At 37.9% G+C, this 72,089-nt stretch overlaps 3 protein-coding genes and 1 pseudogene across 19 annotated transcripts in view; 3 read left to right on the forward strand and 1 right to left on the reverse strand.

The window, feature by feature from the left end:
• Positions 1-7,618: 7,618 nt before the first annotated feature.
• Positions 7,619-23,110, forward strand: LOC105420385 (TMV resistance protein N-like; annotated as a pseudogene). The gene is made up of 4 exons (XR_016052224.1): positions 7,619-8,280; positions 21,325-22,420; positions 22,566-22,850; positions 22,974-23,110. The product of XR_016052224.1 is annotated as a TMV resistance protein N-like (transcript).
• LOC148782767 (uncharacterized) lies at positions 23,007-25,925 on the forward strand. 2 transcript variants are annotated; one of them, XR_016052223.1, is made up of 3 exons: positions 23,168-24,503; positions 24,614-25,168; positions 25,643-25,925. XR_016052223.1 is itself a non-coding variant. In XM_020665179.2 (2 exons), exons 1-2 carry the CDS (start codon positions 23,634-23,636, stop codon positions 24,956-24,958), a joined length of 1,215 nt encoding a protein of 404 aa, XP_020520838.2. In that variant the 5' UTR covers positions 23,007-23,633; the 3' UTR covers positions 24,959-25,475. The 2 variants fall into 2 exon arrangements, 1 of the variants encoding a protein (XP_020520838.2); XM_020665179.2 differs by lacking the exon at positions 25,643-25,925 and having other exon boundaries at positions 23,007-24,503; positions 24,614-25,475.
• Positions 25,926-34,255: 8,330 nt separating this feature from the next.
• On the reverse strand, positions 34,256-37,090 carry LOC105420386 (uncharacterized). Its single transcript, XM_011623810.1, has 3 exons — positions 36,464-37,090; positions 34,841-35,043; positions 34,256-34,307 (listed from the first exon to the last, which is right to left on the reverse strand). Exons 1-3 carry the CDS (start codon positions 37,088-37,090, stop codon positions 34,256-34,258), a joined length of 882 nt encoding a protein of 293 aa, XP_011622112.1.
• A 30,074-nt stretch (positions 37,091-67,164) lies between these two features.
• The window catches only part of LOC18430837 (disease resistance protein RUN1), a 12,057-nt gene continuing 7,132 nt past the window's right edge, over positions 67,165-72,089 (forward strand). For 5 of the 15 annotated variants that reach the window (XR_002280377.2, XR_002280376.2, XR_002280378.2 and 2 more), the window contains exons 1-4: positions 67,165-67,767; positions 69,705-70,797; positions 70,930-71,229; positions 71,421-72,089. The exon at positions 71,421-72,089 is cut by the window's right edge and continues 945 nt beyond it. Coding sequence is in view for 8 of the 15 variants with exons in the window: in XM_020665188.2 (XP_020520847.1) it covers positions 67,313-67,767; positions 69,705-70,797; positions 70,930-71,229; positions 71,421-72,089 (2,517 nt within the window). In the remaining 7 variants the exon portion in view is untranslated. Of the gene's footprint in view, positions 68,015-69,704; positions 70,798-70,929; positions 71,230-71,420 lie in introns of all 15 variants that reach the window. The other 10 variants (XM_088862188.1, XM_088862190.1, XM_088862187.1 and 7 more) reach the window with 5 other exon arrangements.

The raw sequence follows: 72,089 nt of genomic DNA on the forward strand, positions 1-72,089 counted from the left end.
ACTCAGCCCTGGCCCGAACGGGGTGATTAGGTTGAGTTTATATCCGCTAAAGAAAGCTCTGAAAGTAAGTGACCTCATTGTTTTAAAAATAATCCCGAACGGGGTGATTAGGTTGAGTTTATATCCGCTAAAGAAAGCTCTGAAAGTAAGTGACCTCATTGTTTTAAAAATAATCCTTTTAATAAAATTAGTTTATGTTTAAGGGATCTCATTGTCCCGTTAAAATTATTATTTCTGTATATTATCGGGAATTTTAGACACTATAAACTATTAGACATGAAATTGATTGTTTTTTTTTTTGAAACATTTTATTTAGAAAAAAGCTAACAGTCTCATACCAATAACAAGACCTTTTTCCAAATATATCAGGGAAGATGAAAAGAATGGTTCCTATGGTGTATTACTAACACCATGGATTTTCATAAAAATTTATTATTATCGTTATTATTATATAATTATTATTATTATTATTCAGTTTCAAAAAAAATTGAGTCGTCACATTGCAATTTCAAATAATCAAACTAAGACACACCTCCAAATTTTACCATTATATGTAACTTTGTTGTAAAAAATTCTTAGGTTGGTCTAAGAATCTATTTATATCTCTAATTATAAAAGTTTAAACTCCAAAACTAGTTCAAATCAAGTAGATTTATAAACATATGAAAATCTTGAAAATATACGGTCTAGATAATGTGTTGCAAGGTGCACTATTTTTGGGACTAAAAAACGTTTCTTTTTCATATTCATGCATCTACATGTCGAGATGATCAATTAGAGGGTTTTTCAAAGTCAACACAACCTTTTCCAATGGATTTTTGAGGTGCACTTTAATTCTATACATTTTAAAGTTGCAACCTTATATAAATTTTTTCATTTTTAAATCCTAAAAGTAAAAAGAAAAGTATAGATACTCATTGCTCATTATACCATACTTTCTAAGCATGCACACCTCCAATACATTTTACACTATACTACTAACTCCAATATTATTTATTTTTGCATCAATTCTCCAAGTAAAAAAATAGTTTCTTAGGATAGATATACCCCTATGTATAAACCCACATTCATTCTTATCCCTTCACTCTCTCTCAAGGTTATAAATTTTTTAGAGTTCCTCTCTCTAGAAAATAGAAATTTGAGATAATTTATCTCTCTAGATAAATCTTGAGCTAGTTTCTCTCTCTAAATTTAAAATTTGATATTTTTTATTTTGAGATAGTTTCTCCTTCTAAAAATTTGTAATTTGTCACAGCTTTTTCTTCTAAAAGTTTGAAATTTGTCACAGTTTTTTCCTCTAAAAGTTTTAAAATAATTTCACTTCCCAAAATTTCAAATTTCAAGTTTTTAGAGAGAGAGAGAGAGAGAGAGACTATTTTAAATATATGGGATTTATTTTTATGCTAAAAAAAAGTGAAAAAAAAATAAAAATATTGGGGCTAGGAGTGTTGCTTAAAAAGTATTGGGATAGAGCATGCTTAGAAAGTGTGGTCCACAAATAATTTTCTCCAAATTAAATTGAAGTTTTGTAAATTCTAAAAAATGTTCAAAATGTTATTTCATGATTTAAATACACTTTTTTTGGGGGAAAATATCAAAAAAAAATTAAAGTCCTCTAAAATATTATCAAAATGGTAAAAAAAAAAATACAAATTACATTTGAGAGTACGTTTTTAAATTTCTATATCAATTAGATGCTTTCTTATAAAAATGTAATATTTTTTTTTCTTAATTGTCAAATTTAAGACACAAGAATAACTAAGGGTACTTTGATAATTTTACTCTAAAAGGAGGCTTTAACCGAACGAAAGAAGTACCTATTTGGACTAAAATTGTTCTCCCTTTCCAATATCGAACAAGTGTAATTTGAGAAAAATTCAATAGTTCTACAATTAAATACTTGATTCTAATAAAAATTTGCTAACAATGCCCTTAAATAAAATTTATAATTTTTTTACCTTTTCAGTAAGAGGTTAGAACAATTCTTAAAATATTTGTTCCTTTTTGTTTCAATAGAGTTTTGACGAGGGAAAATTGTTTCATGCGGGCTACACCGTGTTTCTACATATGCGATCCAAAAAATGTAAAGCTTCCATCTTAATAATAGATGCAAGTAAGTATTTCATCTAAAAACAATCGAAGCTAACTGTCCAAATATATTTTTACAGAATTATTATTTCTAGTTTTAAAATCTATTAAAAGGCCTGCGAATGCAGGCTTGCCTCATAGAAATCGGGTCTTGATAATTTTCCCACTCCTTTACACCAATGGTTTAAAAATAGATCGGTGACCCGGATCGGGCACCCCAAAAACCCACCCGGATCGGTGAATCGACGATCAGGATCGAAAATCGGTCGAATCGATCGGATTAAGCTTTAAAAAAATCTAAAACAATTATTAAAATTCATTATAAATATTGTTTTTTAATAATCCAATAAGAAATCAAGATACTACACTATTAATTTTCATTTTTTCCATTAATATGTGAATATTTAGTTTTTTTTCTCTTTATGAACTTATTTTAACAAAAATACTTGTTGTTTTTTTGAAAAAAATAAGAAATGAGTTTTTTGACAAAAATATGAACTTATTTTAACAAAAATAAGAAATGATTTTCTTTGACAAAAATACTTGTTGTATTTATTGTGAACCAAAGTCATGACTCGAAGAAAACCGTACGAGTTATTGTGTGAACTGGGCTCGAAGAAAACCTGGGTGAACCTCAAAGAAAACCCGAAAAACCTTGAGGGGGGGGGGTCTTGAACCCGACGTCATGACTCGAAGAAAACTGGGCGAGTTATATTGTGAAACATTGTGAACCGACGTCATGACCCGAAGAAAATCGGGCGGGTGAGTTATATTGAACCATTGTGAACCGACGTCATGACTCGAAGAAAATCGGGCAAGTTATTGTGAACCGACGTCATGACTCGAAGAAAATAGGACGAGTTATTGTGCAAACAGGGCCCGATGAAAACCTCGAAGAAAACCAGGAAAAGCCGGGCAGAACTCGAAGAAAACCCTAAAAACCCGGGCTGGGGGGGGGATATTGTACGAACTGTGCGGGCGAGATTTACTGTCCTGAACCCGACGTCATGACTCAAAGAAAACTGGGCGAGTTATATTGTGAACCGACGTCATGACTCAAAGAAAATCGGGCGAGTTATTGTGAACCGACGTCATGACTCGAAGAAAACCGGATGAGTTATTGTGAGAACCCGAGCTCGAAGAAAACCTCGAAGAAAACCCTGGTCGGGTTATTGTGCGAACTGTGTGGGCGAGCTTTACTGTGCAATTGTGCAGAATCGTCGGTTCCTCCCTTTGCCTCGAAATTCCCTGAATTTTACGAAAATGCCATTGGGGGGGGGTCCTGGGTCCTGAACCCGACTTCATGACTCGAAGAAAATTGAGCGAGTTATATTGTGAACCATTGTGAACCGACGTCATGACTCGTAGAAAATCGGGCGATTTATTGTGAACCGACGTCATGACTTGAAGAAAACCGGACGAGTTATTGTGCGAACCAGGCTCGAAGAAAACCTCGACGAAAACTTGGAAAACCTGGGTGGACCTCGAAGAAAATCGGGAAAACCAGAGCCGAGGGGGGGGATATTGTGCGAACTGCATGGGCGAGATTTACTGTCCTGAACCCGACGCCATGACTCGAAGAAAACTGGGCGAGTTATAATGTGAACCGACGTCATGACTCAAAGAAAATCAGGCGAGTTATTGTGAACCGACATCATGACTTGAAGAAAACCGGGCGAGTTATTGTGCGAACTCGGGCTCGAAGTAAACCTCGAAGAAAACTCGAGCGGGGTTATTGTGCGAACTACGTTGGCGAGATTTACTGTGCAACTGTGCAGAATCGCCGTTTCCTCCTTTTGCCTCGAAATTCCCTAGATTTTACGAAAATGCCCTTGGGGGGGCGGTCTTGAACCCGACGTCATGACTCGAAGAAAACTGGGCGAGTTATATTGTGAACCAACGTCATGACTTGAAGAAAATTGGGCGAGTTATTGTGCGAACCGGGCTTGAAGAAAACCTCACAGAAAACCCGAGCGGGGGGTTATTGTGCGAACTGCGCAAGGGAGATTTACTGTCCTGAACCCGACGTCATGACTCGAAGAAAACTGAGCGAGTTATGTTGTGAACCGACGTCAAGACTCAAAGAAAATCAGGCGAGTTATTGTGAACCGACTTCATGACTAAAAAAAACCCTCGAAGAAAACCTGGGCGGGGTTATTGTGCGAACTGTGCTGGTGAGATTTACTGTGCAGAATCGTCGGGTCCTTCTTTTGCCACGAAATTCCTTGAATTTTACGAAAATGCCCTTGTGGGGGGAGGGGGTCCTGAACCGGACGTCATGACTCGAAGAAAACCGGGTGAGTTATATTGTGAACCGACATCATGACTCTAAGAAAATCAGGCGAGTTATTGTGAACCGACGTCATGACTCGAAGAAAACCAGACGAGTTATTGTGCGAACCAAGCTTGAAGAAAACCTCGAAGAAAATCCAAGCGGGGGGTTATTGTGCAAACTGCGCGGGCGAGATTTACTGTCCTGAACCCGCCGTCATGACTCGAAGAAAACTGGGCAAGTTATTGTGAACTGACGTCATAACTTGAAGAAAATTGGGCGAGTTATTGTGAACGGATGTCATGACTCGAAGAAAACCAAGCGAGTTATTGTGTGAACCCGGGCTCGAAGAAAACCTCGAAGAAAACCCGGGTAGGGTTATTGTGCGAACTGCACCGGCGAGATTTACTGTGTAGAATCGCCGGTTCCTCCTTTTGCCTCAAAATTCCTTGAATTTTATGAAAGTGCCCTTAGGGGGGGGTCCTGAACCCGACGTCATGACTCGAAGAAAACTGAGCGAGTTATATTGTGAACCGACGTCATGACTCAAAGAAAATGGGGCGAGTTATTGTGAACCGACGTCATGACTCGAAGAAAACCGGGCGAGTTATTGTGCGAACCGGGCTCGAAGAAAACCTCGAAGAAAACCCGGGCGGGGGGTTTTTGTTAGAATTGCGCGGGCGAGATTTACTCTCCTGAACCCGACGTCATGACTCGAAGAAAACTGGGCGAGTTATATTGTGAACCGACGTCATGACTTGAAGAAAATTGGGCGAGTTATTGTGAACCGAAGTCATGACACGAAGAAAACCGAGTGAGTTATTGTGTGAACCCGGGCTCGAAGAAAACCTCGAAGAAAACCTGGGCGGGGTTATTGTGCGAACTGCATGGGCGAGATTTACTGTGCAGAATCGCTGGTTCCACCTTTTGCTTTGAAATTCCCTGAATTTTATGAAAATGCCCTTAACTAAAGAAAACCGACGCAGGCCACCGGTTCCTCCTTTTGCGTCGAAATTCCCCAAATTTTACGAAATTGCCCTTGACTGAACGAAGATGCCCTTGACTCGAAGAAAATCCGGCGAGTTATTATGAACCGACGTCATGACTAGAAGAAAACTAGGCGAGTTATTGTGCGAACCAGGCTCGAAGAAAACCTCGAAGAAAACCCGGGCGGGGTTATTGTGCGAACTACGCGGGCAAGATTTACTGTGCATAATCGTCGGTTCCTCCTTTTGCCTCGAAATTCCCTGAATTTTACGAAAATGCCCTTGATTCGAAGAAAATCGGGCGTGTTATTGTGAACTGACGTCATGACTCAAAGAAAACCTCGATGAAAACCATGCGAGTTATTGTGCGAACCGGGCTCGAAGAACCAGACGAGTTATTGTGCGAACTGTGCGGGCGATTTACTGTGCAGAATCGCTGGTTCCACTTTTTGCCTTGAAATTCCCTAAATTTTACTAAAATGCCGTTGACTGAACGAAAATGCCCTTGACTCGAAGAAAATCGGGCGTGTTATTGTGAACTGACGTCATGACTCAAAGAAAACCTCGATGAAAACCATGCGAGTTATTGTGCGAACCGGGCTCGAAGAACCAGACGAGTTATTGTGCGAACTGTGCGGGCGATTTACTGTGCAGAATCGCTGGTTCCACTTTTTGCCTTGAAATTCCCTAAATTTTACTAAAATGCCGTTGACTGAACGAAAATGCCCTTGACTCGAAGAAAACCGAGCGAGTTATTGTGAACCGGAGTTATTGTGTGAACCGGGCTCGAAGAACTGATCATGACTTGAAGAACCGGGTGAGTTTTTGTGCGAACCGAAAACCGGACAAGTTATTTTGTGAACTGTGCGGTCGATTTACTGTTCAGAATTGCCGGTTCCTCCTTTTGCCTCGAAATTCCATGAATTTTACGAAAATGCCTTGACTGAACGAAAATTCCCTTGACTAGAAGAAAACCGGGTGAGTTATTGTAAACCGACGTCATGACTCGAAGAAAACCGGGCGAGTTATTATGCGAACCGGGCTCGAAGAACCGGACGAGTTATTGTGCAAACTGCGGGGGCAATTTACTGTGCAGAATTGTTGGTTCCACCTTTTGCCTCGAAATTCCCTTAATTTTACTAAAATGCCCTTGACTGAACGAAAATGCCCTTGACTCAAAGAAAATCGAGCGAGTTATTGTGAACGGGAGTTGTTGTGTGAACTGGGCTCGAAGAACTGATCATGACTCGAAGAACCGGGCTAGTTATTATGCGAACCGAAAATTGGATGAGTTATTGTGAGAACTGTGCGGGCGATTTACTGTGCAGAATCGCTGATTCCTCCTTTTCATCGAAATTCCCTGAATTTTACTAAAATGCCCTTGACTGAACGAAAATGCCCTTGTCTTGAAGAAAACCGGGCGAGTTATTCTGAACCGACGTCATGACTCGAAGAAAAACTCGAAGAAAACTGGGCGAGTTATTGTGCGAACCGGGCTCAAAGAACCGGTCATGCCTCGAAGAACCGGGCGAGTTATTATGCGAACCGCGGGCGATTTACTGTGCAGAATCACCAGTTCCTCCTTTTGCCTCTAAATTCCCTGAATTTTATGTAAATGCCCTTGACTCGAAGAAAACCAGGCCAGTTATTGTGCTAACCCAGGCTCGAAGAGCCGGGCGAGTTATTGTGAACCGATGTCATGACTTGAAGAACCGGGCGAGGGGGGTCCTGAACCGACGTCATGAGTCGAAGAAAACCGGGCGAGTTATTGTGTGAATCAGGCTCGAAGAACCGGGCGAGTTATTGTGCGAACCGACGTCATGACTTGAAGAACAGGGCGAGTTATTGTGAGAACCGTGGGCGATTTATTGTGCAGAATCGCCGATTACTCCTTTTGCCTCCAAATTCCCTGAATTTTACGAAAATGCCTTTGACTGAACGAAAATGCACTTGACTGCGGGTCTTGACGTCGTCATGACACGAAGAACCGACGTCACGACTCGAAGAACCGGATGATTTACTATACAGAATCATCGATTTCTTTCTAAAACCGGACAATTTCTGGCTTTACAAAAGAACCGACACGAAACGATCGATTTTCAGTTCAAATTAATCGATTCCCTGCCGACTTGATGAATTTTAAAACACTGCATTACACCGTCACCAACAGCAAGGACGTAATCGTGTGCCGAAATTCAACGGTACGACTTCCATAGGACATTATAGTCATTCAAATTCACAAGCCAACGTCCCTCATAGGAACACCGACCAACAACATAAAACGGTCGAGTCTTCTACTTCATCCACTGTGCTTTACACCGTCACCAGCAGCGGTGACGAAATCGAGTGCCGAAATTCAACGGTAGGACCTCCAGAGTACATTTTAGTCATTCAAATTCAGAAACCAACCTCCCTCGGAAGAACACCGACCGACAAAATAAAACGGTCGAGTCTCCTACTTCACCCACTGTCTGGGTTCCTTAGAGAGAGAGAACCATGGATGTGTTCTTGAACTTCTGTTACAAGGACACGGGAAAGAGCTTCACAGCCCATCTCCACAACGCCCTCAAACAAGCAGGTCTCTCCACTTCCTTCACAAAACAAAAACAAAAACAACAACAACAACAATATGGTGATGATAATAAGAAAATAGGGGAGATCATATTACCCAGTGATACGCAGATAGCTATTGAAAATTCTATATTTTCTAGCAATTACGCTTCCTGTGTCTCCTGCCTTGAGGCTGAGGTTGGTGGGGAGGACAATTCTTCCTGTGTTTTACCATGTCCAGCCCTTTCATGTCGGAAGGCAAGCAGGGTCCTTTAAGGCGGCTTTCGAGGATCGTGAAATTAGGTATGATGGGGAGAGAGTGGAGAGGTGGAGAAATTCTCTCGAAGAAGTTGGGAAAATTTCTGGTTGGGATCTTGGAGATGGGTATGGCCTCACTTGCATTTTATACTCTCTCTCTATAGCCCATAATGTAAAAATTTCATGAAATTAGTTCAGTTGTATTTTCTTTCTTTTTCAGTTTCTTAGGATTTAGCATGATTAACTTAAGTACATGAAATGCAGAAATCCTTATGACCTATTTAGGATGCCCTCTATATAAAACTAGGATATACAGCAATATCAAATTCCTTTTCATCCCTTGATCCTACTTTATTTTTTGCTTGCAAGTTCTATTCTAATTGCCATTATTAACTAATACATGAAAAGTGGGACGAGTCCCCTTCTGCGCAAGTCTGCATTATATAAATCTTTGAGGCCTATTTGGGAAGGCCCTTTTTATCTGGATTTTACTGCAATATAGCAGTGCACCTGACGGTAAACAGAAAAACAACATAATTACGCATTTGAATAGCCCGTTGATGTACTCAGGGTTTGTTTTTCTTGATGGAGCTTAATTCTACAAGAGCGAAATCTTTTTTTTTCTTATGCAGGGATTTATCTGGTTAAAATTTGTTAAAAGATTAGTTGGCGTAGTTTGGGAAGAGATTAATAGTGTTTATTGGCTTGGGTTCAGTTATCCATATTTCCTCTGGTATATATTTCTACTCGATTCTATGAGGGGTTTTGGTGAAGTTTTTTTGTAGTTTATTGTATGGAGAATTGGTGAGGGATCTTTAGAAGCATCTGAACTTAGTTTTGGAGTTTGTGAAAAGTCTTCTTTGTTGCTTGAAAATACAATTTGAATCTAATTAACAAACCCCATTGTGGTAGTTCTTGTTTTTTCGTCTTCTCTCTTCCTGGTTTGCATCATCTGGTATTGGAATGCTTTGATCGCCGAGAAATCAATGGAGTGTCGATGATGATACAGATGATTTGTACGAACTCTAGATGCAAAATGGGCTGGCCAGGAACAGAAGGTAGCTTGTTTTATTAATGGGGTAAAATTTAAGATCCAATATGAGATTTTTTGACATTAGCTTTGAAAAGTATATGAGGCGTATCAACTTGCTCTCAAGGTTGAAAGAGAAGTTGCAACAGAGCAGTAGTATAAAAGGTGCTGATGTTCATCAATCAGCTGCAGCTATGGGGATTGTGGTGGTGCCCAAATTTGTAGTGGATGTTGAGGACCTCCCTTTTGTGCTAATCCTTATCCACGCCGAGATGTAGATGACCCAAGTTCAGATTGTATGGGGCACTACACAACTGTTGTTCAAGTCATCAACTATTACCATTAAGTAGTACTTTCAACTATTTCAAGTGTTGGGAGCAGCACCATCATTCACATTGAGTGTCCCCATATAAGATTTGATAGAGTAACAGCCTATGGGGGCTGTAGAAGACGAGGAATATGAGAATGAATATGAAAGTGAGTCTATTTATGATAAGGAATCAGAAGGGGTCGCTTAAGGTTATGTCGAAGCCAATGCATGGGTCATGACCTCACTCTGTGCTCCTATGGAAGTAAGGTGTAAACCAAGATTGACCTGACACACTTGTGATGGCAATCTGTGCAATGTAATCGTGGATGGAAGAAGTTGCAAGAACATAGTCTCGCAAGAGCTTGTGAACAAATTGCTTCTTAAGACCGAAACCGAACAAAAGACGTACAAGATTTCTGGTTCAAGAAGGCCAGCGGGGCAAGTGTCCCCAAGCGATGTCTCGTTTCCTTTTCTATAGGGAAAACTTATTATGGTGTGATGTTGCCCTAGTGGATGTGTGCCATTTATTATAGGAACCACTAAGGTAATTTAACAGGGTATCAGTCCATGACAGTACAAAAAATAAGTACATTTTCTGGACTAATAGTGTTAAGGTAGTTTTGCTGCCATATAAAGGGGGGATTCTTCCTGAGCTTGTTAAGGAGGGAAAGAATCTACTCTCCATGACTGATTTCTCACATGAAACCCAAGATAGTGCTGTTTGTTTCATGCTAGTGGCCAAACAAGTGGATGTGTCAAACCCCATTTATTTAGAATTGGAACCATTGATGAAAGATTTAAAGTTTTTATCCCTGAAGTACTTCCCTATTGTTTGCCACCATTCCTTAATTTCCAACGCCAGTTTCAGTTGATTTTAATCTTGTTGCAAGTCTCCTCAATCACGCTGCACATAGAATGAGCCCAAAGGAACAATGAGGAGCTGCAAGGCAAGTCAATGAGGTGGTGAAAATGGGGTACATTGGGTAGAGTCTGAGTCCTTGTGCTGTCCCAGACTCACACCAAAGAAGGATGGATTAGGGAGGATGTCTGCGGAGATTCGAGCAATAAACATGATAAGAGTTAAGTATCCCTTCCCTATTCTGAGACTTGATGATATGCTTTATATGTAGGCTGGTGTATCTTCATGCAGCTTTTCAAAGATAAATTTATGTAATAGCTGTCATCAAATAAAGGAAAGGCCTGGGGAAGAGTGGAATACATGATTTAGGACTCAGAAAGGCTTATATGAGTGGCTGGCCTTATCATTTGGACTGTTTGACACCCTAGCACTTTCATGCAAATGATTAATGAGATCTTCCTAACGTTCATTGGAAAATTTATGCTTGTGTATTTTGATGACTTATTCATCGATAGCACTTGTATAGAGGTTCCCATCAGTCACATCCATCTAATGTCAAAGTTTTACGAAGGAAAAAATCTCTATGTGAACCTAAAGAAGTGTACATTCATTATAGACAATTTGCTGTTTTTGGGGCCACATCATCTCAGTTGAAGGGATAAAGATGGATCTAACCAAAGTGGAAGCTATTATTGACGGGCCGACAGCTCAAACTAATGGGAATGTGCAAACTTTTAATGGTTTGGCAACATTATATCGCTGATTTATATGAAATTTCAGCAGTATCTTGTGCTAGTCACCAATTTTTTGAAGAAACGGGTATTCCAATGCACCAAGGGAGCATAAAAGAGCTCCAAATTGATTAAGGAAAGATAACTACAGCTTTTGTGTTGTAGTAATAATAGGAGGAGAGACGAGGAAGTAGTTAAGATTGACGACCAGGAGGTAGAAAAAAGGCCGTACTTTCGATAACTTGTGTCGATAATCCAAAAAAATAGAGAGATCGAGGAAGATGTCGCACCCAAAATTAGAGTTGGGTGGGTGAAGTGGAGATGTGCAACTGGAATTTTATGTGATCGTCGCATACCAATAAGGCTAAAGGGCAAGTTCTATAAGATAGCGGTGAGACTAGCTTTGCTCTATGGGGTGGAATGTTAGGCAGATAAAAAATAATATACCCATAGAATGAGTGTAGCGAAGATGAGGATGTTGAGATGGATGAGTGGGAAGACAAGAAGGGATAGAATTCGCAATGAATCTATTCGAAAGAATTTAGGCGTGGCACCAATAGGCGATAAAATGAGAGAGAGTAGACTTAGGTGGGTTGGCCATATGTGGCGTCGATCAAGTACAACACCTGTTAGGAGGTGCGAATTATTTCAAGTGGAGAAAAGATATGGGGACTTATGGCCTCACTGACGCTATGACCTTTAATAGAGCAGAATGGAGAACCAGGATTCCAGTTAATTGGGAAAAGGCTAAAATGATGATGATGATGATGAACTACAGCTCTTGTGTTGGTGCTTCCTAACTTTAATAAAGGTTTCAAGGTTGAGTGCAATGCATCACAAGTGGCGATGTCCATAGCCAAGAGGGTAAGGCCTTTTGCTAATTTTAGTAAGAAGTTGAACGGAGCAAAGCATTGCTTTTTTACTTATGATGTTGAGGTCCCTGCATCATACAAGCTTTGTGCTATTGGAGGCCACATTTGGTGTATCAAAAGCTTGTCTTATTCTTTGACCATGAGTCATTGGAATTCGTTAATAGCCAAAAGAAGTGAACAACAGGCATGCAAGATGGGCATCATACCTGTTGGAGTTCAGTCTTACACTTCGACATAAGGGCAGTAGTTTAACACAAAGCAGTTGCTGCAGATAGTAGAAAATATTTGCTACTTAATACCTTGTTCCCGAGGGTGTAAGGTTTGAATGGAACAAAGGATCATGGAACAAAGGATCATACCCTAAGGACAAATATCTTGCCTCTATTTATTCACATTGTTCTCAAGATGCTAATGGCGATGATGAATTATATTTGTTGGGATATAGCTTTTTGTTCAAGGGGAATCTGTTTGTATTTCTGAGAGCTCTCTACGAGAGACTTTCGCTCATAAGTTGTGTGTAGGACCCTCGGCAGGTCATTTCAGTGTAATTTTCCTTTGGTGGGCCTCCTTATCATCTCTGGCCCATGGATGGGCACGATTCAGGCTTCAACGCAAACTTCAACTTCTTAAACACTCTTTGAAGGCCTGGAGTCGTCAACTCCCAAGGAACTTTCAATTATAAAAGATCAGTTTGCTCCAATACATATAGGCTTGGGACCTCCTTAAGGAACGTAGGGCCTTGACGACCATAGAAAGTCAGCAAAGGTTTCAGCTGAAGCTAGACTATCAACTCATCCTCAAAAAGGAGGAAATTTCTTGCAACAAAGGTCCAACGTGGAGTGGCTCAAATCTTGGGACCTCAATACTTGTTTCTTCCACTGATTGCCAACTATAGGGAACATGGTAATACCATCAATCACATCAAGATTATTGACAACATCTTTGACCAACCAGCACAAGTAGAGGAAGCCATAATCAACTATTTCAAAAAACTGTTTTCGGCCCCTTCTGGTCCAAAATCGAAGATGGCAGACCTCTCCTTTCTCACAATACCCCTCAAAACAGGCATCTTGGTTGGAACGCCCCTTCTTCGAGGAGGAAATCCTTACAGCCATAAACGAGTTGGGCTAGGATCGCACTCTGGGCCTATACGGGTTCCCTATTGCCCTTTTAGGAACCTTCTTGAACTCCTTTGGAATGATATTCTTTCCATTTTCGAGGAATTTCATGCCAAGGGCATTGTTCATAGGGCAATGAAAGCCGCTGTTGTTGCCCTCATTCCCAAAGTAGAAGGTGCCGATGAAATCAAGGATTTTCACCCTATTAGCCTTATCAACAATTCCCAAGGTCCTGGCTACCCAGTTGCAGGAGGTTCTCTCTCAGGTCATCTGCCTCCACCAAGGGGTGTTTGTCAAAGATCGCCAGATTTTCAAGGGATTGTTAGTAGCTCACAAATGCCTCCATTTTAGGTACCTCTCTAAATCCTCGGGGGGATAATCAAACTTAATTGAGAGAAGGCATATAACCATGTCAATTGGGCTATTCTTGACAAAACCCTCACTAGAATGGGGTTCGGTAATTGTTGGCAAGCCTACATGAGATGCTGCATCAATGGCTCTCTCAAAGCCCTTCTTTTCCTCTTTCCCGGAGTCTTAGACAAGGCGAACCCTTATCTCCATTCCTTTTAGCCATAGTAGCTGAGGACTTCAGCCAGTCCATCACTCTTATGTTCTAGTTCGGCCTCTTACACAGCTTCAAAAGTAGGCCCTGAGGTCTAGTCATAATCCACGTCCAATACGCAAACGACACCCTCGTCTTCTGTAGAGCCTTCCCCAAGGAGGTTGACTCCCCTCTTCTTTTCCTCAAATCTTTTGAGTTTGCTACTGGCTTCAAAATGGTTCTAGCGACTAGCTACTCAAGATAACTAGTTTTGGATACAAGTTCTCTAACACAAATACCGCCTTGATCCTTTCTAGTGGGTGCTAAATTGCAGGGCTAACAACAAGTCTTCTGGAGCATGGGAATCCCTTCTTACCTCCCTTAGTCTCTTCAAAGCCAACATCCGCTTCCAAGCCAACATCCGCTTCCATCTCCAGGAGACTTGATGGGTCAGATTCTGGTCAGACCTTTAGAAAGGGCATACCCCTCTTCAAGACGTATTCCCTTCCGTCTTGCTCTTGGCCCACAATCGTTTAGCTACTCTGGCTGACCACTTTGTAACATTGGGATCCTCCAGAGCTTGAAAACTCATTTTAGGAGATCCTTCTCTGACCCTGATATGGATGAATTCCTCAACCTATCTTCCCTTCTCCATTCCACCCTTCTCCCTCCCCTAAGGATGGGCTAAATCATATGGTGCCCATCTCCATCAAGGGCATTTTCGGTTTTCTCTTCCACAGGCTTATTCAACCTCGCACCTTTCCCATTTCTCCGACTTCCATTATTGCTAAGGCATGGTCCTCCATTGCCCCCCCCAAGGTCCAAGTTTTCAACTGGATAGCTCTCTAAAAAAGAGCCCTAATTGTCAATCAGCTCCAAAGAAGAGGTCTTTCCATACCCATCAGATGTGTAATGTGCACTAATAACGCAGATTGCAGTGCCCACCTCTTCATTCACTGCCCCCTATCTTGGGAACTCTGGGGTACCCTCCTATAACTGTTAAGTTGCCAATGGGTTACCTCTAAATCAAATCCCTCTCCTTTTCAGCTCTTTCCACCCCTTTCCCTGACCCAAACCAGGCATCCTTTTATGGAAGGCGCTTGCAGCAGAAACTCTTTGAGTCATTTGGACCGATAAACAACAAGTCTTCAGAGGCAAATGGTCCACATCCAAAGCCTTATTCGAAAATGGTCCACATCCAAAGCCTTGTTCCAAAGTCACTTTCTAGGCAACCAATGACAAGCGCTTCAAGGACTTCCCTCACTCTGCATGTCACACTCCAAGTTTTATAACACCAAAATTCTTGAGATGTGAGTCAATTCTTAAAGAACAAAACAAATTTGAAATTTTTACTATATATTGCACCAAAATAAATTTTCCATTTAGGAACTTTCAGATTTGTACAAAGTCTATTCACAACTTATAATTAACATGAAATTCTATATATATATATATATATACAACTTTGATAGAACAAACGTTACAAAGGCAGATTTATTCATGACTACAAACTTCTTCCAAACTATTCCTGTTGTACATACGAACAACATGACTGTAATTACTCTGAAAATAATTCACAATAGTTTGATGAGTTTGGCTACTCAGTAAGTGACTATCATAATCCTAAAAAAAATCATGGTTGGCAAATGTAAATATTTTCTAAAAGAATGCATATTAAAAACAATACGAGGAAGAGCATACATGGAGAATAGTTTCAAATTCATAAACACACAATTCAATATAATTCAGAAGATTTGAATGCATATTGAACCAGTATGAGGAAGTGCATATATAAATGCTTGAACAGATATGTCCAGTTTAACATGATTCAAAGGATTTCACAAAGTACCTTATTGACGTCCCAAGTAGGTCATCTATATATACCCCTGGATGGGTCCGTTTAATTCCTACCGACGTACCAGATAGGTCCACTCATATTTCACTAGCGTACCAGATGAGTCCACTTATTCCCTATAACTAACGTCTTGGGTAAAATATAATTCTTTATCTGATGTTGCACAAGAGCAACTGTATTTTCTAAGGTTCTATAAATTCCTTCCATGCTCTAGTTACACGAGATCTTGATATTGTAATAAGTATGACTCAGAGTGTATTTCTATTTAGATATCCTAGGAATCCTAAACCTATTATTCTGATACTAAACTAACTCCTGAAGTAGAAGTCCTGCCTATTGGGCCAATCAAATCCTGATGTGTAGAACCTCTACCATCACAATCAAGAGAGAGGCATCATCAACGGGTGAATCCGTTGCGTATTGCCTCACATACGCACACAATCCCAGCGCGCTTTAGGGCTTTTGATGGGCACTGGCTTTGAAAGACACGGCCCTCTCATTTGCCCTTCTGAGGAGAGAGCGCTACACTACCAAAGGGGTCCCAATGAGTAGTGCCTCACATAAGTTTTGGGGGTACGACCTCCCAAACACATACACTTCTAACTCTCATCCTATCATAGAGAGTAAGGATAAATCACAGTTGCAGGCACAATTATCTCATCAAATCGTAAAAGAAGCATGTTATCATGCATCGATCATATAACAAAAACATGTCTCCATGTACACATATATTTCCAGAAGCATGTCTCACATGTAATCACAAGAAACATCAACATGTCTATGCTATACATATAATCACAAGGAATATCATTATGTCATATTATCATGCATATAAATTCAGGAGACATTATCATGTCAATAGCATGCCAATCAATGTAACAAACATCACTAAATATCAAGAAACAAGAATATCGTATATTCAAAATATCTTTGAAATCATTAACATGAATTTACATGAAGCAATTTATAGCAATCACTTTTCACTAACATTTTCATAAATAATTAGTCAAATATTTTGGGTTATGGTTTTAGAAAGTTAGCAGTTCTGAGAGACATTTTTGGGATATAATAAGATAAGCAGTCTATTCTTAGAAGAATTCTTATGGAAATCCAGAGCCAAATTTTCAACCATCTAAAATTCTTAACAATAGAGGGAAATATCACAAATTTATTATGAAGATATAAATTTTCAAATAATCATGTTACAGAACATGTAAAACTTATAGCACCAAAGCCCAAATTTTTTAAACAACTGTTTTCTAGGAAAAGTAAGGCCACTTGCACATAACACTTACAACATCTAAAATTTATGTTGGACATATTATAATTAAATACAGAAATATGTAAAACTTACGGTATCGGAGATATTACAATTAAATGCAGAAATATCAGTTTTTCAAATAATAATTTTGCAGAAAAATGAAGTCACTTACCTATATGTCACTCCGAGATGGATATGTTACTATTGTTGCCGGAGTAGAACCGAAATCAAGGGTGTTTTGCTAAAGGCTTGAGAAGAGAAACCAAATGAGTTTCTATGGGGAGAGGAGCATAAAAATATGTTCATATAAGAGAGAAAGAAATATTATATGCCATGAGAGAGTGAAGAACCGTTATGAGGAGAGAGATATAATTGTTTTCATGTGAACATTATTATTAGAATAATACTGTTTTTATGAAAATCATCATGAGAATAATAATATTTTTATGTGAAGATTATAATTATGGATATAATAGTCATTAAAAAAAATATGGTATGATAACATAAAAGACAAATTAAAATTGTATGGTATAGTCCAGATTTGGATTATAATGTGTAGCAATGTGATATTACACATCATATTTCTCTTACTATAAAGTGAATTTTTTATGGGGATATAATATACTGGATAAGTGACATGATATAATATATGCCATAATAACAAATATTTGTAACATCTGAGATATAGGTGAGATATGTGAATACTATAATATAAATCGATGAGGACTATTATAGTAACCAGTCCTCATTATATAAGTGATATAATATCCAAATTTACATCAATGTGGTGTGACATTATAGACTATATAGTATCATATAGGTCCGTTTATCCCATCACCATATATTTCATGTACTATTTTTATAGGAATATCATCATTATCATAATATCATTATGAGAAAATAATGAGAATATTATGAGTGAAAGAAAATACTATTTTTATAAGAATATCATCATTATGAGAATCATGAGATTATTATTATGAGAATACTATTAAAATAACAATATCATTATGAGAGAATAATACTTTATGAGAATATTATGAGGGAGAGAGAAAAATAATTGTAATGAGAGAGAGAAAGAGAACTTATGTAGAGAGAGAGATGGAAAATTTGATGAGCTTGTGATTAGCTCATGAGGGGGAGGGTATTTAAAGTGAGGGAGGACACCCTTCCACTTGACACATGTCAAGATAGTTGTCCTTCCTTTTTTTGTTAATTTCTCACTGTTATGTGCCCCTCATGACACATCACCTCATATTATTATCTTATAATGCCACATCACCTCATATTATTATCTCATAATGCCACATTATACCCTATTATCTTAATTAAATATATCTCTAAAAAAATCGTGGAAATGAAAGGTACTGTAAAAGAGTGGTCCCATGGTGCATTAACAACCCAATGAATCCTCACTCAAAATCATTTCTTTATGTAAGTATTTTGCCTTATTTTTATTTTATTAATATTATTATTTTCATTTTTCAAAAACATTTGGGTCGTCACACTGCATTCTATCAAAACTCACAAACATTGCTTTACTCATGGCAACCCTGCATTCCCCATGCCTCCTTGTGGAGACCCTGAACCTGACTAATCAAAATCGAACATCGGGGGTTGTTCACTTGTTAACCTTGGCCCCATAGGAATTGGTGGTCTAATCAGAAACCACGAGGGTCAGACCCTCATCTCTTTCTCCAAACACATTGGACATGCTAATTCCTAATCGGCTGAGGCCCTTGCCCTTCTCGAAGGCGTCAAATGTTTCAATCCCTCTTACAGCCCATTTATGATCATTGAAGGTGATTCCAAGAATAGTTTTTCATGGGCCTAAGGTTCCTCACCCTGCCCCTGAACGCTTGCTCAAATTTTTTATGAAATATTTCACATCTGCAGGCATATGGTCGTTTTCATGGAGGCATATTTGGTGTGGGCAACTTAGAGGCCGATGCTCTAGCTAAAGGAGCCGTTAGCTGCACCACCTGAGCTACGTCTTTTTGTGGCACTGTAGGAGTGCCTTTTCTTTTGGTCTAGTTGTGAACAGCCCATCATCTTGGTGGTTTTTTATATAAATCTCCCAGTATGTGGGAAGCATATTTGTTGTATAGAGCTCCCAATCTGTGGGAAGCCTATTTTGTGTAGAGTTTCCGGTATGTGGGTAGCCTATTTTTTGGTGACCTGTAAATTTTTCTCTCACTCAATAGAAACATTATATCTTCAAAGAAAAAAAGAACTTGGCATTTGTGGATGAACACTGCACTTGGCCCAGACAATAGGCACTACATCATCAACTATATCGATTGGTGTAGAACTTAGCAAATGTCTAAGGGTGGTTCCTGAATAATGGGCTCTACGCTCCATTTTCTAATGGCACCATGAATTGATGTTCCGATTGACTTCATAAATGGGCTTTTGAGGACATCATCAACTATATCGATTGGTGTAGAACTTACCAAATGTCTAAGGGTGGTTCCTGAATAATGGGCTCTACGCTCCATTTTCTAATGGCACCATGAATTGATGTTCCGATTGACTTCATATATGGGCTTCTGAGGACATAGAAGTTGCAACCATTGGTTTTTATTCGCCACTTTATTACATGCGCTTCAAGGAGGTTGTGAAGCTACATGGTATCCAGGAGACAATAACTTAAGAGCTGGACAGCAAGTTCCTTGGTCTGGTGGACATTGTGGGCCAAATTGGGGATAAAATTACAATACAGAGGTGCCTATCATCCCCAAAGTGATGGGTGAACTTATGTAGATAACCAAAGCTTGTGAAATCTCCTTCGGACTCTTGCTGGGCAGAAACCTAGACCGTGGAACATTATTTTGCCACAAGCTGAATTTGCTTATAATAGTTAAACGAAACTGTCCATGGAAAATTCACTTCAATATCATGTATGGTAAGTTGTCCATTAACTCATTGGATTTGGTTACCGACCAATTTGAAGAAAGTTAGTGATGAATAGTGAGTTGGCTTAGCGTCTAAAACAGTTTCATGATAAAGTTCGAGGAAAAATTCAAGAGACCATCAGGAAGTACTAAAGTGTAGCCAATGAGCATCGATAGTACCAAGGCTTTATAATAAAGGAGATTTAGTGATTGTTTATTTTTGAAAAAAAATTTTCCTATCGGTGTCTATAGTCTGTTGAAATATAAGAAGCACGGACCATTTCCATGTCCATCAGAAAATTAATGATAATATCTATCATATTGAGCTACTGGGGGATATTGATGTACCTCAAAATCTTCATTGTTTCTGAATTGTATGCTCATCAAGGAGAGCTACATCATGGTCACTCGAAGAATGGGCGTCAAAGAAGACGAGAAAGTAAACCAGATTCTAGATGTTTGTACCATTTCAATATGAGTTGGCTCTTGCTGGCAAGATTTAGTTCAATAGGAAGCAAAACCTATGATTGGAGATACCTGGGTTTATGAAAAGCTGTATTTACTTTACTCATAAGTAACTTGCTTAAAACCACATGTTTTTAGCTAAAAATTGCCAAAAAAAGAAAGTTAAATAATTAAATACTATTATATGTTTACAATAAATAGATAATATTATATATACTACGACATATTTACCAAACCGGTATCATAATAATGTTATCCAGAATATATTAATTTCAGATGGGATAGTCTATTCTAAATGAAATCAATTGTCATCCCAATGGACCCTTAGGGTCTTCCTATGACTGATTCTGAATATTGAGTAATTGAAGTTTAATCTAGGTGTAGCATTTTGCTGACCTGGTAAAACTTTTATGTAGAACGTATGTTAATTTCTCTGCATGCTATTTCTTTAACAAAATCTGGCTATAAACCTATTAGAAACCGAATTTCTTTTATAAGAACAAAAATATCTTGTTTGAGAGGAAGATGCAGTATTTGAGAAGCAATCTTTCTCTTTGTTTATCAAGAAAGCACTATTAGATAGGCGTAATTATTTTTAATGATAGTTGGTTCATTTAGGCATACTGACATTGTTTTTTACATAAGATCCTTTGCAGATCATTGAAAAATCACACCACTATTGAAAAACTATCACTTTTTTCTCAGGAAAAGCCCCAAATTCTACCTATTTTCTTGAAGTTTTTCATATTCTTTCATCGCTTGGTCTTTCATGTTTACCTTTATTGTTGAGAACTGTTGTGGGTCAAAAGGAGCAATGAAAAGATTTCATGTACAATTGAGGAAAGGTCGTTTCCTACAAATAGGTCGTTGGTGTAACCTTTGTGGGGCCATAGTTTGCAGGAAAAATGCAAAGTTTTTGTCCAATATGGTTTTTCTGCGGGCTAAAATAGCATCTATTTATGTTTGACCCGTGGAAAGAAGTGAATGGACTAACTAAGCTGTGAGCCAATCTAATATTTTGTCTTGACTATAACATTGTATGAATGAAATGATGCCTAATGCACCACTTTACACTTGATGTCCTAGATATATATTTTTGCGTGCTGACATTATAATAGCATGGAAATCATGTTCGATAATATCATTGGGATCTCTAAAACATTATATACGCTCCCTTAATTTTATTATTACAAACACATCATTATGTTTCCTTCTTTCTCATAATGATCTACAGGAATGAGGCAGATCTGATCAGTGAAGTTGTTGAAAATGTTCAAGCCAAGTTGAATTATGCACCAATGCATGTTGCTGATCATATTATTGGGCTTGATTCTCGGGTTGACGATGTGATGAGACTCCTAGATGTCAATGCTGATGATGTTAGGGTGCTTGGGATGCATGGGATGGGGGGGCTTGGTAAGACTACTCTTGACAAGGCAGTCTACAACAAAATATATACCACTTTTGAGGGCTCTTGTTTCCTATCAGATATCAGAGATGCTTCACGATCAGTTCTTGGACTCGTCAAATTGCAGAAGCAACTCCTGCATGATTTGTTTCATGAAAAAGACTCAAATATAAATGATGTTGATAGAGGTATCATCATTATCAGGAGTAGAATCACGTCTAAGAAAGTCCTTGTATTGGATGATGTTGATCATGAAAGGCAGCTCGAGAAATTGGCAGGTAAACGAGACTGGTTTCATGATGGAAGTAAGGTTATCATCACTATCAGGGAAGAGCATGTACTGAATGTGCATAAAGTTGATAAGCATCATATCTACAAGCTCAAAGAATTAGATCCTAGCCAATCGTTTCAACTCTTTAGCAGGCATGCATTTGAGACGGATCAACCTATTGAAGGATACATGAAGCTCTCAGAGAATGTGGTATCTACTACAGGAGGGCTACCCCTGGCCCTTGAAGTATTGGGATCACACTTTTCTGTTATGACAACCTTGGAGGAATGGGAAGATACAGTGAGACATTTGAAAAATATTCCTGACGATGACGTCGTAGAGAAGTTGAAGATAAGCTATGATGGCCTAATTAAAGAAGAGCAGCAAATATTTCTTGATATTGCATGCTTCTTCATAGGAATAGACAAAGATTATGCCACTGATATATGGAAAGCTTGTGGTTTTCCCAATTCAATTAGAAAACTCTTGCAAACACTTACCAAGATTGATGATGAGAATAGGTTGCTGATGCACGACCAACTTCGTGACATGGGGAAACATATTGTTCAATTAGAAAACCTTGATGACCCTGGCAGGTGTAGTAGGTTGTGGTGTCATGATGTTGTCTTCAATGTGTTAAAGAATTGTAAGGTGAGGGCTTGCTAGACATATTATGATTATTTTATTCATATGGATTATACTTTAAATGATTGTTAGAATAGGAATGGGGTTATCTCATGTACAGCCTGATTTAGCATCTTATAATGACTAACATATATGTTCACTATTGTAATAGGGGACTAGAAAGGTTCGAGGCCTAATTCTCAATGAAATTCCATTAGAGGAGAGGCAGTGGGAAACCGAAGCATTTAAACCCATGACCAATCTGAAACTACTTAGTGTTAATCATGCATTTCTTGAAGGTTGTTTCAAAGTTCTTCCATCAGAAATAGTATGGCTACAATGGCAAGGGTGCCCATTAGGGTACCTCCCAGATGATTTTAATCATAAAAAGCTTGTTGTCCTTGATTTGTCACACAGCAAAAGCATGCGGGTATTGCAGGACCCATCTCAAAATAAGGTCAGATACTTTATTTAACCTTTTCGTTTGTCACTTCTTTTTCTTTTTGTAGACAACTTCTTCTCAACGTGAGGTTCAAAAGTTGAAGGTTCTTCATCTGAATGGCTGCTCTAACTTAATCAGAACTCCCAACTTTTCTCCATATGCAAGCTTGGAGAAGTTGAATCGTGAAGGATGTGTGATGCTGGCTGAGGTTCAATTCACGTTCTTGGGAAATTAATTGATCTGAACTTGAAGTACTGTTTCCTCCTCAAGGAACTGCCAAGCAGTATTTCAGGGCTGCATTCTCTTGAAAAGCTTCTTCTGTCTTATTGTCGTAGACTTAGCAAGTTACCAGAACAGTTGGGTTCCTTAAAATCATTATCAGAGCTTATCCTTGATGGAACTACCATAGAACAACTACCAGAATCTATTGGATCATTAAAAAGACTTCGAAAACTATCTCTACTTTCTTGTATGTCCCTTAAGAGTATTGCCTATCTCAATTGGTGAATTGGAATCACTACAAGAGCTTTGTTAGATGGGACTGCAGTGAGCGAACTACCCTACACCATAGGTTCGCTAAAAAAGCTCAAAATCCTGAGTGCATCATGCCAATCACTTAATGCCTTGCCCAAGTCAGATCTCTTATTGGAAAGTATATCCCTTACTGAGCTACCTTCAATAGGGAAACTTTCAAATTTGAAGCGTTTATGGGTTACTGGTTGTCAATCACTTGGTAGAATACCCGAGTCAGTTGGGGGACTAAAGTTTCTTGCTGAGCTCCGTTTGGATAGGACAAACATGATGGAGTTGCCTGATTCTGTTGTAGATCTTAGTGGGCTTGAGGAGATAGATATAAGGGGTAGCGTTTTTTTCAAGAGGTTACTTGATTCAATTGGAAATTTGAGCAACCTTTCTACCCTTCTCCTTGATAACACTATCATAACGGTACTACCTACTTCAATAAGATTTTTGGTGAACCTTAAGAAGCTGTCCATGAGCAAGTGCAGCGAACTCAGTAAATTGCCAGCTTCAATGGGAAACTTGAAGTCTCTGCAACATCTAAATGTGGAGGAAACTCCTATAGTAGAATTACCTGACGACGTTGGACTACTTTCTAACCTGGTTGTTTTGGAAATGGCACACTGTCGACACCTCAGAGAGCTCCCTGTAAGCTTTGGCAGCCTTACGTGTTTAAGGACTCTCAAAATTCAATACAATTGTGAGTTGACAAGGCTTCCATCTAGTTTCTCCAGTCTTTGTTCCCTGGAGGAATTGGATGCAGATCATTGTAATCTCCAAGGGGTGATTCCAGACGATTTTGAAAACTTATCGTCATTGACAACCTTGAACCTAAGCTACAACAAATTCCAAAACCTGCCCAAAAGTATGAGTGGCCTTTCTCAGCTTAAAAAACTATCCTTATCTCATTGTACGCAGTTGTTGGAGATCCCTGAGCTCACCACCAGTTTGGCTTTCCTAGATGCTGTGAACTGCACAAATATGGAAAAGTTGCCTGACCTCTCTTGCCTTTCTAAACTACGAGAATTGTATCTCACAAACTGTGAGAGGCTAATCGACATACAAGGTCGCAATGGGTTGATATCCTTGGAAGACTTGTACTTAAACGGGTGTGGTTCTCATGTTTCAAATAGTCCAGGTCTAGGAAAGGTAATTCTTCCTTGAAAAGAACAAACTCGTGGTCTTCTTGTATCTTGTATTTATTTATTTGATGGCTGAATTTTGATTCTTTTGATATGATATTTTTATATAATGTACAGGAAACATTTATACAATTACGTCGTTTTCGTGTTTCTGGAAGCAAAGTTCCAAGCTGGTTCATGTTTCAGACACTATCATGCGTGATACCGAGAGTCTCGGATGAGGGCCTGAAGATTAGAGGAGTGATATTGTGCTTGGTTTTATCTGTTGATAGTGAGATGCCAATTGATGATGGCCTTGACATTCCACATGTTCAATTCACGGTCATGAGGAATGGCATGCAATGGATGAGTCCTACACTTAAGTTGGGCAGCCCAAAGGCTAACCAGGATCAAGTTTATTTATACCATTTTCAAGAAGATGATGCTCTTGTCCTTATCTTGGAAGATGGGGATGGAAGTTAAAATCGTAAATAATCTTCCAACATTAACCCCATCCATTCATATTAAGAAACTGGCTTTTCATCTTGTTTACAAACCAGAGGATACCAAGGATACAATCCAAGAGAAGCTAGCAGAGTTCTTCAATTCAATGGATGCTCATGAGGATGCTCTTGAGATTGTACAGATCCACAGTTTACAGGCCCACAATTTACAGACCTATCATCCTGAACGGTACTAAATATTGTTTTTCTAGGGCCGCTAAACTATGCTTCTTATATATCAAATATATATTCAATATCAGATGTCCAGGTAAACAAATGCTTCAAATTGGAATGCATATTTTTCTTATTAGTGTTTTAATTCAGTTCTTCACAAATGCATCCTTCTGTAAACTGAGTGTCAACAGTCAACGGCCCTTGAACTAGAAAAATGTATCAAATGTAGACCTGCTCGTTCTGATCTTTAAAAGGAATTAAACTTGTTGTTTTATTACAGAGAACTTCCCCCACATTTACAATATGATCCATTTTTGCCTCAACTCTCTCTCTCTCTATCTATCATCTGGTCATGTAGTTGGTAAACGTGTGTTGCGTGCATGTTACCTGTTACATGTGCATGTTTGCTTGCATATCAAACTGTATTCTTCACAGCTTGAAGTATGCATCATGGTAACTGTTCCTTATATAGAATCATGTCCATGTGTAGGAGGATGCGAGCTGGTATTTTGTTGCTGGTCGTGATACTTTGTTGTTTCTATTTCTGGATGATGTAATACAATCAAGAGTTTGACAAGTAACTCTGTCAAAGCAAATCCGAGCCTGACAAAGAGCGCCTTCTGTTGAATGTGCTCCCACTTCACCAGATTTGAACTTCTGAGGAATTATTTATAGGATATATTCATGAAGTTTACTGAGAACTGTAGTCCTTGACATCTTTTATACGAATAACCGCACTGTCCTCGAATGACACATCTTCATGAATTCTCGTATGTTTTTTGTGTCTTTTTTGCATATAACTATTTCACTTTCAAGCATTAATAAGATAATTAATGGCAGCAACCTTTCCATCTAAAACATAAAAGGGTAAGGTTTCTATACTTCCCTTACAGCATAGAAGTTCTATCCCTCCCTACCATCCAGCCGTACAATTTTGATCAAGAGAGTCACTCACCATTTGATCTTAGATCCGACGTCTCAAAGTATTTTATTTTTAGTTTTTTTTATATAAATTGTATGAATGTGAAATTTGGTACGTACCATCTTCTCATTGGGGCGCGCCTATAAAAAATATTAAAAATAATTTTTGATAAAATATAATGACTAAAATACCCCTTGAAACTTTCAGGAGTATTTTGGTCATTTTATTTTACTGAAATATTTTTTTATATTTTTGCTAGTGCGAGTTTAATAGAAGAATGGACATCTAAAATTTGGTGTCAAAATGGTTTATAGAAAAATATTAAAAAATAAAATAATGTAGAGATGTGACATTGTGATTGGGGCAATCTTAGCCCTCCATTCAGAGTGGATGGTTGGATAAAGGAAAGTATCTAAGTTTTATGCTGCAGGGGAAGCATAAAAAGCTTGCCCAACATAAAATACAAGTGAGAATCTATTCTAGCATGAGAGCATATTTGGGGAATCCTTGGATTTGGGGAAGTAGAAATAGGATCCTGTCGTTTTTTTTTGGTAAGCAAATTTTTTGGTTTTTTTTTTTGGATAATTTAGTAGGGAAGACAGGCCTCCACACATTTTTTTAAGTAGATTAAGAAGTTAGGTTTTTAAAGGTGTTAGTGAGGTGGTGTTAGTGGTAGGAATGAAAACCATAATGTGGTGACTATGGGGGTGCTACCGCCACGACCCAATGCCTGTAATAAAGTCCTTATGAGTGCTTGTTATTAACATTTTGATATAATGGAACATGAACTCAGTGGGAGTGTGGTCCCTTGTTTGTTGATACTGGACTGAGCTTGACGAACTAAGCTAGTCGGTTGGGAAAAACCTATGTTACTTGGGTATAGAAAACTATCCGATAAGGATTCTAATAGGTCATTCCTTGATGAGGTCGGAGTATGCCGGGATGAGTGAGCCGAATAATTGTGTGACCTTTGTGTGTGATGGTGACCTTCAGAGTCGAGGGGCCAAAGCCACATCTATTTACTATCACACGATATGTATAATAATAGTCGTTTCAGGAAAGCGAACCACCTTTTAGGGTGAAGGTTATGCATGTGTGGGAGATACTCCTATGCGCCTTAAGAGCTATGGTCGCATCAAGTCTAGGTGTCCTTGGTACATTTCTAAAGATGAACTTGAAATCCACAAACTGGATTACGATCCCTTGGCTCATTAGCCGGACTTTGGTGACCCACTAATGAGCCCCTGCATAAACTGTGGGTCATGGAAAACACTAAGTCAGTTTGATAAAGCAAGTGTGGATTGTAGTAGCTAGTTGAAGGTGAGAGTGCTCCAATATTTATTTATTTAATTCCTAGATCATATGGATCATTTTCCCATCTAATGAATTTAATTATGTTTGTTTTAATGATATATTATTTTTAGAATTATTATTTGATTTTTTTTTAGATTTCTGGATATTTTATTTATCAAATTTTAATTTATAAAAACAAAGATATTGATTTTATATTGATTTAAATATTAAAATTAATTCTAAAGTATTTTATTAATTTTTATAAAACATTTAAATTAAAAAAAAATATTAGGGGCCCATTGTGCACATGGGCCCACCAACGACCCACCATGCCTTAATTTGGTAGGCTCACGTTGCCACCTTTTAGGTGGCACAACCCACTTTTATGAGTCTTTCCAATTCTATAGGGGTTGAAATTGATAAGAGTAATAACTTTGGTTTGGAGGCCAGGTCATTATGAGATTTGGAAAGGTGATTTATCTTGAGAAAGATTTGAATGAATCTTCTAGAAATCATGATAACGCTTGTGCATATTTTTGTATAAAGCACAACATTATTATTAGTATTATTTTAGTTGATTTATTTTGATGGGATAATGGTCAAAGGAATAAGGGAGATAAATGTTCTAGCACCTTCCATAATGTTGATGGTTTATTTATGGAATGGAGGGCTCAAGTCTCTTACCCCACAAATCACCCAATATCAATGATTCATATTCAATCTCATAAGAAATAGCAAACCAAAGAAAACCTTGAGAAACTCTTAGTCTTGTTCAGGCATTATAAAAAGGGAATTGATCCATATCAAAATATCTAACATTGTATCTTCTACACCTAATTCCCATCTCTATCTCTCACATCCACAACGGTAGCACGCCCCACATAAAATATCTCTCTCTTAAGAAATTTCTCTCTCTCTCTCTCCAGAGACCCAAAGGGGCATGCTCTACTCTTACGTATTTGATATCTCTCTCATGGCGGTTCTCTCAGCTCTCTCATGATGTCTTATCTCTTATTGGGGTTATAGACTATAGGGTTGTGGTAGGAAAAGAGAAGCATCTCTATCAAATTAGGTTACTAAAAGGATTCACCTAAGGGTTTGAGATTTGTGATAAAGGAGTCTATTGTTCCATTTGAGGGTTTGGCCTAAACTTGTTTTTCCAGTTGAGATTGAAAGTTGATCATTGATCCCGCGCCATCGGATGGTGGTGACTCGGAATAGGGTGTAATAAGCCCGGTTGAGGTAATCTCCAGCATTCTCTTTTTGTTTCTTGTCATATTTAATTATATTATTTTTATATTCCCAAGTATAAGAATTGTTGATATTTTATTTGTTTAAAACAAATTGGTTTAGTGGCATTAAGGTTTTTAAGGTATTGGATTCATTAGTTTTATTTTCTTTGAAGCAAGAGTTATTGTAATAAGATTACTTGTTAACGATCTTTGCCAAAAGAAAAGAAAAGAAAAAGAAAAGAAAAGTGGTGAAAAGAAGAAAAATAAAAAAATCTATATTCCCCAACAAGATCACATTAGTCTTTCTTTCATAATTCAATGGGGAAGACAGACCTCTACTCATTTTTTTCAAGTAGATCAGGAGCTAGGTTTCTGAAAGAGTTAGTGAAGTAGTGTTAGTGGTGGGAATGGAAACCACAACGTGGTGACTAGGGTGTGGGGGTACTACCACCACGACCTACCGTATTTCCAAAATTGTAGTGAGCATTGATCGAAAATGGTAAGTCAGTGAGGATTTAGGCCCTTATTTTTTTGGTGAGAATGGAATCAAAGCTCAACAATACTACCATCAAAACTTCAGGTCATTCTCAAAATGGGATCATGTTGTACTTTGACTAGAATCATTTGCGTTCCTAGTAGAAGGAAGTAATAATATAACAGATTTATAGGGACTAGAAAGCTGATATTGAGGGAGCTAAATGCTCGAAAACTGAGAATATCTTGAAATAATCAAAACGTTGTTCGTTGTTAGTTGTTGTGTGGGTGAACACGAGCTTGGTTGGAAGTTTTGCTCGAAGGTGACCACTTTAAAATTGACCGGGTACGAGCGATAGTGTAACTTATGGTTTACTTTAGGGCTGAGAATTTATCCGATTTGGATCTAAAACCCAAATTCCATATTTTATTTGGATTCGTGTATGTATCCGAGATTTGGATATGATAAGTTGGATCCGGATCCAAATTTTGGATCTGAATAGTAATTCAGATTGGATCCAAGGGCAGGTGGATTGAATCGAGATCCAACCTAATTATTAAAATATTATATATTTTTTATATGAGTAATGATCCTATGAGACCCTCCCACACCCATGTGTTTAGGACCCCAAAGGATCACCATTAAATTTAGCACAGATCTCTAGAAAAGTTAACACATGGGTGTGGGACTTGACTTTTCTAGAGATTTGTGCCAAATTTAATAGTGATCCTTTAGGATTCTACACACATGGGTGTGAGAGAGTCTTATAGGATCGTTACCCTTTTTATATATACATATATGTTATAAGGTATTTTTTTGTTATGTATTAATTTATATTATTTTATATATAAAATAAATTTTTTGATCCCATCGGGTTTGGACCTCGATTCGATTCAAATCCCATGTATATTTTTTGGATCCAAATCCGGATATAAATATTCTGAATTTGATAGTTTGTTGATGTGAATCGAGATCCCATATATATTTTTTGGATCCAACTCCGAATTTCGATGGATCCAAACTCGTTCCGACCATTCTCAGCCCTAGTTCACTTGAGAGCTGGTTTTGTAGCTTTTGTTCAAGGTTTTGGGCCTTACCACTTCTTGGTGCTCCATATACAATTACTAGCATGTGTGGCAAGAACGAAAAATCGGGCGGTTTAAATTCTAATCCCCCGATTAGACCCGGTTAGATTGGAACTCGCCACTGACTGGTTCTGGTTTTGGCGAACTGCATGAGTATTACAAAAACAAATTCAAAAAAAATTATATAAGATCTCAAAAAATAAGGGATTCTATTTGTAATATATTTTTTTACTATTTTTTTTTTTTATCATTTTAGAAAATATTGGAAATTGTTTTGGCCATCAATATTGACGCATCTTTTTGGAAAAGTTTCAAATATAACTCTAGGCATAAATTGATTCTTTAAAATCCATGTTTTTCATTAATTTTCATATTCATTTGGATGTGCTTTTTTTAATCATGATTTAAATATACTTTTCATATTTTATTAGATTTTTTATTTTTAACACTTTTAAAAAATAATATAGGTATATGATGGTAGATAAAAGGGCAAAAAGAAAACAAAAACGAAGCTCATAGTTATATGGTGGCAATGGACCCAACCCGATGGGTAGACCCGGACCCCATGAGTCAGATCTGGGTCCAAAACCTAGACCTGAATACTATTCGAGTCTAAGTCCGATCGAACCGGACCCGACCCTTTGCGACTCCTATTTGGGGTGGAGGGAGCGCCCCATAGTTCATCTCGAAATGACTTGTGAAAGCAAACCAAAGTCAAATATTATGAACCTTCCAATCAAAGATTAAATACTCAGAGCTTAACATGTGACATTATTAAAGCTTGTCCAACTGTAGATGAGATACTGGTAACTGCAGTCACAAGTTTTAAAGGTTTGCTTTTATGGAAAATAGTTTGATAGAGCTGCAGCCTTGTCAAATTAAGTAAATCCTCACTTAGTAGCTCACCGAAATTTCAAGTCAAGCATTAAAAAGCTTTTAAATCTATCATCACGACTTTGAACACTATAGTTGTAAAAAAAAATTAGAATTTCAAGATCTAAAAATAGTATATATTGTAACAAACTATCTAATCTATTCATTTTGTTTTAAAAATAAATGTTCACATATACCATTTTTTGAATTTTGAACTTTATTGTTGGCGTTAGAAATTTATTTTAAAGCTATCATGTAGATTTTTGTAGCTGAAAGTATTTTTTGGATGAAGATCAGTAAAACTTTATTTTATTTCCACAAAGCGTAGGCCTGGTGGAAACATCATCCTTCTTTTAAATTATATCTTACGTTGAAGCACTGTATGGGACATGCTTAGCCCAATGAGAGAAGAGTATTGCAGTTCCTAATACATGTTTGGCCCATGTTTTCAAGCAAATATCCCTAATACAAAAAGTTTATTTTTTGGATTAAAATATTTTTATCGTACATAACAAATCATTTTCGGATCTCAATATAAGAAGATGTCGGACTGCACTTGTACAAAATACCCTTCTCGTATATAACAAATCATTTTCGGATCTCAATAAAAGAAAATGCCAAACCACACTTGTACAATGTCAGACTGCTCACTTCAAAACATCGTGCCACTTCAAAACGTCGGACTGCCCCTTCAAAATACTGGACTGTGACTTCTAAATGTTGGACTGCCCCTTCAAAATGTTTGACCGGTACTTCAAAATGTTGGACTGCCTATTACTGCAGTAACATAATCCCCGGTCCGCCACAATGAAACTCCGGACACCCATTCCAACAAAATAATCGTCGCACCACCTTTTTCAAACCCTGGACTGCCCTCTCCAACGAAAATGATTTGTTATGTAATAGAGAGGTATTTTCGTAAAAAAACAAAAGAATTTTTTGTATTTAAGGGTATTTGCTAGGAAACATAGTTTTTGAGAGAAGTTGTTAGAAAAAGTTAGGTGCTTAAATTGCTTATAGAATCTATTTTGAAGGGATTTTTTTTGCAATTTACTTAAAAAAACTAACTTCTCATCTAATAAAAAAATTCTGGAAAAAAAATAAATAAATAAAGGCTATTTTTTGACTGAATTACCTATAAAAAATAAAAAAAAAATAGGGGAAGGCTCGTAGCCGAAGATTGAAAAACCCCTGTCGACGCATCCTCTTTACGCTTACTGTCGCCACCTTGCACTTTGTCCATCCCTGTCACTGTCCCTAGAGGTAGAGGTAGTTTTGGAGGACGCGTGGGCTGTTTAGAAGTATTTTTAAAAATTTTGAAAAAAATGGAAAATATAAAAGTGGGTATAAATAACTAAAAAAATTAATCTTTATCGTAATATAAATAATATTAAAAAAATATTATAAATCAAATTCTTTATTTTTTAAAATTTTTTGAACTTTTTTAAAATACCGGTTGATCACCAAAACAATTCAAAACTAGAACCTTCCGATAGCTGATTCCGATCTAATCAGGCAATTAGCAATTAGATTGCCCTATTTTTCCGATAGTGGTTTGTAACTTCAATTTGTGAATGCTCTGTTTCAACAGAAATGGTGGATTTGAACTTGCAATTCGTTGAAAAACAATAGCATGGTAAGTTCGAACATTGAAATTTTAGAACCCCACTATTTCACCCAAAAGAAAAAAAATACAATTGAAATCTAGGTCAGGAGGTCCAAGTTCCAAACCCACTTTCACTCACAAAATGTGTCCAGAACTTGACAGACAAGGAAGTTGAACATCTAGACTACATTTTTTCACTTCAAAAAATATTGAAGTATATTTCAATCCATAATTTGAAGTGCTGAATAGTTATTTAGGAAAATAAATAAGGGAAAATTATAAAAAAAAACCCAAAAAACTCTACTTTCTATGCAATTTACCCCAACCTAGCTTTTTTTCTCACTTTTTCCCCAAAATATACTTTCTTTGCAAAACCCTCCCAACCAAAATAAAAATAAACAAATAACTAAACTACCCTCCTTTACTTTTACCTTATCCACACGTCTCTCTCCTCCATCCCACCAAAACAAGTGGCTCCGGCACCGTGCAAGTGCGATTCGGTAGTAGCACTCCGACAACGTATAAAGTGCGGTCCGACAATAGGGCTCCGATACTGTGTAAAGTGTGGTCTGGCAGCAGGGCTCTAGGACTGTGTAAAGCACAGTTCGGTAATTGAAAATGGCAGTCCGATAGTTGCAAAGGGTGGTCCGGCAATTGCAAAGTGAGGTCCGATAGTTGCAAAGGGTGGTCCGGCAGTTTCAAAGGGCGGTCAGGCACTTGTGTGCTTGTGCAATATGCCATTGGGGTCCAAAAGTCAACATCAAATCTGAACAAAATGATTTTTGTGTATGGCATGGGCATTTCCATCTAAAAAAAGTGAACTTTTTCCTTTGGAAGTGCTTACATAGAAAGTTTATTTTAAGGAAAAAAGTGAGAGACAAAGCTTGGTTGGGGGTAAGTTGCTTAGAAAGTGTGGTCTAGGGGTTTTTTTTTTTTTGTTTTGTAATTTTTCCAATAAAAAAAGCAAAAAAAAGGATTTGGGATTTTAATGTGAAATATAAAATAGAGGTGAATTTTTCAAAAATCCAACTTGGAAGTTTTTGTAATTTCTCTATTTTTAGATATTTTATTTAAAAAATTTCTTTCATTAAATTTTTTATTTTAAAAAATATTATTTTAACTTTTAGTCAATGCATTATTCCTTGTCTGCCTTTTTGAATTTTCCATCTAATTTCTTTCTTCTTTTTTTTACCGATGTTAACAATTTAATTGATGGAAAGAGATTACAATGGTAACATTACATCATCACCAATCATAATATCAGAACAAGTCGCCCCATATTAGCCAAAGAATCAACCACAATAGATATACACAAAAGAGATAGGGATCAAATTAGCAAACTAGTAAATTTGCAGCCAGATAGACCGTAGTACGCATAGTACCCTTTGCTACTCCTTATACCATCTGATAACATTCAAAGAATCCCCTTCGGCTATTAAGGGAACGCCAAGATTTTTATCACAATAAATCTTCAGCCCTTGAAACAAGGCTAAAAGCTCGGCATGGCTGGCAGTAGTCTCTCCAATTGGACCAACAAAGGAGAAGATAACTCTTCCATTCGAATCTCTCATAATCCCTCCAAAGCCTGCTACACCATTTAGGGAACTTCCATCAAAATTAAGCTTTAAACCTCACAAAGAAGGTGAGATCCACAAATATCTGTCTATACCTAACGAAGTTCATATGATAAAGATTATGATTTAAAGACACATCCACTTCAGTGATGCTCAACCCCTCTGATAATACGGACAACCAGCACCAAATCAAATGCTTAATGGCATTAAGAAGTCTATGAAAAGGCAGATACACACCCTCAAATATTCTTATGTTCCTTTCTTTTCCATACTTCCCACAAAATCTAGGCTAAGGCAATTTGCTACACCTCTTTACAAATCTAGGGAGATGGGGCAAAGCCAGATTGGCAGCTACACTAAACACACTTTGTAACAGTGTCACAGATATACCCAACCATCCAAAGAACCAGGACCAAATTCTAAGTACAAAAGGGCAATGTAAAAACAAATGGCCCTTGATTCACCATCCTCTTTACCCATCAAGCAGATATTAGTTAAAATATTCCCTTAATCAGATTATCCACAGTTAGAATCTTATTTTGGGTAGCCAACCAAAGGAAAATCTGAACCTTATGAGGATAGGTCGCTTCTAAGAAATCTAGGATTGAAAAGAAAACGGTAGACAAACTTGACTGAGAACTCACTATCAGCTTCAATATCCCAAATCACTTCATCAACAACATTCCTAGGAATAAACACCTTATTTAGCATCTCCAAGAGAGCTAAGTAACTAGAGTAAGTGTTTGCATTAACTCTATTATTTCTAAAATGAACACTCCACACCACTTCATTATCCTTGAACTCAACCAACTCTGAGACCTTCGCATTAGGCTGCACCATTCTCTCGGAAACATTTGGGAATAGCAATTTCAAAGGCTAATCACCAAGCTATTTTTGGTGCCAAAAGTAGATATTGCAGCCATCTCCCACCAGCCATCTAATATTACGTTGGAGCAATGGTTTACGCAAATAAATAGCCCACTAAAAAACAGACCGACCTTCACCTCCAAGGCCACCCCCAATCCATATGCCATGCCTATCCATACCATACTTATGAGTGAGAATATGATACCACCACCATTTACTCAACAAAGCTTGATTCACCAACCCCACTTTCCTTATACCTAATCCACCTTCACTCTTGGATGTGCACACCCTATCCCACTGAAAAAGGTGATATTTCTTAGCCTCAATATTCAAGCCCCATAATATGTCTCTTATCCATTTCTCTATTTTTTTAACAATAAAAGAAGGCATCTCCACAACTGACATATGGTAGATGGGTAGATTGGCCAAGCAAGAATGTAAAGGAGTCACTTTGCCCCCCAAAGATAAATATTTTTGTTTCCATAAGTCCAGTTTCACTTGGAATCTTTTCAATAATGTATCCCAAACCGAAAGTGGAATCCTACCAAAGGAAATTGGAATCCCCAAATAAGTAAAGGAGAAAGAGCTCACTCTACAGCCCAAAGCCTCAGCTAACTCCATCACCAACCCCTCACTACAATTAACACAAAAAATAGCAGTCTTCTAAACATTAATTTTAAATCCCACATCTACCTCACAACAACTCAAGAAACGAGCAATGTTAAAAACTTGTTTAATATTTGCTTGGAAAAAAATCAATGTGTCGTCAGCATATTGAAGATGAGACACACTTGGCCCATTACTCCCCACTTGGAATCCCTCAAGTTTCCTGCATTCTCCACATTTTTAATCATCAAACTAAAATATTTTGCATAAATCATAAAAAGAAAAGGAGATAAGGGGTTACCTTGGTGCAAACCCCATGAGGCCATGAAAAAACCTTTAGGGTTGCCATTTATAAGAATAGTGAAATGGGGCTGATGACATACAACCAAAAATCCAACTCCTCTATTTCTCACCATCTCTCTTCATGATTTCCAATAATATGCCTCATTCAACTTTATTGTAGACTTTCTCCATATCCAATTTGATCACACTCCTGACTCAATACCCTATAATAAACATATTATTGTGCCCCCAACACACTATCAATGATAAGATGGTCTTGGATGAAAGTAGATTGAGGACCAGAATAATTGAGGGGAGGACCATTTTTTAACCTCTCAACCAAAATTTTAGCAGTAATCTTATACAGACTTGTGAGAAGGCTAATAGGTTTAATATCATATAGATAGCACCACAATAGTGGATTTTTTATAATTAGTGCAATTAAGGTCGAATTGACCCCCTTAAAAAGCTCTTCTCTTAAGAGAAAACCCCAAACCATTTCCAGGAGCTCCACTTTCACAAGATCCAAGAACTTCTGAAAAAAAAAGAGGGGAAAATCATCAGGCCCCAGAGCCTTATCACTTGGAAGTGAGAAAAAGGCTAATTTAAATTCTTCTACAGTCACCATTGCTTCCAAGTTAGAAGAAACCTCAGCCGAAAGATACATGAAAGGAACCCTGTCAAACCTTGGAGTAAATCTAACTTTCGTTGAAAATTCCTTTTGGAAATTGTTAATGATAGCCATCTCTACTCCATCGCTAACATCCTCATTTACACCATGTATTGATAAACTTGAAATATCATTTTGTCTTCTCTTGGTACTAGCAACAGCGTGAAAATACTTAATGTTTACGTCCCTCTCCTTGAGCCATTTGGACCTTGACCTCCACTTCCAATAAATCTCCTCCATTATATTTAAGTTACTGAGATCCTTAAGTTTAATATTTCTTTCAGTCACCATATCCTCTGTTAAGACTCCATTGATTTGGGCGGAGGTATCAATGGACTCAATAGCTAATGTAGTCTCCTTGATTTTGTCCTTCACATTAAACTTATTATGTTTCTTCCATAAGATAAACCCACGCTTAATATTTAAGAGTTTTCTATGCATATGAAAATCCATTGAGCCAAAGGTTGATTGTGGATACAAAGACTAGAGCAAATTTCCAAGCCGAAAGACAAAGCAAAATGGACACATTCAACAAGCCACTTGTTAAAAACCAAACTAAGTGAATAAGTTACAATATTTCTACATAAAAATTACAATCATTTCTAACCTTGTATAATCACTGTAAATAAACTCAAATACCAACCCCTTATAGGGCAATTACCTATAAAGCAAAACTAGCTTATGAATTACACTTTCATAACACAAATTACATAAACTATGTCTCAAAGCTTAAATACATCATGAAACTAATATAAACAAAATTCTAAAGAATAAAATCAACTAAGCAAGGAATTAGAATGCCAAATAAAAATAGGGAAGCCATGTTTCGAACCCCTTATGCCGAGGCCATGCAATCGGGCCTTATAAGGACTTAATTTTGTCCCTTCGGATTGCATAAAAGTGGTTCAATCTCACAAAAGTGTCTAATCCAAATAGGAAAAAATTACACACCTTAAAATCACTTCTTAAGATCTCAACACACTGGCATTATCATCCAAAACATAATGCAAAAAGTTTGAATCGAATCGGATAAAGAACAAGAGAGTTATAGCTACACTACATACGGTGGTCCCTCGGACCACCTAAACAGTTTTGTATGGAAAGATTATGAACCCCCATAGATAAAAACGTGATGAAAAAGTTCTGAAAATGGAGTCACACCATGAAACTAAATTATTTGATGGGTTTGAAGCAAAGTAATTAAAGGATACTATACATGATCATGGATTCTCATGCATAAAGGTTAACCACACTATAAAAAGGCATGATGAAAAGATGATCAAATGGGGATTCTAAAGTCATGAAACTTTTCTAAATTTAAAACTCCAGCAACTATAGATTCCAAGGATATGATCTTGTGAGAAAAGAAAATTAAATGGAGTTTACCTTGATAAATGCACACGATGGACTTAAGCATAAAAAAGGAGGACCACCATCAAGATCACCATTAATGGAACTCTAAAAGCTCTCTCTCTTCAATTTTCTATCACAAAACCTTAGAACAAGGAGGGGAGCAATAATTTTCCAAAATGGTTCAAGAGTTGAGATCGTTAAGGTTTGAGATCTCATGATGTGCTTTTATAACATGGGTGTAACTTTATATTCAATTAACACCCTTGATGCACTAATCCAAAGGCACATGATAGGCTAATGTACCTAGCCACCCATCCCCATCTAACCATTAGGATGAAGGGATGGGATTTCACACCATTATCACTCACCCTAACCCTAAGTTATGTCACTTTACCATTTTGTCCTTGACAATATTTTTGTTCCAATTGTATCCAATATAGCCTTACAAAATTACCCTTAGTTTTTTTAATAATGTATTAGCGTAGATAACCACAAAGGCTAAAGAGCAAAGAATTAATTGGTAACGCTCACACATGTGGAGATATTCTTCTCAAAGCCAATCAGTTTGTAGATCTAAATTTCAATCCAATAAATTTAAAGATGATGTCCCATTCACACATGTGTGTGAAGATATTTTTCAACTCAAATTTGAAAATACATTTTTCTCTTTAATATCAAATAAATAAATTAATTAAACTTCACGCATGCCGTACATGACCTATGTGTGAGTTAATTAAGACATGTGATAAAAAGTGGGCTTTAATTTATAACATTATATAACAATATATAACAAGACATTATAACACAACCCCTTATAAAACAAGCAACCAAATGCCAATCTAGTCCCCCACTTAGGGATTAGTGCCCAGTTGGGCTGTGATCCTAGAATGAGGTGTGGGGTGCTAAGTAACAGCCCTATGGCCACTTGGACGCCACATGACACTACCAGGTCAGGACTAAAGTGGAATTTGAGCCAAACAACATGGAAACCTTTTTTTTTTAGCAAATAAAATTCTGAAAAATTCTCTAAAATTTACAATAAATATTTAAAGTATTTTTGAGCAATTATTAGGTTTTTCTCATCATTATAAAATAAAATAAAAATGTATAGTGAGATCTCAGGCTAATAACTATAGGTATCGGAGTACTCTATTGAGCTAGTCCCAAATGATGTTCTGCCAAGTCTCAGATTGACCCAATAGGCCTATGTTCCGCAATCTAAAGCAGAGACACATAATTGGCCATATCAAAGCCGCTAAGTCAGAACTTTTGATCATTCGGCTCTCAATGAATTACAGGTGTACCCCTGTGGGACGTGATCCAACTCAATTACAGGGATCCTCTCAAAGCACATGTGCACTGGCTCTTCCAAACTCGGATAATGCATTTGAAAGAGTGGCTTCCCGTATGAAATGAAAATGCACATGCCATGCAATGGTCTTGTGTCAAGATACAGACTTATGTCTCATAAGTCTTGACCATTCCATACAAGGCGAATACTCAATAGGTACTGGGGTTTTATTTTTCTCATTTGGATTCTCTAAGCCCTGACCGATTGTAGCTAAACATGAGGCTAACCTATAAAATCTTGATTAGAAGGTGACCCTCACACCTCCTTGAGAAATTGTTTTCTCAACACGTGAACTCTCGATGACTCATGCGTACTTGGGGTAAAAGAATTTGGGCTCCATTTCGTAAGACGCTAAGATTTCAATCTCTCAATTGCTCCCATTGAATGAGAGACTACTGAAATTTAGGCCTTGATAGGCCATATTTTTAGCATTCTCCCGCTTGGCCTTTTGAGGCTTGAATTCGTATATATCTCTCTCTCTTATTATCTTTCACACTAAATCAAAGCATGCATACTTATCCAAGGATTTATCATTCATGAGCAATAAACAAAGTAATAACAACTATAGATAGGGGTACAATGTTTTGCTTCTTGGTGCGCCAAGAAATGACACCACCCCCATAAAGAAATAGATAACCCGAAGTGGATCTCGCGTCATCTGGGTCTCCTTGATAGTCGGAGTCTGTGTATCTCAAAAGTTTAAGCTCACTCACATTGATATAGGTTAATCCATAATCAAATGTTCCTTTCAAATATCTCGTGATTATTTTCACAACTTTCCAATAGTCTAATCTATGATCACTTTGGAATCGACCAATCAAGCTTTGAGCAAAAGCTAGATTGGGTCTAGTTCCCACGGTTAAATACATTAGTGATCCGACGACACTCCGATATGGGATCCTTTCCATCTCATTTCTCTCAAGATTATTGTTTGGATTTCATATTAACATTTAATTTTTCTCTCCTTTCCACAGGTATATCTATAGGCTTGAATTCGCTCATACCAAATCTCTCAATAACTTTCTTGCAATATGTAGATTGAGATAATTGAATAGTGCGGGCTGCTCTATCTCTTATAATATGAATCTTTAACACATATGAAGCCTCTCCCATATTTTCATATCAAAATTACTTGATAGCATTGCCTTTGTGTCCCTTATATGGTCTAGGGTGCTACTAGCTATTAGAATGTCATCCACATATAAAGTCATGAAAGTAATATCAGTCCCATTAGTCTTATGGTATACGCAATGGTCATCCTCATTTGGTTTGAATCCATATCTAATCAGGGTTTGGTGGAACTTGAGGAACCATTTTCTTGAAGCTTGTTTGAGACTATAAAGTGATTTGTTAAGTTTGTACACAAACTTTTCCTTTCCTTTCACAATAAAACCCTCAAGTTGGTTCATGTATATATCATCTTCTAGGTCACCATTTAAGAAGGCAGTTTTCATATCTATTTGATACAATTCTAGGTCAAGGTAGGCTCCTATAGATATGATCATCCTAATTGAAGGCATTTTGGTAATAGGTGAGTAGGTGTCAAAATAATCTACCCCTTCGTTTTGAGTAAAACCTTTTACTACAAGTCTTCCTTGTATGTTTCAATACGTCCTTCGGAGTTAAGTTTCTTTTTGAATATCCACTTATATCTAATGGATCTATGGTTAGGTGGTAATAACTCCCATACATGGTTCTTTATGATTGAATTTATCTCATCTTGCATGGCTTCCTTCCATAACTTATTATCCGGACAAGACATAGCATGTAGGTAAGAATAAGGTTCATCATCGGGTTCTTTACTAATCCTCTCATAGTCCTCCCAAAGGTAAGTGAAAAAGGTAGGTGGTCTCTTTATTCTCTCACTTCGCCAAAGTGGGATGGTTTCAATTTCTTTGTTAGACTGAAGCTCATGGAAGTCTACTCTCTTTTGGGTTGATTCTCTCTCAAAAAATTAACCTTCAAGGAAATGGGTATCAAAGCTTTCAATCACATTACGATTCAAGAGGTTATAAAAACCTTAAACCCTTCCCATGCCTTGGGTATCCTATGAAAACACATTTTATGGTTTTAGGATCAAGTTTGAACCTATTTTGGGATGGTATAAGAACATGGGCTGAACATCCCCAAACCTTGAAGTGCTTTATTTAGGGAAGTCAGCCCATGAAGAGTTGGTAAGGAGTTGATTGAATTGCTTTGGTGGGAGTCCGATTAAGGACATATGTGGCGGTTAGAATCGCCTCACCCCAAAACTCTAATCTAAGATTAGTGGTACTCATCATATTTCGTACCATCTCAACTAGGGTCCTATTCCTTCTCTCGGCAACCCCATTTTGTTCCGGTGAATAAGGCATAGTGGTTTGGTGGACAATCCCATATTAGACACAAAGATCTTGGAAGGCTTGGGAGGTGTATTTCCCACCCCTATCTGATCTAAGGTTTTTTATGGTTCGACCTAGTTGGTTTTCAACTTCCACTTTATATTGTTGGAATTTGGTTATGGCCTCACTTTTGTTTCTCATGAGATATGTGTGACCAAAATGGGAAATGGTCATCAATGAATGTTATGAAGTGCCTCATGTGACCCATGGTAGGCACACTCATAAGTCCACACACATCCCAGTAAAAGACTAGAGACCTTATTGAACTTTTGGTGGGACTTCTTTATCATCTTTCCTTTAAGGCAAGCCTCGCATCTATTATGAAAATCAATATTCATTTTATCAAGCAATCATTCTTTCATCATAATATGCATTCTCGATGGATCATAAAGTAAAATTTTGTAAATCATCACCCATGTAAGCAAACTCCTTTTTCATTTTGATTTCATAAAGCCCTTGAACCAAGTAGGCTACAAAAACAAGGTCTCCATTAATAGAGCCATCATGCACATAGACCTTTTCCTCCTCGAACAAGAGCACAAACTCTGTTTGACTCATCTTGGAAATCGAGATGATATTTTTCCTCATCCCAGTTGCATAGAGGGTGTCCTTAAGTATGAGAGTCTCACCATTAGTGAGCTCTAACACATAGTCCCATTTTCCTAAGACCCTTTCCATTTGATTTCTACCTATAAAAAGGTTATGGGTACCGGGTTTGACATCATAAAAACTCTTAAAGCCCTTCATAGAATTTGTCACATGGATAGTAGCCCCCGAGTCAAGAACCCATACATCTGTCTCTTCATTGGCAATCAAAGTCTCATGGACCACGCAAATTCTCTCTTTCCTTGGTCCTCCACCGATATTAGCTTGAAGCTTACCGATATTGGGCTTAGGAGCAAAATGAGGGTTTTGTGGAGGATTAGGATACCTACAAAACTTTTGGGTATGCCCGTATTTATTGCATCTAAAGCATTGTACCTTCGAATAATTTTAGCTTGAGGGCCAAATCGACCTCCCACTTACCATCATGAGTGTGGGTGGTGGTTTAGACCTAAAAGGTATGGCGCTAGCATGGTTTGGTGGGTAGGCATGAATTTTAGAAGGGTAAGGGCTAAATGGATAAGGGGAGTAGGATTTTCCCTTTTGCTTCCCCTTCCCTTTTCATTTTCCTTTTCCCTTTCTTTTCTTGTTCTTGGCATTATCACTCTCGCTCATTCCCACATTACATGTATTCACCATAGAAGAATTAGGAAGAAAAGAAGAGATATGAGTAATGAGTAAGGGAGTAGAAGAAGATGAGGGTTGGTGAGATTTTACCCTATGGACCATGGAAAATGGTCCATCCATTGCCATCCTTCTTTGCTCTTCCCCTTCCATGAAAAATACAATCTCATCCACTGTTGTAGGCACATCTTTGGCCATCAAATTAGTCAAAAAGGTTTCTCATCAAGGAGAGATCAAAAGAAAAAACATCGTCTTTTGTATCATCTCATCATATGAGTGGCCGACTCTCTCACTCTCTCTTATACGACTCTTGAACTCTCTTAGATGATCACCCACTTTGGTGTGATCATCCATTTTGCAACACATGAGATTCCTCATTCTAATGATCCTTTGAGCTTCATTCGGTGTGTCGTATTTCTTTTTCATGCTCTCCATAAAATCTTTAACACATGTGGAATTCTCATACTCCTTAACAAATGAATCACTCATTGTTACAAAAATAATATTCATGGCACTTTGGTTTTTGTTATGCCATGTCTCATATGCATCCTTAAGAACTTGAGGAGCATTGATTGCGGGCAGATTAGGTGGTCTAGAAATCAATAATGGCTAGACCATCTTCATGAAACATAATCAATTTTCCTTCTCCATTTAGAGAAGTTGGTTCCGTTGAACCTCTCCTCCTCAAGCAATTCGGTGAGTATTAAACGGGCTGCCATGGGTTCCTATTTGAAACTCTATAATCCCTCTAAAAACCCTAAAATAGGTTGTAAATGAGCCTAGCTCTGATACCAATTGATAGTGGATACAAGACTAGAGCAAATTTCCAAGCCGAAAAACAAGGCAAAATGGACACCTTCAACAAGCCACTTGCTAAAACCAAGCTAAGTGAATAAGTTACAATCTTTTTACATAATAATTACAACCATTTTTAGCCTTGTATAACCACTGTAAGTAAATTCAATATCAATCCCTTATGGGGAAATTACATATAAAGCAAGACTAGCTTATGAATTACACTTTCATAGCACAAATTACATAAACTATGTCCTAAAGCTTAAATACATTATGCAACTAATCTAAAAAAAATTCTAAAGAATAAAATCAACTAATCAGGTAAGTATAATGCCAAATTAAAATAGGGAAGCCATGTTTCGAACCCCTTGTCACGCAATCGGGCTTTATAAGGACTTAATTTTGTCTTTTCGGATTGTACAAAAGTGGTTCAATCTCACAAGAGTGTCTAATCCAAATGGAAAGAAATTACACACCTTAAAATCGTTTCTTAAGATCTCAACACATTGGCATTATCATCCAAAATATAATGCAAAAGGTTTGAATTGAATCGGATAAAGAACAAGAGAGTTATGACCACACTACACACGGTGGTCCCTCGGACCACCAAAACAGTCTTGTATGGAAAGATTATGAACCCCTATAGGTAAAAACGTGATGAAAAAGTTTTGAAAATAGAATGATACTCTGAGACTAAATTATTTGATTGGTTTGAAGCAAAGTAATTAAAGGATACTATGTATGATTATGGATTCTCATGCATATTGGTTATAACTCATGAAGGACCACACTATAAATAAGCATGATGAAAAGATAATCAAATGGGGATTCTAAGATTAATGAAATTTTTCTAAATTCAAAACTCCAGCAACTATAGATGCCAAAGATATGATCTTATGAGAAAAGAAAATTCAATAGAGTTTACCTTGATAAATGTACACTATAGACTTAAGCATAAGAAATGAGGACCACCATCAAGATCATCATTAATGGAACTCTAAAAGCTCTCTCTCTTCAATTTTCTCTCACAAAACCTTAGAATAAAGAGGGAAGCAACAATTTTGAGATCGTTAGGGTGAGATCTCATGATGTGCTTATATAACATGGGTGTAACTTTGGATTCAATCAACACCCTTGATGCACTAATCCAAAGGCACATGAGAGGCTAATGTACCTAGCCACCCATCCCCATCCAACCACTAGGATGAAGAGATGAGATTTCATACCATTGTCACTCACCCTAACCCTAAGTTATTCCACTTTATTATTTTGTCCTTGGCCTATGTTTTGTTCTAATTGTATCCAATATGGCCTTACAATTACCCTTAGTTTTTTTAATAATGTATTAGAGTAGATAATCATAAAGACTAAAGGGCAAAGAAGTAATTGGTAAGCTCACACAGGTGGAGATATTTTTCTTTATCAAAGCCAATCACTTTGTAGATCTAAAATTCAAACCAATCAATTTAAAGATAATGTCCTCTACACACATGTGTGTGAAGATATTTTTCAACTCAAATTTGAAAATGTATTTTCTCTTTAATATCAAAAAATAAATTAATCAAACTTCACACATGCTATGCATGCATGTATGAGTTAATTAAGACATGTGATAAATATGAGCCCTTAATTTACAACATTATATAACAAAATATAACAATATATAACAAGACACCATAATAAAACCCCTTAAAAAGCAAGTAACCAAAAGCCAATCTAATCCCCTGCCTAGGGATCAATGCCCAGCTGGGCGGTGATCCTAGAATGAGGTGTGGGGTGCCAAGTGGTAGCCCTATGGCCACTCGAACGCCACATGGCACTACCAGGTCAGGATTAAACCCTTATTTGTTTAGCAAATAAAATTTTGAAAAAGTCTCTAAAATTTACAATAAATATTTAAAAGTATTTTTGAGCAATTATTAGATTGTTCACATCACTATGAAATCGAAAAAAATGTATAGTGAGATCTCAGGTTAATAACTGTAGGTATCGGAATACTCCATTGGGTTAGTCTTGAATGATATTCCGCCGAGTCTCAGATCGACCCAATAGACTTATGTTCCACAGTCTAAAGCAGAGACACATAATTGGCCATATCAAAGCTGTTGAGCCAGAACTTTCGATCATTCAGCTCTCAATAGATTACAAATGTACCCCTGTGGGACATGATCCAACTCAATTACAGGGGTCGTCTCAAAGCACATGTGCACTGGCTCTTTCAAACTCGGATAATGCATTTAGAAGAGTGGCTTTCCATACGCAATGAAAATGCACATGCCATGCAATGGTCTCATGTCAGGATACGGATTTATGTCCCGTAAGTCTTGATCATTCCATACAAGGCGAATACTCAATAAGTACTCGGGTTCTATTTTTCGCATTTGGATTCTCCAAGCCCTAGCCAATTGCAGCTAAAAATGAGGCTAACCTATAAAATTCTGACTGGACCCTCACACCTCCTTGATAAATTACTTTCTCAACTAGTGAACTCTCAATACCTCATGTGTATTCGGGATAAAAGAATCTGGGCTCCATTTCGCAAGATACTAAGATTTCAATCTCTCAATCGCTCCCACTGAATGAGAGACTAATGGAATTTAGGCTTTGATAAGCCATATTTCCAACAATGGTGACCATATTAGTCCAACTAAATTTGATCAACTCAACCACCCCTTTATCCTCGAGCCATCCAATCTCCAAACGAAAAGGCTTACCTCCCCCCCTCGAACAATATGTTGTTTGGATAGTGCTCTAACCAAAGATAACAGAAAAGCGTCAACCCAATTAGCCGAGGCTAGAAATCTGTCTAACATTGACATAGACATATGAGACAAACCACCATTGGACCACGTATAAGAAGCTCCCAAAATAAGAAAATCCATAGAGCCTCAAAGCAAAAGTAATGGCGCCCCCAGCCAAATATTTATCCGACCATCTAATGAGTTAATCACCACCAATACAAAAAGGAATATTATAGCTAAGAAAAATTTCAGCCATATCATTCATAAACAATTCCTTTAAAGCAAATGTATGTGGCCCATACACATTTAATAAACCCCAAGAAACCCGACATAAGTCCCTAAAAGCCCACAAAAAGCATTCCATCCCTAGAAGTAGAATCAAATTTTTGGATAATAAGAGGGTCCCAAAAAATTCATAAATCACCAGCAGCCCCCACAACATCTATATCAAAAAAAGCAACTGCATCATGGCAGCAAATTTTTCTAACCTTGAAACCGAGGGACAGGGAAGTTTGGTATCTTGAAAAATAAAGACCATAGGTCTAAATGTTGTAACTAAAAAAGAAACATCACATTTTCTCCTAGAGGCCCCTAACATTCCAAGAGAAGATAAAACATTAAAAGGGTTTAGAAAAAGAGCACTTGAACCTTCAACACAAGTCCAAAATAGATTTCTTCGAGCACGAGGGCCTCCTTCAGAGTAGTAGAGTTCGAAGAGTCCATCGAGGCATCCTTCAAGGTGTGCGAAGAGGAGGAGTCACTGCATAGATTCACCATTGCAACCTCATCTGCTGCAACTATTGGCCTCATTTGAATGCCACCAGTGGGCCTCGAGGGCTTCATGATACCTTTAGCCTTAGATTTACCAACAATCTTAGTAGGAGTCTTCAACACATCCTCCAATGGCACCTTGTCCTTAAATATCTCAGCCTCCTTTCTGGTTTTCTTCTTTCCTTTCAGCTCATTATAAATAACTCCAATGGGGACTTCAAAATTAGTCATGTCATTGAACATCCTACCCACCTTATACTCTTTTATCTTCTCCTTGTCCACCACATTTTGGTTTACAATTTCCATACTTGCCAGCAGCAAAGGAGGCTCCACCTCAAGCTAAATTTCCAATGGATCATGGTTTTCCAACTCCACCAGAGCACCCTAAGCGTCGAAGAAGTCCTCATGCTCTCCCTCATTCTCTCAAAGTTGATCCTCAACCACAACTACAATGGGAGACATCTTATCATCAGAATCCACTGGAATGATAGCCAGAGGATTAACTTCAAGAAAATTGAAGTTAATCCTCTGCTATGATATATATATGGAAAACATTACGCAACGCCTATAGAGGAAAATGAAGTTAATCCTTTTATATTGGGAAATAAATATTTTTCCTTTAAAAAACGTCTGCAAATTAAGTTATATAGTAATGGGAAAGATTTGCAAGAGAGAGAATGGTAGTGGGAGAGACAAGGGAGAGAGCAATGGGAGGATAGAGAGAGGGGGTGAGGGTTGTGGGAGGGAGAGAGAGACGAGGAGGGGGATGCAGGGCAGATGGAAAGAGAGACACACATGCAAATGGGTTTGGAAAGACCCATTTTTTGGATGGGAGAGAAAGTGAGAGAGAGACCATTCTTGAGATGGGAGATAAAACAAAGAGAGAGAGCCTTGCCATGTTACTTTAGAGCCTGCACAGAGTGTCAAGCATCCATTTTTTAAAAGAAAAGGGCGTACAAGCTATTTGAGTTGTACAATTTAGGAATGGCTATCTCAGCTGTTGGGGTTGCCCAGCCCAATACGCAAGGCTACGTACTTGAGTGTTTCCCTATATATATATATATATCTATATATATATATATATATATATATATATATATATATAAGAAAACTCTTCCCAATGCCTATAGGCAAAAATGAACAGTGATTTCGCCTACCTTCATTATCATCCAAACTTCATCACACGATCACAGTTGTCTAGTAGTGTTTCAATTTTCATTTTATTTCTATAAATCCAAATTACTTGAAATTTGGAACGTGTGTACATCTTAGTGAGGCACACCTAATAAAAATATGAAAAAATAATTCATAAAATATAAATAGATCAAAATACCCCCAAAAATTTATGGGGGTATTTTGGTCAATTTATATTTTACGAATTATTTTTTTCATGTTTTTATTAGGTGCACCTTACTAAGATGTGCACACTTTCCAAATTTTAGATTATTCCGATTAGTAAAACAACATGAAAATTGAAATACTAACGAACAACTATTACCGTACAATGAAGTTTGGTTGGCGATAAGGGTAAGTGAAATCGCTGTTCATTTTCGCCTATAAACGTTTTGTAGTATCTTATATATATATATATATATATATATATATATATATATATATATATATATATATATATATATGTCTAAGAAGGTTGATGAACCCTAAACTTTCCCTTAACCCATTCTAAGCCTGAGTAAATGGGGTGGGTTGTATTAGGTTGGCAACCAACCTAATACTTTGCAAAGACTTCTCATGAATATGGAATATATGATATCTACTTATACTAGAAAATTCTCGATAAGCAACACGATGTACCAGGACCCAGGTATAGTCAGAAAGGAGCAAGGGTGACTAGGGGTTTCCCCAGAAGCGACATGTTGCAACACTACTTGGTTGTGGTGAAAAATAGGCAAGGGTTGGGTGGATATTCTAGTGAGAGAAAGACCTTGTTTTAGGGCTTGAGAGAGAGAGCTCTTGTAATCCCTTGTATTTTCCATAATTGCATCGTGTTTTTCTGATTAGTGGAAGAGAACTTTGCTTCTCTGTGGAAGTAGACAACTTGCTGAACTACATAAATATGTGTTTATCTTCATTTATTTTTCTGCACTATTTTTCTTTCTCTTATTTTGTCAAACCTTGGTTTTCATCGCCAATAATTGGTATCAGAGCCTTAGGGTTGTTTAAGATCCTTATTGGGCATATGGCTTGTGGCAGATCTCAGATCTTTAAAAATGGCTGGAAGCAGTTCAACCAGATATGAAATTTCAAAATTTGAGGATTTGGATTTCTCAACCTGGAAATTAAAGATGCATGTCGTGTTGGTGAAAGATGGATGTGTCATGGCTTCAAAAGGCAAAGAAAATAAATCTGAAAAGGTGGATGATGTGGAATTTGATGAATTGACCAGAGCAGATATTTTCTTAGTGCTTGATGAGTCTATTTTATTCAATATCTTCACAAAAAATTTTGAAAAATTTATGAGACAAACTGAAAAATACTTATGAAGGTAAGTCTCTTCCTAATAAATTATTTCTTCCTCAAAAACTTTACAAATCCTAAGATGAATGATGGTACATCTTTGCAAGGGTACTTAAATGAGTTTAATGCCTTGATTAGCAAGTTGATGTCACTAGATGTAAAGATTGATGAAGAAGACAACACAACTATTTTACTTTGTTCTATGCCGGAATCTTGGGATGAATTAATCGTGGATCTCAGTAGTATGAAATCTTTTGAATTTGAGTCTGTTATTCCAACACTTATGATATAGGAGTCTAGATGAAAGTCTAGTCAGGATTCTTTTGGGAATGCCTTTATAATACAGGAAAGATCAATGGAGAGAACTACGGATAGAGGTCAATCAAGATCCAAATTAAGGTATAAGAAACTGAAGTGTTGGAGTTGTGGAAAGTTATGCCATATGAGGAAAGATCGTAAGGCACAGAAAGGGAACTAGGAAGGCCCTAAATCTGGTTCCGATGAGATGCCTAGTTCAAGTGGATCTTAGGGAAATCTAGTAGAAGAAGTTGACTTTTATGAAGATAGGGAAGTTTTGTCTTTGGCTAGGGGGAAATTTTGCGGTATCAGCTACTTGATTCAAGTAAATCCTTTCACATGACTCCATATAGGGATTGGTTCTATAGGTACCAACCATGTGATGGAGGTATTGTTTATATGGGAAATAATGTCAAATGTAAAATAGTAAGTATTGAAGAAGTGAGAATGAAGATGTTCAATGGAGGAATATGCACCACCCCGGGTTTTAGACATGTTCCGGGTTTCAGAAGGAGTCTCATGTCCTTGTTAAAATTTGATGAGAAAGGTTTCAAGTTTACAAGTGAAAAAATATGTCTGAAAATTTCAAAAGGAGCACTAGTGGTTGCAAAAGGAGAGCTAGCAAGCAATTTGCACAGACTTGTTGGTAAAACAGTTTTGAAAGAGGCCAATATTGCAGAGGTGGACTCTGTCACAACGTGACATACATGCTTGGGTCATATGAGTGAGCGAATACTCAAGGTACTTCTCAATAAAAGTCTTCTCCTTATTTTAAAATATTTGAATTTAAATTTTTGTGAGTCGTGCTTATTTAGAAAATAAAACAAATTGTATTGTGCTTTATTCACCACTAGAAGTAAAGATTTTTTTGGAATAATACATTGGGATATATGGGAATCACTTGTTGTTTCTATGGGGAGTGCTGCATAATTTGTCATTTTTATTGATGATTTTTTTAAAAAAGTATGAGTTTATATGCTGAAAAATAAATCAAATGCCTTCAATTGTTTCAAAAGTTTTTGTAGAAACTCATAGGAGAGACTTTTGTTCTGGTGAATTTAATACTTTTTGTAATGAGCATGATATTGTTAGGCAGTTGATAGTTCCTAGAACCCCTCAGCAAAATGGTGTTGCTGAGAGGATGAATTGTACCATTATGAAGCGTGTTAGGTGTATGTTGAGTGCTGTCGGGTTAGAGCAATGTTTCTGGGCTGAAGTAGCTCGTACAACTTGTTTTCTAATCAATAAGTCTCTCAGTTTTGTCATTGACTACAGGACATCAGAAGAAGTTTGTATAGATAAACCTCATGATTATTATTTCTTTCATGTTTTGGCGGCGATGCATATTCTTTGATCTCAAAGGTGAAAATAACTAAGTTGGATGAAAAATCCAAGAAGTGTGTATTTCTTGGCTATGTTGATGGCACAAACGGGTGCAGATTGTGGGATCATACTGACCACAAGGTTATATTAAGCTGAGATGTTATTTTAAATGAAAATTTCATGCAGAAGAAGAAAGATGAGCCAAATGCAGAAGTTGTTGAGGTGGAATACACCCACGAGAACCAGCGAGATGATGGTCAGGACCAAGAACCTAAAATTGTCCAAGAGCTTAAAGAATATTTAGGTGGCCTTGAATTAAGAAGATCTGATACACCCAAAAAGGCTTTGTGAGGCTTAACGACTGTCTTATCATATGCTTGCCTAACAGAAGAGGGTGAGCTAGTTTCTTTCGAGAGGCATGCAAGGTCGATGAAGCCTGTCAATGGAGAACATCTATGGAAGAAGAGATGGTGGTCCTACAAAAAAATAAAACATGGGACCTCATCGAACTACTAGAGAAACAAAAGGAAATTGGTAGCACGTGTGTCTTCAAGAAGAAGATTGGTCCTGATGATACTGTTGAAAGATACAGAGCTCGATTGGTTGTAAAATTGTATGCTAAAAAATCAGGTATTGATTTTGATGAGAGAATAGTGCACATATGCACTACTAGAGTTGTTTTGGCTATAGTTATTGTTCTTGATTTAGAGTTGGACCCTTTAGATGTGAAAACTGTATTTTTGCATGATAACTTAAAAGAAGAAAATTATATGACCCAACCTTAGGGTTTTATTGAGGAAGGTAACGTGAATTTGGTTCATAGGTTCAAGATATCATTGTACGGGTTGAAACAGGTGTCAAGGTGTTGGTACAAATGATTTGACTCTTTCATGTTGAGCTTGAATTTTCATAGATATGAAGCTAACCATTGTGCATATTTCCGCGGATACGATGATGTGAGCTTTATTATGTTGTTATTATATGTCGATGACATGATTGTTGAAGGACCAAACAAAGAGAATATTGCAACACTTAAAGCTCAATTGGCTAGGGAATTTGAGATGAAAGAATTGGGAGCCATTAACTGAATTCTTGGAATGAGTGTACTTAGAAAAAGGAAGAATAGAAAATCTGGTTAACTCAGAAGAGTTATGAGGAGAGGGTTCTGCTGCACTTCAATATGCAGAATGTCCAACCCCATTTCCTGTGGATATGAAGTTGTCTTCGAAATAATGCCCTAGCACTGAAGTAGGGAAGACACATATGTCTTAAGTACCGTATTCATTTGCAGTAGGGAGCCTCATGTTTGCTATAGTTAGCACCAGACTTGACATAGTGCAAGCAGTGGGAGTTGTGAGCAGATATATGGCAAATCCGTCCCATGATCATTGGACCGCTGTGAAATAGATCATTCAGTATTTTAAGGGAACTTGTGATGCTAATATTTGCTATAGTGGACCGCATTTGAAAGTCACTGGTTATGTTGATGCGGATGTTAACCGGATATGTTTTTTCTTTGGGAGGTGAAGCAATTAGTTGGTTATCAAGATTGCAGTGTGTGGTGGTATTGTCTTCTACAAAGGCTGAGTATATATCACTTACTCATGCATCTAAAGAAGCAATTTAGCTAAACAAGTTACTTCGTGAATTCCGAGTTGTATAAGATGGTATTCTGCTTTATTGTGATAACCATAGTGCCTTATTTCTAGCAAGGAATTTAGCCTTTCATGACAGGACTAAACATATTGATGTTCAGTAGTACTTTATTCATGATGTGGTAGAAGATGGAAAAAATTTATTACAAAAAATTCATACTAACGACAATCCAACTGATTTATTGTCTAAGCCCATTGAGAAGAGAAAATTCACTTGGTGTAGGACATCCTTGGGGCTTGTGGTTATTTGATGATTAATAATTAGTGGGCAGCAATTTTTTGAAGCACACTAATAAGAGTGGAAACATATCTTCAAGTGGGAGAATGTTGGATAAGCGTGAATCCAAGTTTCCTAAAAATACGTAACATATCATTTGACATATTGGAGTTTCCTATTTTGATGGGAACAACAAGATAACCCATTATTTTAGGGAATTCACGATTTGGTTTGAGCCAAGTTAAATCCTATCTTGTAGACTCCTATTTTACGGGAAATAAAATCGTATTGTATAGGAAAGTAAATCCCATTAGCTGTAGGAAATCTAGTCCAATTAGAAAAGGGGTAAAGAAGCTCACATGGCCCTCTATTTTTTGTTTCTTCTATTTAATGTCATCTTTTGTAGAGAGAGAATAATGAAGGGAATTTAGAGAGAGAAAAAGGTTAGTTCTTTATGGCTTGAGAGAGGCGCTTGTAATCCCTTGTATTCTTCATGCTTACGTTGTGTTTTTCTTATTAATAGAAGAGAACTTTGATGCCCCGTGGAGGCAACTTGCCGAACCACATAAATCTTTGTGTTTCTGTTATTTTATTTTTATGCACTATTTTTTTTTTTCTTATTTTTGAAAAACCTTGGTTTTTATCTTCTACATACCAAAAGTAAATAGTCTCATTGTATGCAATCACCATTTTTAAAAGGGGTAGATTGTATAAGGTTGCAACCTCAAGCAATCAAAGTAAGACACATCTAAGTTTTACCATTATATTTAACTTTGTTGTAAAAAATTCTTAGGATGGTAAGAGAATATATTTTTATCTCTAATTATAAAATTTTAAACTCCAAAACTAGTTCAAATCAAGTAGATCTATAAACTTATGAAAATCTTGAAAAAGTACGGCTTAAATAATATGTTGAAAGATGCACTATTTTTGGGACTCAAAATCTTCTTTTTTTTTTTTTTTTCTATATTTATGCATCTAGATGTCGAAATGATCAATTAGAGGGTGTTCCAACATCAAAACAGCCTTTTTCCAATGGATTTTGGAAATGATCAATTAGAAGGTTTTCCGATGGATTTTTGAGGTGCACCTTAATTCTACATTTTAAAGTTGCAAATGCATATAAATTTTCTTTTTAAATCCAAAAAAAAAAAAAAATTATAGATACTCATTGTACTATACTTTCTAAGCATGCAGACCTCCAATACTTTTTACACCATACTACTAGTTCCAATATTATTTATTTTTGTATTAGTTCTCTAACTAAAAGAATAGTTTTTTAGGATAAATGTACCCCTATGTATAAACCCACGGTCTTTCCTATCCCTTCACTCTCTCTCAAGGCTATAAAATTGTTAGAGTTCCTCTCTCTAGAAATTAGAAATTTGAGATAATTTATCTCTCCAGAATTAAAGCGTAAAAAAAAATATAAATTACATTTGAGAGTATGTTCTTAAATTTTTATATTAATTAGATGCTTCCTTATAAAAATGTAAAAAAAATTTTATTTGAAACAAAAAAATAACTAATGGTACTCTAATAATTTTAGTCTAAAAGGGGCTTTAACCGAACGAAAGAAGTACCTATTTGGGCTAAAATTGTTCTCACTTCCCAATATCGAACTGGTGTAATTTGAGAAATTTTCAATAGTTCTAAAAATAAATACTTTGATTCAAATAAAACTTTGATAACAATACCCTTAAATAAAATTTTTAATTTTTTGACCTTTTTAGTAAGAGGTTAGAACCGTTCTTAAAATATTTTTCCTTTTCGTTTCAATAGAGTTTTGAACGAGGGAAAATTATTTCATGCGGGCTGGATCGTATTTTTACATATGCAATCCAAAAAATGTAAAGCATCCATTTTAAAGATGGGTGCAAGTAGGTGTTTCATCTAAAAACAATTGAAACTAAGAGTCCAAATATTTTTTTATAAGAGCAATGATTTCATGCAACCGTTGTATAGTAATATGATGCAACAACGTTTAAAAGCCATCTTATGGCCATTTATTTGATCCAAAATTTGAAATATACACTCTTTTTATTCTAATGAACAATTACAAAGAAAAATAATTTGAACACACAACCTAAAAAATGTTTTTTTAGCCCAATTGACATAGGCCGTTCATTTTGGTGAGATGCTTAAATCTAGGTCTTAGAAAGATGTTTTCATTTTCAATTTTTTTGATGGCTTTATTATCACTAGATGAACAATGTTAGAAAAAAAAAATTTGATTTTGAGTTTATAAAGGCTAAGATCTTGAAATTCACAAAATGAATGGTCAAGATTCGTTTTTGGAAGGGACTCATTTTGACCATATCTAAGGCTCAAATTGATTTTTTTTTTTTTTTTTTTGATTATTGAGATGAAGAGAGTGTATGTGCAAAATTTAAAATCATACATATACTACAAACATAATTTTTTAAAAATATCGTTGTATCATACTATGATATAATGCAACACATTATATCATTGCTCGTATTTAAAAATTAAGGCTCAAAACCCAAATAGATTGATTAAAAGGCCCGCACAGCGGTGACGTAATTCAACGGAACGACTGCCAGAGGACATTTTAGTCATTCAAATTCAGAAACCAACCTCGCTCAGAAGAACACCGACCGATAAAATAAAACGGTCGAGTCTCCTACTTCACCCACTGTCTGGATTCCTTAGAAAAAGAGAAAACCATGGATGTACTCTTGAACTTCTGTTACAAGGACACGGGAAAGAGCTTCACAGCCCATCTCCACAACGCTCTCTCAAACAATCAGGTCTCTCCACTTCCTTCACAAAACAACAACAACAAGAAGATGGTGATGATAATACGAAAATAGGGGAGATCATATTACCCAGTGATACGCAGAGAGCCATTGAAAATTCTCAGGTTTTTATATGTATATTTTCTAGCAATTACCCTTCCTGTGTCTCCTGCCTTGAGGAGCTGTCTTTTGTGGTGAGGTTGGAGGGGAGGACAATTCTTCCTATTTTTTACCTTTCGAGCCTTTTCATGTCGGAAGGCAAGCAGGGGTTTTTAAGGTGGCTTTCCAGGATCATGAAAATAGGTATGATGTGGAGAGAGTGGAGAGGTGGAGAGATTCTCTCAAAGAAGTTGGCAAAATTTCTGGTTGGGATCTTGGAGATGGGTATGACCTCTCTTGCATTTTATACTCTCTCTCTCTCTAAGATTGCAATGAAGGACTCCGTAAATTCGGATTCGGGATTAGCACCTCTACACACTCATTAAATCCATTCATAATTGTGTCATTTGTTTGTATATCTTTGTCAAAATAAAACAAAGATGAGTTCAAATAATAATCAACTACGCTGCCTATCCCACTTCTCATCAATAATCTCCCAAATAGGCTTATAGCGGGTTTCTTCATCATTGAAATTTTGGGCTATCTCTCTTTTGTATTTTTCCATAGCATCATATAAATATATATTGCCCATAGAAGACTTGTTATTATCAACCATACGAAAGACTTTGACAAGAGCAAAAAATACCTTAAGAACGCCCTTCACCCTTCGCCAAAAAGCCCTAGAAAGGATAATTGCAATATGATCTTTAGACAATTTGCATGCTCTCTACTCATCCGAGATAAACATTTGGCTCAATTGTACTCTTCTCGAATGTATGCTATCTAGGCATAAGTACCAGGTCGAATCCCTGCACCAACCAGCTCTGGGCAACAGGTCGAATCCCCACCCCAACCAACCAAAAAATGTAATCAGTGCAGCCGTCACAACCACACCTCTCAATGCTAAACCTGCAACTAATGCTACCCCTCGGCCAACCCTAGACATGTCACGGGGACTGCCAACTAAAGCCCAGACTGACTCACAGCAACAAGTCCCTCAGAAACAAAATTATAATAGCATGCCGCTGCCACAAAAATATCACTAAACTGAGGAATTCTTGCGTAGACTGAATCAGAAGTACCGCTTCAATAAGGAGTGCGTCCCGACCAAAATGCTTCTCGAATAGGAGATGTTGGTACTCCCCGTCACCAAGAAGCCATAACAAGCTGAACTCGTTGATAACCCCAGGTACTGTGCTTTTCATCGGATGTTAGGGCACCCAGTCCAAGATTGCATCCAGTTAAAGAAGCACATCGAAACCCTGATCTGAAATGAACAGATCGCCCTAAAAAGCCTCAAGAAAGCTTTCGAGACGCCAGAAGTCTCGCACATGGTCACAATCCAGGAGGAGTCGACCAACGACTCTCCTGTTGCAAAACTGCCTCTCGAGCAATTTTTTACCATATTCAACATGATGGCCCAACACGAGATGACAACGCCTTGCACCCACAAAAAACAATGATCAAATATGAAAAAAGGCCAAAACCATTGGTGCTGATACCACCAATGAGAGGGTTATGACTTGGCTAGTTGTAGGGCATTTTGCTCTATCTTGAAAAACTACATCCAAATCGGTCTGATAGTTCTAACAGATGAACAGTCCCCACCACCACAAGAAAACTAGGAGGGGTAGACTTCCTCATAGAAAGAGTCCCGCTCGACTCAATCCCTACCCTCTACGAACGGGAAGGCTTGAAGACTTATGGCCCAATTGGTCCCAAAGGCAAGACCTTAAAATTGCCTTCCAAAAAAAAAAAAAAAAAAAAAAAATCACCATCATCATTCAAAAACAAATCTTCATTCATTATAGCCGAAAGGTTACAAAAAGATCTGGGCGAAGCTCAAAAAGCCCATGAAGGAAAGGAAACAAGAAGAGGAAGAATAGCAAAACCCCGCGCCTTCAGAAACGATCAAGAGACTCCTTAATCATCTTCTTCAACTCCTGCGCGTGCTGAAGCATGACCCGCTTCTCTTCCCGAAGACGAGAGATCTCTTGAGCAATTGAATTGGCCAAGTCAGCTATTGCCGCAGAGTCGGAATCAAGCTCCTTGATCTCGAGTGACCGCTGGTGTAACACCTCTCAGTTGGAACCTCAACGAGACCCTATTAAAGCCACATGAGCTTACAACTTCTCCATCTCGACCTTCATGACTTCAAGCTCCCTGGAAAGATTTGTAATCGCCTTTGACAAGGAATCCCGTTCTGAAACAAGCTAAGCCAGTGTTTGTGCGTGCTCTAGCGCAAGGCCTTCCTTGTCGGCCAAGTCCTTCTCCAAGGTATCCAAGCGCCTCTCAAAAGACGCATGTGCTACACCTTCACATGAAAGGGCTTCGGTGCCCTAGTCGCTGAGATCTTGTAAACATTATTCTAAGCCCGTGACAATACCAGCCCTTTTTTATACAGGAGCATCTGTTAGTATTTTGAAACCTGATTTACTATCAAAACAGTTTTGGGAGTGCAGAGCATGATAAAGAGCTACGTCGTCCCTCTGAATAGGGGTCCTCGTCGGCATCTCCGTACAGGCAGAACTCTACACTCTCTCTAGCAAAGGTAACACGAGAGGACCATGAGATCTCCTGGCTAGGCTCAAGCTCTCCCAGAGAAACTCCCCTTGCCAAGGATACTACAGTGTAGAAATCCGACCATCGCTCGCCGACGCGAGGAAGCTAGTTCAGATCAAGAATCAGTACTACAAAAAAAAAAAAAAAGAGGGCATGGTGAAAACCCGCAAGGGCACCATGAGTAAAAATGATCGACAGGCATGGCCGCGAAGCCATGAGTAAGAGTGTTCTGAAAACAAAACCGGGCATGGTGAACACCCGAAAAGAGCGCCATGAGCAAAAATAGAAATATATCAAAGGTGGGTGTGACCTTGAAGTCACGAGTAAGAATGCCTCAACAAAAGGAGTTGGTGAGAACCAACATTGTGGCACCACTCCCACTCCAAACGAAAACGCGAAAAGGGGGCTCGGATCAAGCAAGCAGGTCGAAAGCAGCATATCACCAAGAAGCGGCTTCTGTTATTCACCTGCAAAGTGAAGACAACAACCTTCGGCCCAGTGCCACCACCCCCAAAATTTTCGGTCTCAGAGCCACTCCTCCAAAAAACCTCCGGCCTCAGCGCCACCCCTCAAAAACCTTCGGTCTAGTGCCACTCTAAAATTTCTGGCCTTAACGCCATCCCTCAAAAACCTTCGCCTTAGCGCTACTCCAAAAAACCTCTGGCCTCAGTGCCACCCCTCAAAAACCTTCGGCCCAACGCCACTTCAAAAAACTTCTGGCCTCTGCACCACCTCTCAAAAACCTTCGGCCTAGCGCCACTCCAAAAATTTCTGGCCTCAGCACCATCCCTTAAAAACATTCGGCTCAACCCCACTCCTCTAAAAATTTCTAGCCTCAGCGCCACCCCTCAAAAACCTTCGGCCCAACGCCACTCCAAAAATTTTCGGCCTTAGCGCCACCCCTCAAAACCTTCAGCCAAGTGCCACTCCAAAAATATTTTGTCCCAGCGCCACTCCCAAAAATCTCTAGCCTCAGTGCCACCCCTTAAAAACCTCTGGCCCAGTGCCACCCCAAAAAAATTTCCTGCCCAGCGCCACTCCAAAACTTCCAACCTTAGCGTCACCCCTCAAAAAGAAACTTTCGACCCAGTGCCACCACTCCAAAAATTTCCGACCTCAGCGCCACTCCTTCGAAAAATCTCCAGCCTCAGCGCCACCCCTCCTTGGAGTTTCTGGCCTTAACACGACCCCTCCAAACGAAAAAAAATCTCTGGCCCAACGCCACTCCAAAAATCTCTAGCCCAACACCACTCCAAAAATTTTCGGCCCAGCACCACTTCGAAAATCTCCGGCGTTAGCGCCAATCCTCAAAAAAAAAAAAGAAAAAAGAGAGGGAACAAGCAAAAAGGAAAGTCAAGACTAACAGATCAAAGATACCCCCCCGGAAGGTGCACGATCGACAAACCAGAGCAACACCTCCTGCCAAATACTAAGGGTGTAGTCTCGCCGAAGAGACTGCCTCGGAAACCCTCCCTATCGAATGGACCAAACTTTTCAGAATAGGCCACACAAAAGCCCCCGACTAGACCCAATAGGATGGGTACCGGAAGAGGTACCCTGCCGCTCCAAACAACCCGAGCTCCTGTGAGGCGACTCATGCGCCCGCCAAAGGCACCTTGACTGTCTATCCAAGGCACAGGTCCCCTTTACAAAACGAGACCTAAAAACCTCAAATACGTCTTAGTAAGGATTCCAATAATGAACTTTGATGTCAAAAATCACTTCTTTTCCGAATGCTGCACTTCTCGCCCCTCTCGAAGCTCAGCATCCGTCGGGGCAAGTTGTTATACATCATTTTTTACTTACCTTAGTCCCTCAAACAAATAAAGGAGAGAGTCGTCTACAACCTAGTCGCAGCGGCATGCAAGACAACCATGCACGAACAGTAGCCGAAGAATAAGCCGCGAATAAGGACGATCGAGGGAAGACACCTGCATGTGCAAAGAGATAAAGTCTTATACCACCACCATGTACATAAGAACTGGATAGATACGCCAAACTGCCGCTACCATCATCTTCCAAAAAGAAGTGGGCCCGGGCTCAATCAGGACAACTCAGCAACACTGAGCCCGGACCATCGTAAAGTAGGGTAGAGGCATGCTTTCGCCGTACGACCTCATTGAACAAGTCGACGGCCATGGGGATTTCCTACCACTCCTCAATGAGCTCGCGATTCCTTCCCAGCAGTAGAAGAGTGGCCAAGGCCTCAAACACCCACGAAGCCTCGACAGCACCTCCCCTAACGAGCAAAGGCGAAGACAAGTCTACCTCTCGAGAGAAGAAAGACGGCCTGAATCTATGGACGCTGGAATCTTCAGAAGGACATCTTGGCCCTAGCAGAAAACCGGGCCGCACGAAAACTAAAAGACCAAAAGAACAATTCCAGAAGAGAACCCAAGTCAACACGGCAAGTGGCATTCAAAAAAAAAAATAGAAAAAGGGCACAAAACCCAAGGTCACAGAAGAAAATGAATCCCCCGTCGCCAGAATCCCTTTTGCGATGAATCTCTCGAAAACCCCGAAGAATTTCACAGAGCAAAAAGACCAAAAAACATGTCGCCAAAACACTGAAAAAGACCTTCTCAGGCTGGTAATCAACACAGAAACACAGCAGATCAAGAAAAAAACCATTGAAGAGTCCATAAAACCAACCAGACTTCTTCCCTCAGAGATTGTCGCAGCACGATAAAAAAGGATCAAAACAACCACAAGAAAACGAACATCAAGAATATGATAGTAGATCAACCGAACTCATGTTGCAATTACCCGAAAAAGAGCTCTCAAAGTTCGACAATGGCGACGGGCTCCTTAGGAAGGGATAAGTCTGCCATTTGCACAAAAGCATTTAAGGGCATTTTGATCATTGTACCCAATTTCAAGACTTTATTTTAATTATTTTTAATTGTATTTAGGCTCAGTTTTTTAGTATCCACCCCTGTTTGGTGAAAACTCTATATAAACAAGCTTAAATCATTTATAAAAAGGGATTACAATTCAATAAGGAGAGGCATTACACTTGCTTTCGCTGGTCTTTTTCTTTTAGCCCTACCATCCCACAAAGAGGAGAGAAAAAACTTTTGCAAGAGAGAGAAATGCCCCCGACCACACAGGTACACACCTTTCTCCTCTTGAAGATATCTAACACCCCAAGAACTTTCTCTCTTCTCCTCCAAAGATGTAATCCCACACTTGCACAAAATTGTGCAGGCGTGAACAAATTGAAGGCCTTCAATCTACGCACGATCGTATTTTGTCCCCCTTTCCCTGAACAATCTAATCGCATCAAGGGAACTTTCCCTCTCGCCTGTTTGACCATCCGAAAAGACATCGCTGGAAGAGAACCACCTAAGAGAGAAGAATCGAGACATTCATTGAAGTTTAACCTGAGAGGGGAGAAAAAAGTCGATAAGGTTTGAAGAGAGTCTCTGACCAAACCGCACTAGTGAACAGCCGGAGGGCTTTCGCGACTGATCTAAGAGGGAGGACTGCCCGGCATGTCCCACAAACCCACAATGACGAGGTGAGTAAATGACCTTCTCATGCCGTAAAATCTCTCTCTTCGTTGGTAGCCTATCCACGCTTAAGAAAGCACACACGCTCACATCATCGAACGTGTCACGTGTATGGGCCTTCTGCAATTGTTTGAGAGAGGATTTTCTCCCAGCGCCCCACGGGAGGGACCAAGAGAAAATCAGGCCCCGACCAGATGGGAGTGGGATCGGTTTGGGAATCATTGAACCGCTCTATGTGTGCATAAGAAAGAGAGAGAGATGTGTGTATTGGGAGGAGAGAGAATGAGAGCCAGGGAGAGAGATCTTGAATTATGGGATAGAGAGAGTGGAGAGAATATGACAGGTGAGGTGTGTGTCTATATGTGCATAAGAAAGACGTTTGTGCAAGGAGGAGACAGTGTGACAGTGAGGGATAGAGAGAGTAGTGTGTGACTATGTAACTGTGTGTACAGTAGAGAGAGTGAGAGGGAGAGAGACGTGTGTGTGTGCACAGTCGAGAGAGAGGTGTGTGTGCACAGTCGAGAGGTGTGTGTGTGCTTGTAATAGAGAGAGATGTGTGCTGTAGAGAGAATGAGAGTGAGGAAGAGAGAGTAGTGTGTGACTGTGTGAAGTAGAGTGAGTGAATCGAAATGATGAGAAATGTGTAGGTGAGTGCAGTAGAGAGAGATAGGTGTCTGTTTGTGCATAAGAGAGAGATGTGTGTAGGGAGGAGAGAGAGTAAGAGTGAGGAAAAGAGAGAGCTTGGCTTATGAGACAGAGAGAGAGTAACGATAGAAAGTAGTGTGTGACACTCTGACTGTGTGTGCACTGTGCAGTAGAGAGTGAGTGAGAGATTGCGTTATAGGATATCACATGGTTCTCGTTTGGATTTCCATTGACTAGTTAGTAATTACTGACTCAGTATTATTTAAACATCTTGCTTTTACTATTGAAAAATTGTTTCATGCAGGCTGAACCGCATTTCTACATATGCGGTTTAGAAAGTGTAAAGCATCTATCTTTACACTTTATTTATTAAAGCATCCATCTTTACAAGTAGGTGTTCCATCTAAAAACAATGGAAACTAATGATCCAAATGTTTTTTTACTAGAATTAGTATCTCTAGTTTTAAAACTTATTTATTTATTCATATTCATGATCTCCATATTAGAGATTACATGTCCTTCAAAAATAAATCTTAAAATCCATCTTAAAAATAGATTTATTAAGAGACCCGCATTTCTATATATGCGGGCTTGGCCGCATAGAAACGGGGTCCATTAATACTTGGCTTGGGTTCTAATTTTACTGTAAAATATTGTGATGTTGTGAACTTGTCATAGCTACTTATGAACTTTGTTTCTTCTAGTTTATTAGTTTCTTAAACATCTATTTGTGCATATACCATGCTACAAAAATGATAAATAAACATAACAATCTAGCTAGCTGATAAGTTAGGAAGTCAAGTCGGGTAATGCTGCTGTGTCTTTCCAATTCATAAATTCTTATGTTGTAATTTTTTCCTTCATTCATACTTAATGATTTTGACATAGAAATGGCAAACCACACCCATGATCATCCACCCCTAACTGTCTCCCCCTCCCATTCCCTGTGCCCCAGGCCACACCACCCCCCATTCAAGTTTAATGCATTTTTGGACAGTCAATTTTAAAGATTTTCAAGTTTTCATAGATTTCTTAATCTACACTATTTTTTAAGCTTTAAACTTTATAAATAAAGATGAAAATATATTTTAAGGCTATCAAGAAGATTTCCAGTTTTGAAACCACATTTCTCGATACTATTTGAAGGTAAGCTCTAATTTGATTGTTTAGAGCCTAGGCTTTATGCCAACCACACCTCTTTACTTGGTCTGGATCCAAGTTTTGGATCCGATCAGGTCTTGGATCCATATTGGATACCATGTGCACTTTTTGGATCCATATTCAGATCCCATCTGGTTTTTATGCAGCCGTAGCAAGCCCAGCCATGCCCAATAATTTCCCTCTTAAATTACCCAAAAAAGAATAATTTCCCTCGAATATTTAAAGACCAAGTAATAAGCCTAAAAGTCTCTCTCTCTTCTCTCTCTCTCCATATGCACCCCTCTTCTCAACCAAAAAGAAAGAAAGCCACAGGGGAGACCCAAAACATCATTTTGATTGGTACATAGCTGCATCTTACTAGTTCGAGCTTCAGCCATTTCCACCAAAAGTGGGTTAAATTTAGCTTGAGCCATTTCCACCAAAAGTGGGTTAAATTTAGCTTGAGCCATTTCCACCAAAAGTGGGTTAAATTTGATAGGGTTTAGAAAACTACTTATATCAAGAAATCGGAAACTCCAATAGGTCGATCCCACGAGGATCATGTACTTAAAGATAGGACACCCAAATTATAATTTTGATTAATATATTGTTGTCTTACTACTTCGAGCTTGAGCCATTTGCACCAAAAGGAGGTTAAATTGCTAGGGTTTAAGAACCACTTATACGCAGAAATTGGAATCTCTAAATAGATCGATTCCATAAGGATCATGTACTTAACGGGCTAGAAACAAAATAGGGGAACAAAACCATAATATGAGTATGAGAAATAAACATAAAAACACAAATCACAACATAAAGATTTATGCCTTTCACCTTAAATGGGCTATAATTATGAGCAAGACAAATTAAATCCACTACACTAATGAGAGCTACATCATAGTTTTTGAAGTATAGAGTTTCTTCTTTAACATTTGACAAAACTCTGTCAAGGACATCATAGTTTTTGAGGTATAAAGTTCCTTCTTACAAAACTCAGTCAAGCAACCATTTTAGACCAAAGTTCTCATGATCGAGATCATCAGCAAAACTCCTATGTTAAGGAAAAAATTATTTATAGCAAATGATACTCTTTTATCAAGAGGGAATACCATCCAATTCTCTATAGGAATTACTTTTCTATAAGAAATTGACCTATTACTGTAAAGGTGGCACCATCAAAGTGCTGCACTGTCTGGAAAGCTGAAACTTTTATATTTGAAGACATTGCCTAAGTGGAGACCATGTAAGAAGCCACATTACCTTATTCCTATATATATATATATATAGGAAAAGTCTTCTTAATGTCTATAGGTGTAAAATGAATAGTGATTTCGCCTACCTTCATCTCCATCCAAGTTTCATCACGCGGTCATGATTGTCCAGTAGTGTTTTATTTTTCATTTATTTTTCTATAAATCGGAATAACCAAAAATTTGGAGGGTATGTACATCTTATTGAGGCGCATCTAATAAAAATATAAAACAAATTATCCCCAAAACAAAATTGACTAAAATACCCTTGAAAATTTTCAAGGTATTTTGGTCAATTTTTTTCATGTAAAATATTTTTTTTATATTTTTCAAAGATTTTTCTATTTTTGATGAATGCACCCTCCAAATTTTAGGTCATTTTGATTTGTAGAAAAAAATGAAAAATAAAACACTATTAAGCAATCGTGACCGCACGATGAACTTTGGACGGTGATGGGGGTAGGTGAAATCACTGTTCATTTTCGCTTATAGGCGTTGCGTAGTGTTTTCCATATATATATATATATAGAGAGAGAGAGAGAGAGAGAGAGAGAGAGAGAGAGAACATCTACGCAATATTTATGGGTGAAAATGAACCGTGTTTCCACCCATAGGCTCATGACCGTTCGAAAAATCAGACGACATGTGTTTTTCGACCGCCATGGACCTAGCATGTCCATGGCGGTACCGTCACGGACATACTAGGTCCATGACAGTAAAAAAAAAACATGTGGAACCATAACAAAATTCGAGTTTTTAGAGAGAGAGACTATTTTAAATACATGGGATTTATTTTTATCCTAAAAAAGATTGTTTTCTCAAATGTAAAAAAAAAAAAAAAGAGTACTGGGGTTAGAGGTTGTTGCTTAAAAAGTATTGGAGTGGAACACGTCTAGAAAGTGTGGTCCATCAATAAATTTCCCAAAATTAAATGAATTAAATCAAATAATATTTCAGTGTTGAGAAATGTGGTTTCAATACTGAAAATCTTTGTGATAACTTTAAAATATATTTTTATCTTTAGTTATAAAATTTAAACCTTCAAAAATAGTGTAGATCTAGCAGTTCTATGAAAACTCAAAAATCTTAAAAATTGATGATGCAAAAATACATTACAAGATGCACTATTTCCAAAACTTGAAATTTATTTTTTTCTCATGTCCATGCATCTTGATGTCAAGATGATCAATTTGAAGATATTTAGGCATCAAAACAACCTCTTATAATAAAATTTTCGATGTGGGCTCTAATTTGATCGTTTAGAGACTCAATTAAACTTTTTCCTTTAATAAACGTTAGGACAATTTTTAAATATGGGAAAATTGTATATAGAGCCGAGGTTCTAAACAATCAAATTGGAGCCTACAACAAGAAGACTTTGGTCTTTTCGGCCAATAGAAAAAAAATGGATTTCAAGTTTTAGAAATAATATATTTTTATAATACATTTTTGGACAATAATTTTAAAGATTTTTAAGTTTTCATAGATATGTCTATCCATACTATTTTTGAAGCTTTAAATTTTATAAATAAAGTTGAAAATATATTACATTGATCCTATTTGAAGATAGGCTCTAATTTGATTGTTTAGACACTTTACAAACCGCACCCTTTAAATATTTCTTCCTTGTTGTTTCAATCCACTTTTGGACGAGAGCCGCACAACACCCTTCACCGTTGAGACTTTTCCGTCACAACATTGTCGACGCAAGGCATCTAGCCTGTCCTGGACCGGGCCAGTCAGACCACATACAGGCCCGGATCATGCCGAGTCATAAATACATAAAAAAAACAAAAAAAATGTTGGGCCATTTCAAAGCCACCTGATACGGACGCTATTCCAACCCTCGGACCAAATTTTGTAGCCCACGCCGAACCTTTAAAATGCATGGTAAACCGTGCCGGGCCTCCATACATAGCCGCACGCTTTTGTCAAGCTACCTTAGAAAAGTGGTTGGGTCGGGAACTTGCATAAAACCTTGAGGGACCAAATTCCTCGTGTCATCCCTCTGCAACCTAGAGAGAGAGAGAAACGTGTCCCGTCCTAGAGTTCCAGTCTTCTTATATTGACTAGATTACTGTGCGGCTTTGCTTGACTTTGTAGAGGAGAGAGAGAGAACACCATGGATGTGTTCTTGAACTTCTCTAAGGACACGGGAAAGGGCTTCACAGCCCATCTCCACAACGCTCTCAAACAATCGGGTCTCTCCACTTCCTTCACAAAACAACAACAACAACAAGAAGATGGTGATGATAATACGAAAATAGGGGAGATCATATTACCCAGTGATACGCAGAGAGCCATTGAAAATTCTCAGGTTTTTATATGTATATTTTCTAGCAATTACCCTTCCTGTGTCTCCTGCCTTGAGGAGCTGTCTTTTGTGGTGAGGTTGGAGGGGAGAACAATTCTTCCTGTTTTTTACCATGTCGAGCCTTTTCATGTCGGAAGGCAAGCAGGGGTTTTTAAGGCGGCTTTCCAGGATCATGAAAATAGGTATGATGGGAAGAGAGTGGAGAGGTGGAGAGATTCTCTCAAAGAAGTTGGCAAAATTTCTGGTTGGGATCTTGGAGATGGGTATGACCTCTCTTGCATTTTATACTCTCTCTCTCTCTCTCTGAGATTGCAATGAAGGACTCCGTAAATTCGGTTACGGAGCAGAACCCAAATCCTTTTTATCTCAATTTATTCATATATTTCCTTCTTTTTTCGAGTTTGGTGGCAATTACCATCATGAAGTGATTCAAAAAGCAGGGATTAATCACAAGGTTCTAAAAAGCATGGAAATCACTGTTATAAGAGGAAAGGCATTGTATGAACAAGTGTGAGTTCACATAAACCTTAAAATACACCTTGTATGATTTTTTCAATCAATGACCTGATCATTGCATACATGTCAAAAATACTAATCTACAAATTATACGTGCCTCAGGTTCCTATCCACCTAAATTGTGGTACCCAAAAACATTGTTAACCAAATGGTTGTGCCTTTCCTGGGTTGATAACTAGGCAAACAAAAGTACAGAACTACTTTTGTTGATGTAGTAGGTGGTAAGATTGGTGGTAGCATCATCTGGAATATCATCTACATAGTCATAATCTAGCTTCATGTATTCAGACTTGCCATTGAGAACGATAGTTCTTATGTCATGGACTCTCAATTCTAGATCTCATTATGCTATTCCTATGGGACCTGTTATCTCTATACCCAGCCTCTGCAATGACTTGTGTTCTATAAATAAGTGATCCTCTTATAAATGTGGGAATTTCATAGGAAATACAACATTAAACATCATTTTTACCTATTTTTATGAGGAGCGATGGAAGGGATTGCAACTAACCTTTGTTTAGTGGGGAAGGCGTTAGGGAGGTCAGGGCCTTGGTGATTAGGCCGGCAGGTGCCTCAACATAATGTCTTAGTCTCCATTCCCACTGTTAACACTTCAAAAAAATAGAAAAAGGGTAGGGAGGGAGGGAGCTAATATCATTAGATATTTTGAGGGAGGGATCGTAGAGCCAGTATCATTAGATTGCTTGAATTCTTATCCTGATTCAAGTCTCTCTGATGTAATAGCCAATGCATAGTGGAAGGTTGATAGGAAGAGAGGGGGTGGGGGTGAATCTACTATTGAGCTGATTTGGTGGTGCTTGTTGTTCAGTGGATGAGGGGACTGATATAGTTTCAAACATGATATACTTATTTCGAAAAAAGACAGATGGTTTTAACATGATTTACCCTGTTGACAAAGGTGCATCCAGTATGAGGGCCGAGAAGCATGAACCCCTTGTTTTACCACATGAATAGAATATTGGAAAAAGCAACAGGGTTCATGATGTATGGCCAATTAAATCTTCTTGCTTCACATGGCAAATTTTTATGTGGTTCACTTATTGAAGTTTAATCTAGGGGTAATTCTACTGGGCTGGTAAAACTTCTAGTAGAGCATCTTTATTTATTGTGCTCTTTCTTTGACCAATTTCAGCTAGAAATACTTTTAGGCATTTTAAAATTGTTTATTAGAATAGAGCAATTAGGATAGAGCAACTTTAACGAGCCCATATTTTGCTACTATGTATCAAACATTTTGGTCCAATCGCACTTTTGCACATCCTTAGATAATAATCAACTGATTTAAGCCCATTTAAAATTGATAATCAACTTTTAACCAGCTGAGAAAGAATTTGCAAATTGATAAGACCAGGTGGACGAATTTTCCATCTCCATGGAAAAACACCATTATCTCCTATTAGAAAAATCCCTAATTCCCCGTTTGGAGCTTCTACTCTCACATTGACTACCAAGCTGTCACCTAATGAATTGTTCATAGATTAATGAAATCGTTTCTTATATATTTCATTCTTTTCTTAAAGGATGGTTACCACTATACTGTGGCCAATATGTTTGGGATTATTACTTCGACCAATGTCCCCTAATTTTACATTCCTTATGTTGGCTTCTCAAAAAAAGTATTTTAGTTCTTTCTTTCTGATGATGAAGGATTTTCTATCTATAGGAATGAAGCAGATTTGATCGATAAAGTTGTTGAATGGGTTTTAGCCAACTTGAATTACACGTCTTTGTATGTTGCTGATCATATCGTTGGACTTGATTCTCGAGTCAGTGAGGTTGTGGGACTCTTAGATGTCAATGCTGATGATGTCCGAATTATTGGGATCCATGGTATGGGTGGGATTGGCAAGACCACTCTTGCCAAGGCAGTCTACAACAAAATATTTTCTGGTTTTGAAGGCAGTTGTTTCCTCTCAGATATAAGGGATCATGGACTTGTGAGCTTGCAAAAGCAACTTCTTCGTGATTTGTTTCATGAAGGAGAGCCAGATATAAATCACGTTGATAAGGGTATGCTTCTTATCCGGAATAAAGTACGGTCTAAGAGAGTTCTTGTTATATTGGATGATGTCGATCATAAGGAGCAACTTGAGAAATTGGCTGGTAAAAGGGAATGGTACTGTCCTGGAAGTAGGATAATTGTCACCACCAGGGATGAGCATGTTTTGAATGTTCATAGAGTAGATAGGTGTCATATCTATGAGCTCAAAGTATTGAATGACTCCCAATCACTTCAACTCTTCAGTAAGTATGCATTTGGAGTAGGCCAACCTGGACATGAATTCATAAAGCTTTCAAATATTGTGGTTACGATTGCTGGGGGGCTTCCCCTAGCCCTCAAAGTCTTTGGATCATATTTATTAGATAAGACAACCATAGAGGAGTGGGAAGATGCAGTGAGAAAATTGGAAAATATTCCTGAAGATGATATTCTATTCAAGCTGAAGATAAGCTACGATGGACTAGCTGAAGAAGATAAGTGGATTTTTCTTGACATTGCGTGCTTCTTCATAGGAATGGATCGAGATTATGCCATTGATATATGGAAAGGTTGTGATCTCTATGCTTCAATTCCAATAAAAAATCTCTTACAGAAGTCACTAATAACATTTGATGGTGATAATAAGTTGCAGATGCATGACCAACTTCGCGACATGGGGAGGCGTATTGTTAAATTAGAAAACCTTGGAGATCCTGGCAGACGTAGTAGGTTGTGGTTTCAAGACGATGTCTTTGATGTGTTGAAATATCGCAAGGTGAGAGTCTGCTACATGCTTATTTTTCTCATATGTTGAAGTTACTTTGGGTTTCGTGGAGTTGATACAATTAGATTTGATCTATTTAATGGCATCTTGCGACTTGACTGACATACCTGTATTGTTTATCAGGGAACAGAAAAGGTTCGAGGCTTAATCCTAAACCTAGGAGAAAAAGATGAATCTTCAACACAGGAAAGGCATTGGGATATTGAAGCATTTGAGCCGATGATCAATCTGAAACTACTGAGAGTCAGTTATGCATTTATTGATGGAAGTTTTAAAGTTCTTCCTTCAGAATTAGTATGGCTACAATGGCAAGGTTGCCCTTTTGGGTCCGTGCCAAATGATTTTAATCCTGGAAAGCTTGTTGTCCTTGATTTGTCACGTAGCAAGATCAAGCATGTATGGAAGGAGGCATCTCAAAATAAGGTCCATTTGTTAGATTTAACCTTCTCTCCTGTAATTTCCTTTCATTATATCAATTCTTATTATTATTGTTGTTTGTGCTGGTGTTGTTGCTGCTGCTGCTGTTGTCATTGCTGTTGCTGTTATTGTTGTTTGTTGTTGTTATTGAACCTTTCACATTATTTATTTTTCTTATAACCATTTTCTGCTGGCAGTCAAATCACAAGTTGAAGGTTCTTGACCTCGGGGACTGCTATTTTCTATTGAGAACTCCCAACTTTTCTCCATTTCCGAACTTAGAGAAGTTGAATCTCCAAAGATGTGTTAGTCTGGTTGAGGTGCATAGATCCATTGGCCATCTTAACGAATTAATTTATCTAAATATGACAGGCTGTACTGACCTCAAGGAACTGCCAAATGATATTTCAAGGATGTGTTCTCTTCAAAAGCTTCTCCTATCTGAGTGTGTTAAACTTAGCAAGTTACCAGAGCAGTTAGGTTCTTTGAAGTCTTTAAGAGAGCTTCTCATTGACAGAACCGCCATAGAAAAATTGCCTAAATCTATTGGATCCTTGAAGAGACTACGCAAGATTTCTCTAAGTGGATGTCTATTTCTTAAAGAATTGCCCACTTCAATTGGTGAATTGCTATCTCTACAAGAGCTCACTTTAGATGGTACTGCCATCAGAGAACTACCAAACTCCATTGGTTCATTAAAAAAGCTCGAAATTCTAAGTGCTCGATGGTGTGGCTCTCTTACAGTGTTGCCAAATACAATCGGTGATCTAGAGTCCCTATTAGATCTCCTCTTGGAGAAAACATCCATTTCTGAACTACCAAATTCATTAGGGAAACTGTCGAATTTGAGAAGGTTATGGGTAACT

Source organism: Amborella trichopoda, chromosome 3, assembly GCF_054954075.1.
Source record: "Amborella trichopoda isolate Santa Cruz 75 chromosome 3, AtrichopodaSantaCruz75HAP2 v2.0, whole genome shotgun sequence".
Lineage (NCBI taxonomy): Eukaryota > Viridiplantae > Streptophyta > Magnoliopsida > Amborellales > Amborellaceae > Amborella > Amborella trichopoda.

Bases quoted from the DNA above. Each gene is read 5' to 3' on its own strand.
- LOC148782767 (XM_020665179.2), top strand. From the start codon at position 23,634: ATGATGGAGTTGCCTGATTCTGTTGTAGATCTTAGTGGGCTTGAGGAG. The intron at 24,504-24,613 runs GTAATTCTTCCT...TATAATGTACAG, and splicing joins ATAGTCCAGGTCTAGGAAAG to GAAACATTTATACAATTACG.
- LOC105420386 (XM_011623810.1), bottom strand. From the start codon at position 37,090: ATGGATTTTCATATGCATAGAAAACTCTTAAATATTAAGCGTGGGTTT. The intron at 35,044-36,463 runs GTTTGGGGTTTT...AGAATGGTGCAG, and splicing joins AAGTGGAGCTCCTGGAAATG to CCTAATGCGAAGGTCTCAGA. The intron at 34,308-34,840 runs GTTTGTCTACCG...GAACTTCGTTAG, and splicing joins GATAGTGAGTTCTCAGTCAA to GTATAGACAGATATTTGTGG.